Raw genomic sequence first — 72,089 nt, forward strand, 5'->3', positions numbered from 1 at the left:
TTTCGTTCATAGTCATGATCCTAAATGGCGCAGATACACACAACTTCTTTTGGAAGTATAAAAATACATTCAAAAGGGTTAGAGTCATGTACATAATGCCATACATAACAAAAATCGGGATGAGAAGAGTAAGTACAAATCAGGGTACCAAAAGATTGAATTACTACTAAAGACACATGATTTAAGTAAATAGTTTTTACCTTGTCAAAACCAAGAATGTGATGAATAGAAACATGATCATGAGGATGATGACTAAGAGTATCACCTACAACATTAGCATGTCCTAGTTGATATTGAATCATAGGGTGAAAATTCAGAATAAAGAAAGGCCCATTTAGTATGCTTACAAGAAATTAATGACTCGGGTAGAAGATGCTTTATTGATTGTTGATAAGTTTTTATCAAAACTTTTGAACCCATAAGATAATGTTTATATCTAAAACATGTACATTAGCTAAATGGTTTGTAACGTAGGTGCCATAATTTTTCTCGAATGGTTTCACTTTGTGGCTCTCATAGGCATTGGGATGGTGATTCTACATAGCACCTATATCTTGATCCATTGGTATTAGTAACAACCAAGAAGAAAGGTTGGGTGTGAATGCAATTAATGGGTTTTGTTTTAGTGCTACACTAAATAGATTCGACAGAGCACCTAGAGGGAGCCTCTTACTGCACATAAGCTTCTTGTGGCCAAGTCTAGGTGATATCTGTCCTTTACGAGTTTTTTCCCTTTATGTTGCATGTGTATATATATGGGTATTTTTATTTTGTTGGGGACCGGCATTCAAGCAATGAAATCCCAAGGTTAGGTTAGGTGTGTCTCGGGAGGTTTGAGAAATGATCTGCCTCCTATATAAACATTGTTGAGTACTCTAAGAGTTGTTTTAGGGAGTGGTTCTAGCGACCCTACCCTGCTAGCAACTGAATAGTACTCATAGAATTTGAATATAGTTTAGGGACCACATTAGTAATACCAAGATTTGCTCTACCAGATGGCATAACTGGAGAGCCTCCTTGCAAGCCTCAATGATTATAATATATTCACCTTGATAGTAGAGAGGGTCGTGCATTTCTGTACTAGGGACATCCAAGAAACATGACCTCTAGGAAAGTTGAAGACATAGCCAAAGGTGGACTTTCTACTACATGCATGTCTTGTATAATCAGAGTTAGTGTACCCCACAACTCCTATATTCTAGCCACCATAACATATGCACACAGTAGTTGTGCCTTCAAGTACCTCATGATACCCTTCAAGGCATTTCAATGTCATTTGCCAAGTGTAACCATATAGTGTGCCATGACTCCCATTGCAAATTATATGTTAGAACAACTACCCATTGCGGATGCATAAGGGATCTTGTCCATCTCTGCCTTTTGCTTATTAGACTATGGACAATCAACTTGACAAACCTTCACATGAGAAGTAGAGGACAATAGGCTTACCATCCTACATATAAAACTACTCAAGGACTTTCTGGATATACTCATGTGATAGATAAAGGAGCCCCTTAGAGGAGTGATCGCTTATGATGAGCAACCCAAGAATATGCAAGGCTTGTCCCATGTCCTTTATCTCAAAGCTCTTCTTGAGCTGAGTTTTCAAGGTATCTAGCTCATCATGAACTCTCCCAACAATAAGGATATCATCCACATAGAGTACCAAAGTCATAAGGCTATCACCACAAGCCTTCTTCGTGTATAAACACATATCCACAGCACTACAGCTATATCATTGTGAATTTGTAAATGTATCAAACTTGTGGTACCATTCCCTAGGTGCTTGCTTAAGGCCATAAAGGCTCTTTCTCAACTTGCACACTAGGTATACCCTATCTTTTTCCTTAATGCCCTTAGGTTGTTGCATATAAATCCCATTATGCAAGTCCCCATAGAGAAAATCCATCTTTATATCCATCTGATAAAGGTTCAACAACCAATACTAGTGTCAAGTGTAGGGCTGTCATTTTGACCATAGGAGAAAAGACTTCATTGAAGTCAACACCATGTTCCTGCTTGAAACCCTTAGCTACCAATCTGGCCTTATAAGCGGGCTTGAGACATCCATGGATACTTTTCAACTTGTATACCCACTTGCATGGCAATGCCCTTTTGTCACTAGGCAAAGAAACCAAATCCCGCGTATGGCTAGTTTGTAAGGAGTCAAACTCTGACTGCATAGCCTTATCCCATGAGTGACTATCCTCTCTATGCATAGCCTCATCATAAGAGAGAGGCTCACTTGCATTTGTCACTATAACATAATCCATGGAAGGCATAAAGCACTCAAGTTGACATTTAGCTTTAGTAGAGCATTTCAAAATATGCTAATCCTACACAATAGGCGAATCCTGGGCTATGGGAGCATCAACAATTGCAGGTTATCTAGCTGGCTACATGAGCATAAATTGTTGCAGGTTGCCTAGCTGGCTGTACAAGATCAGGAGGTTCCTCTTGAAAGATTATCCTGCATATCTAAACTACCTACTCATGCTGCTTATGCATGTTAATAGAAAACAACATTATGGCTATGGATAACCCGACGAGCGTGTAGATCTCATAGGCGATAGTCCATCTCATTTGCATCCCCATAGTCAAGAAAGATGCATTTTATGGACTTAGGATTTGTCTTATTACGCTTGTCCTTGATAACATGGCAAAATTCCTCACAATAAACGATATGCAAATGAGCATATGATGGAGGTTTCCCAATTCACACCTCCCTTGCAACTTGGCAATCAATAGCAATGCAAGGGAACCTATTAATGAAGTGCACATTAGTAGTAACTCCCTCAATTCAAAAATGTTGTGCTAAGGTTGCTTGGCTAAGCATACTATAGACTCACTCTTGAATTGTCATGTTCATGTATTTAGCAATATCACTTTGGGGAGGGGTGTAAGGGATGGTCAACTGATGCTTAATGCCTTGCTCATCTCAAAACTACTCAAAAGCTCTCAAGACATACTCACCCCCATTATTTGATCATATGCATTTTTAGCCTATACCTAGACTAGTTCTCAAAAAGAGCAAGCCAAAGTTGAAAGGTAGACAAGACATTTGATTTCTGCTTAATAGGGTAAGTCAAACTTATGTAAGCAATCGTCAATGAATGTGACAAAGTATTTTGCAACCTAGTAACTAACAGGGCATGGGACCATATACACTTGAATGAATAAGAGCCAAAGGCTCACCCATGCACTTCATGTTAGACTTCTTATGCATAGTACGTGTCTGCCAGCCATATAAACAATGATCACAAGACTCAAAACGCTTATAGTCAGTAAGCATTTTTATTCCTTTCAAAGATATGTACTCGAGGCGATGATGCCAAAGAGATATATGTGGAATTGCAGCCACAGCCAAAACATGGTCAACTGGCCTATATACAAGTAAGGAAAAGAGAATACTAGACTAAGCATCATGTGCAATAACAAAATGTCCATGGGTCTTTCATGAGGAATCACCAAAAGAGACAACATAGCATGCATCATCCAAGGTGCCAGAGCAGAGCTAAGACTCTTCATGAGAGCTAGTACATGATGTACAACATGAAGAGTAAACATGCTACCTGAACTAGACATCAACAATACTAACTATCTCTAATGCCAAGTCATTATCCAAATGGACAGATCCAGTCATACTGTGATAGGAGTAAAAACACTCTCTATGGGGGTCACATGAAAGGAAGAGGCTACCAGTATGAGATTTTCAGACACATCACGCTACACCACATTAATCTCCTCAATCTTATCACTAGACTTGCTAGGCACAATGCTGTGATCATCATTCTTTTCTTGCACTTTACCCTTGCACTTGTCTTCGTGCATTTTATGGAACAGTGGCCAAATGTGACATGGTTTCCCACAATAATGACAAGTAAGACCAAACTTACAACCAAGGGACTTAGTGTAAGACTATCCACGTGTCCTAGATTGAGACCTTTATGAGTCTCTACCACAACCATTTCTGTCGTGCCAACCTCTCATAGTCAATGATGTGATGCAGGGGAAGCATCTACATTCTTTCTATTCACCTCTTTCATCAAGAGGGCCATCTCAACATCTTGTAATTTCAGTCTATTCTTTGAGGTATTAGTATATAGAGCCGTGTGAAAAGTGTCCCACGAGACTGAGGAAGAGTATCAAGCAGAAATAAAGGATTCAAAGGATCCTTGAACTCAATCTTGCAAAGCTAGATGGTTGATGATGGAGTGAAAATTATTCAAATGTGCAAACATAGAAGTCCCTTCCTTCATGCGAAGGTTCATTAATTGTTTCAGCTAATACATTTGAGATGCAAGACTTTTCTTGTCATAAAGATTCTTAATTTGTTTCCAAAGCTCATATGCAATTTGATTTTCAGTTACAAAATGATTGTGGACTTTCATAGCTCATCTAGTTCAGCCCAATCCTCAGCCATAATGTTTGGGGTTTAGCACCCTCATTTTTTAGTAGTCTAACTTGCAATTTCTATACTAAAACTTTCCATATCTGTGTCTTTCAACTACTTAGGTTATCCCATCTAGTTTTTCAATATTGAAAATAACACTAACATGAGAACCACCAATAATGAGACCAAGCAAGTGCAGAGAAGGGCAAAACATACTGTTGTAATTTCCTACAAATCAGCCCCAAAATCATTGCCAAATCAAGATATAAACAAGAAAGATTGCCAAGGTAGTGAGCTATCCACAAATTGCAATCAATAAACTATTGAGTAGAAGTGACTGCCCTCATGAAGATGGATAGATAAAAAATCATAGGCTACTTTAATAAACTATAGCAATAGGTCAACAACCCACTATGAGGAATCAAGATGAAGAAGCTATGAATAACCAACATTGAAGATTGTCACAAACTGAAGTGTATCAGTAACCATATATGCAATAGGTATAGACATCATGCATAGGGTAGGTCTCAAGAATAAATGAAGAGAACTACTAAATGCATATTCCACCGAGCAAAGCTCAATAGATAATTGAGAATCGTATAAATACCATTGACAACACCTTGAGAGACATAAGTGCCAAATCCAAGCTAAGAGATCAAATCAACCCATGATAGGGTAACTATATCCAATACATATCAAGAGAGCATGTACATGTCACAATACACTCAAGCTCAACTACAAATATCAAGAGTCCTATGTAACATCCAAGTGTTAAGTAGTGGCTCCCATTGGAACACAAGTCGAATGCCAAATGAGCAATGCAAGCTCAACACACTAAGTACATGACATCCGAGCATCCAATGTACATGAAGCATAAGCTTGAAGCATAAAACCCAATATATTCTTCACAAAGCATCCAATATGGATCAAAATGGAGCCTCAAATGTCACCATAGACATGTCCAAGACCATACATAAGTGGCAAGTATGTACATGAGCATATGTTGTACTCAAGAAGCATGTAAGCCTTCAATGCATAAGGTTTTCAAGTCAAATACTTGCTGCCCATTGTATATGCAACAAAGAACCCTACTTCAAATTGAGCAAACAAAGCGCAAACCTATCTAAGAAGCATCTCAAGACGTGTAATTTAAGACGTGCTACCATGTTTAAAGAGTGAATAGTTGAAGCATTCAAGCTTAAAACCAATACTCCAAACTGAGTACCAATGCTAGGGCAGAAGGCAAACAATGCCTACTGAATGCCAAGTGCCACAGGAGCCAGAAGAGGGCTACCAATGTTTGTAGGTGAAGCAAGGAAGGCTAGGACCAAAATAGGTGCAATTCATTCTAATTTTATTGCTAGTCATGCTACTACTAATGATTGCTTTTGAGCACTTACTAGCTTAAGCAAACCTATCCAAGCTTTGGGCAAGCCTTAAGTGGAGGAAACAAGTCGCAATGTATACCTTGGGGTGAAGGATCCATGGTTGCCATTGTTGAAGAGCTTAAGCTTTTCAAATTAGGGCCAAAGTAAACTAAAGGGGAAGAGCTCCTCAATCTTAGTTCTGATACCAATTGAAGGGAGTGAGCCCATACTGGAAACCCGCGAGCAAAGGTAAAAACTATGGTGTAAGAAGCAAGAGAGCAAGAGCAAGAGACACAAGATGTGGGAACTCCGACAATCACAATGTGTAACTGGCCTTCCCTTATTCAAATGTCATTGAAAGAATAAAGAATGAAGTGATAGTAATGGGCGGCCACCACCTATAATGTACATGTATGCGGATACCATCAGTGTAACTAATACACAAGCAGCTAAACACAAGCACCTTTACGCCCAACTATGGTTGTTGTTGTTGGGTAGTTTAACTCCAGTAGTTTATGCAAAGATTGCCAAGATTATCACAATGGTAATAGGTCAATTTAAACTGATTACATTGTACATTGAGATTTGTATTTTGAAAATTGACCTTGGGTACTCTGGCTTGTTGGTGCGTAGCGTCTCTGAGTGTAGAATTGGGTGGACAAGGAGGTGAAGTAGCACTTGAATGAAAAGGAATGAAAGGATTTTGTGGATTGCAATTATGATATGAAAATGATTCTGAGTAGAGTGTTATGTGTAGACGATGTGTGCAATAGCTTGGAATTCCTTTTTAGCATTGCACATGTGGCGTATAATAGCTTGAAAAGAGGAAGGCTTAAGTGAATGAAGTTTACCTTGTATACTTGATAGAAGTTTGTCTTCGTATTTTTGTTAGAGTGCATCTTCTAAAAATTCTTAAAGCATTCGTAAGGACAGATGTACGAAACTACATTGTTACCTTCTTGCCATGAAATATTAGCCCAATTTCTTCAAGCATTGAGATGGAATTGAGGGGGTAGGAAAGGATCCTTGGAATGCATCCCATATAAAAGGATGCGCAACACTTTGGTGGAGTACATTCCACCATAAAGATGCTTTAACAGACAGATAATTAGTGGCACACTTGAGCTTATCCTTCTCGAAAAAGGATCCTTGATCAAAATAATCATTAGACTAGCTAAACCATGATAAAACAATCTAGTTGTCTTTCTTACCATCAAATTTTATAATTTAGAAGCGAACGTGTTTCGCCTTCTGATGTGTTGTGCATCAAAGACACCACAAAGAATGCGCCTAATGCAGTCATCTCCATCTTGAAAAAACTAGCTTTGTTGCCCTTCCTGTTCTATTTGTGAAGGACATGAGTAACTTTACCAAGTTGTGATTCAAGGTATCAATTTGTTCCTAAAGGATAATCTGCAAAAGAGGAGATTCATCATTCATTTCTTGAGGATGCAAAGGCTTTGCCATCTTCAAGGAATAATATGCTTGTTGCAAAAATATAAGCATGAATGAATTTGCAAATGAATGTGGCATATAAACAAGATTTGAGAGCAATAACAATATTTAAAATATCCTTCGAACAAGTCGTAGCAAAGGAACATGAGTTTTATGACAATTGGCTACTCAAGTTCTTAACAAATAACTCTTCATGTGTGGACCCAAAAAAAGAAAACTACATCTATGCAAAAACAACCATCAAGGTAGCCCACAACACAAGAGGCTCTATGTAGGAACAAAGCCGTGGTGATCTGTTATTTTCAACATTGGTTAAGCAGGAACAATCGGCTAAAGAAACCTTACTGCATATTAAAACAAGACTTCAGTGTACCCATACAAAAAGAATGCTTTAGGAGAGAAAGGTGTGTGAAGGCTTGATGTAATAAGAATCTTAATGGAGAGGGGTATTATGTAATGCCCCTCCCCCCTATCAAATAGAATTGATTAAATTTGGGCTTCTAGTCAAGTTGGGTGTTCGTCTCTTCTCTTTAGCTCTTGGCCAATCTTTCTTGGTTTATAAATATGTATTTAGGTTATATTGACTGATAGAAAGTGAATAAAAGCTAATGCCTACACCCTTGCTGAGTTGTGGGTCATTCTTCTTGGTAGAACATATTACAACTGGAACAACCACTGCACCCAACTTTCAAAATAATATTACAATTAATTGTATGACTATGGATATTGACAAAAATTTATTGTATGCTTGCACCTTTCACTTGATTTGCATGTCTCTTTGCTTTTTCTTTTGCCACCTTTATTCATCTTTGGCAAATTGCTTTCTTGTTTTACCACCTTTCCATTTTACAATTAACATTATTCCCTGCAGTAACGTACTTGTCACTTTATTATAGAAGGTGGGAGGTAACGCTTGGTAGTCCTCTAGGGTCTATCCTAGCTATTACCATCCACACTCCATAGGAATAATCACTTGACTAGGTGGCCCTAGATCTACCTCATAGTGAAGCACTTGGCCTTAACTCATGAGGGTCGACTTGAAGATTCCTTGAGACCTAATAGTGTTTAACAACATTATAGGGCTTAGTCAAGGTGATCACATTGTAATCCATTGAGGCTGAGAGTAGGTCAATCGCTGCACTTTTGATTCATACTGAGTAAGAGATGAGGGGAAGTTGAGCTTGACCCCTATTCCCATATGGCAAAATCTCATCTCTATTCCCCTAAAACAGCTATAAAGCATTTACTAATACAATATCTTATTTTTTATTGACATATAATAGTGGTATCTTTTATTCAAAAATTTCCTCTAATAATTTAGTATTAACTAGGTCATGCTAATGTAGTTGCTTATGTACTTAGTGTAGATATGTTAACAAAGTTGCATTTTTGGTTTTGATAAAATTAAGCAAGTATATTATGCAAGAATTTAGGGTCCAAAATGGAATTCACTTATGCTTTCCACAGAGAAAGCAATGGCTAGACCAAAACAACCAATAGGACCATTCTTGATCCTATGCCATATATTGACCAACTAATTGGGACAATCTTATAGTTTGCTCACTCTACATTTAGGTCTATTGACACGTCATGTTTTGAGATAGTTTGTGGTAAGTTATTGCATATCCCTATGACTATCATAGCTACTAATCTTCAAGTAAGCAAATGCTCTAGTAACATTTCGTATTAACATTTTAGAAGAGGTCACTGACAAAATCAAACAATCTCAACTTAGATATGTTGTTCAAGCCAATAGCAAGTGTAAGGCTCTTACATTCAAAGAATGTGATTTGGTATAGCTTTGTATTAAAAAGAGAATATTAAAGTCCATAAAAATGTATCCATAGATTAAATGTAGCTTCGAGATATTATAAACCTACAAGGCAATGCTTGGGCCCTTATTTTCATGGTGGATGTGAATATTTGCCACTTGAGACAACACATATTTATTGCCATTTTTTATATATATTGGGGTTTATGTTTTTAGTTTTTCCTCACTAATTTAGTGCATATTCCCATCATGAGGCAACATTACCATATGAATGATCACTCGTACTATTTTGTTTTGTTTTTAATCAGCCAATGACAATTGCTTTTTAATCCCTAGACAATATTATGATGTTTTAACTTGTTTACTTTTATAAAAATAATATGTTATTTGCTATATTTATTTTGTGATTATTATTATTATTTTATAACTTTTATATTATGGGCTTATGGCATGATAATTAATTTTGTAAGGTTAGAAGTATGGTTTAGGCCTTAGCAATTAGTAGAGAAAGCAAGGCTTTTAAGTTAAAAAAAGAAAAAGGCAAATTCTCTTCATTATTTTGCGTACAAAAAGCAATCTAATTCCCTAAATACATGAATTAGGGAGGTGCTCACTCATGCATGGGAAGATTCGGTACAATCTCGTGTCATGCACTCGTCTCTTGCTTTTTTGTGCGTTCTCTCAAATTTTAGTTGATTTGATGTATGGGGAAGGAGGATAACACATCTGAAGCTTTGAGGACTCTCGTCCCCTTTCTTTCAACCAAGTCTTTAGTGTAAAAGTGCTCATTTGAAATCACTATTTTGAAACACCACCCTTTTTTTGTTGTTTTTTGAGGGGGGGGGGGGGGGGGATCTTATGAGGGTAAATTTGAATTTTTGATGCATTGATTAAACTAGAATGTATCAATTCATTTTTCAATGCAACAAGAACATACTTGGGCCAAAATAGTGCATTGAAAGAGCGCTTTGTTAAAATCAATCATAGCTTGGCAAATTTTAAATTGTCACTAGCACATTTACTCATAAAAACCATGATGGTTCGTAAGTTCATGTATGATTATGAGTGCATCTATCCTAAGGATTGTCAGCTTTTTGACATAGTTGTCAACCCATGGCTCCATGTAGGCTCAAGAATCCTTTTGTCCTCTTGGGGTCTATTCCTTTTGTACTACCTTGATCAAGCTTGAGTAAACGTTCACTTTTTCACCTTAGGTGAAAACTATATTCAATTAGGGCAAATAACCAAAGTCTCATTTCTTGCCTAACCAAGCCTTGGTAAATCTCCACCTTTTCAACTCACATGTAAACAATACGATACTCAAATTTCTATCTTGGATTTTTACCTAATTGTTGCCGTAATGTTTGCACCCATTGAAACAATGCCAGTTTTCGGTTATTTGATTGATAAGAATATGAAAAATATACAAAATTACAAAAGGTCCTAGTGTCAGTCACATAAAATGGCCAGCAACAAGAGGTCAAGTGTGGGGTGGATGATGTAAACTTTATCCATTTCATACTATGGCTTTCTTTTGCTAGAAATATGGAAGATTGGTTTTTCTATTGTGTGCGAGTGGAAAAACTTTAGACAAACAAGGGTGCATGAGCATGCTCAAAAGCATTGCCCTTTTGCCATTAGCATTGTATTGTAAAAGTAGATCACGTAACACAAATTAATTAGGGGTAAGTTTTAAAAAGTCGTCGCTATATTATTTGGTTATACACATTCTCTCCTAAAAGTGTGCAAGTTAACTCAAAAGTTAAGTCGGGATGATTTTTCAAAGAAGAATAACCTTGTCAATGTACCATAGTAGTAACGGATGCTTGTTAGTAATAACTTACGCCCTAACAGGCAATGCTCACAAACTATGCGCCCTTAAGAGGTGAAGATATATATATATATATATATATATATATATATATATATATATATATATGTATGTATGTATGTATGTATGTATGTATGTATTCACAAAGGGAAAGGGACAAAGATGTGCTCCCTATGTAAAGCAAGAAGAGCTGGGTCAAAGCATGTGAGTGCCACAGTGGATCATACAGCCTACCTACCCCATCAGATTCAGATTCAAAAAAAGAGGGAATGAGACCTTTTCTTTACTGGAAATTTAAAAATAATAAATCAGGCACTTCAGGCTATTGGGCTGCTGTTGTTGGGTTGTTTGATGTACTGATGTACTGTGCATCCAGAATGTTTCCCCTTTCCCTGATGTAGAGAGAGAGAGAGAGAGAGGGAGGGAGGGAGCTGCCTTCTCTCACCCGGCTTTGTTTCTTTCTGAATTAAGCTCATCCTCCACCAATATTTGGCCATCGATGATGGTGGACGACGATAAGCCCCTGGCCCCTTCCTCCTCTCCTTTGGGATCCAGGCTCGCCTCTGCAGATCGACAGCTCTTGATGCCGGCTTCTGAAGATCCAGAAGACCCCCTCAAGCCCGGGCCTTCCTGTAACGGTGCAGGACACGAGGTAATGCGTCAAAGACTTCCCACGTGAAGAAGATTGCTTTGAGTGATTTTTAATGTTCAGAAGAGCATTCTGTCTCTTCCGTTAGAGCAAAAAATTACACAGAATAATAATCTGTCTGTTCTGTCTTTCACGCCCTTGAAAACCTTTATTTAAATTTTGCAGTGTGTTGACATCAGAATTCATAATAATAACAAATAAATTAAAAAACAAGAAACAAAGCGTCCTTTCAACTGGAAATTCTGCAATGTATTACAGTAGAGTTAATTGTAGTAGTCTTAATGAGGAGGAAAAGAAGAATAAGAAGCAGCAGCAGCAGAAGGTATCTCATGCCAGGAACTTTCAAGAGCTTTTCAGTTCTTATCATGTGTACTTCTAGGGGAGCTTTCTTTTGTAATATCTAGGGGAGTCTGTAGCGCTTTGCAGTCGATCAGTAGTCTACTGCTGCTTGGAATGAGTGCTAGTTCATTTACCAGGAGAATAATCGATTGTATTGAATGAAAAAGTCTAAACTTTGGCAGGTGCTAAGCTTTGGTACCTCAGAGGGGAAACCTACTCCACCTGAAGTTCTTCACCCATCCTCTACTTTCTTAGGGTGGTTGTCTTCAACTAGTCATCTCTTCTACTGATACCCACGATCTTCAGGTACCACCTAGATTGGGACCTCGAAGGTTCAGCCGTGACTTAGTGACAAGGCCTTCATATTTCTTCCAACATGGATGCATGGAGCTACAGGCTTCTCTCCCGAGGTTGAGTTTCGGGTTCTTGAGTTCACTCAGTCTGCTGTTATTTCTTGTAGGTTCCCTTTCCGGTGAAAATCTTGGATCTTAGGGATCATCTACATCTTCTTTCTCCTCTTCTCTTCTTGCCTTGGTCACTTGGTCAGTATGGAGCCACGTCCCGAGATCGAGTACATGCATATCCTTATGGTTCTCGGCACCACACAAAGTCTGACATTCCTCCTATGCCTTGCATGTTTTCATCATCTTTGTACTAGGGCGCTTGGGCAAGTGAACAATTTTCCCACAAGGGACACCGTCCAAGTGGCACCTGCTGCATAAGCATTGCATCTCCATCTCTCTTTTCTCTTGTTCCCCTTTTTGGGTGTGAGAGGGGGTGTTGAGAAACCCTTCATCCTTCACCCGCAATTTGCGTTTTGCATTTGGGGTTTGCGTTTAGGGTTTGCAATCCTAAAAAGGGGCGCCATTCTAGACCGACTGTACCTATTTATAAGCCACTCTCTCATTCATTCCTCAGGCTGATTCATTCAGTCCGTCACCCCTTCTCTCCAGCCTCTCCACTACCCTCACACCCCTTCAAGAGGACATTGCGGTTTGTGGTTCGTGGCTGTCTTCATCATCTTCCTTGTGCTATGGCACCCTTGGTCCCTTATATTACATTCACTCCATGATTCGGAACTTCATCATTCCATTCATCAGAGTTTCTTCTCTCTTCTCTTCCCTTCTCCATGTTTGCCGAGTTCACTCCGTGTTCCTCCCCGTAAACCCTACTCTCGCGCTGGTGTGTCATCTTTTGACACTGCCAAGTCCTTTTCTCAATCTGAAGAAGCGGATCCCTTCATCCCTTGGACTTCTCCTTCATCGGAGGATCAAAGTTGGAGTTTGAGAAAGAGGATGACTTGGTGGAGGAGTTTGTATACAATTGCTACTTTTTTTTCTTCTCTTCTTCCATGAGACTGCTAACTCCTTGTAGTCCTTGTGCAAGTGGCACTTTGTACCACAATGATAACATTGGGCCTTCGACTTCTTCTTCTTCTTCTTGTCACCCCTCTCTAAAGCTGTAAAGGCCTCATTGGAACCTCCATAATGAGATGGAAGCCTCCCTTGTAAACCCAAAGATGCCTCATTCTCAAGGGAGCTTGTAGAGTACTGTCCCTATAAGATGCGCCTTTGGAAGGGTAGACTGCATGTGTCGAAGCTGGTCCTGTATCTATGTAACACAGAGCAAAAATGAGTGTATGGTGTCCTTAGACTCAAACTTCATCTGTTGAAGCTGCCCATAAAGGGTCACTGCATGCATGGTGGAAGGTGCCTCGTACATTTGAAGCTTCGACCATACTTCCGGATGTCTTGCAGGGGGTAACTACCAATGAAACTTTTTTAGAAATACATTGAAGAAGAGCAGAATAGGCACACACATCATCCATATCCCATGTAAGCTCAGCTTCCTCATGGTTGTCCTCATCAAAATCTTTAGGAAGTGGAAAAGAACGGAGAATAGCTCTACAAACAATATACCATAGCCGCTTTTGCACAAACCATGCTTTTATGACAGCACAACACTCCATGTTAGATAGTCAGGTCCATGTAAACTTATCATCTTTAGAAGTGCGTGGAGGAGCCATATGGAGAGGATGAGAAGAGAAGATAGAAGGGAGACAGAGAAAGAAGACAACCAATCAAACAACAAAGACTCTGCACAAAAATAGAGTTCACAGGCAGTATTCATAGGCTGATCACAAAAACACAATGTTGCAAGTACCAAAATCTACAAGAAAACAGTTAGAAGATGCCGCCTAGTAGTGAAGAAGTGTCAAATGTTGAAAATGCAGGAAATTTGAGTAAAAACAGCAGGTGATAGGAGTATAGGGGTGTTAGAGGCAGTCAGGTGGGCGCAGCCTGAAATGCAAATCCGGGGAGGGCTGATGTCAGCTGACTCTGCAGTAAATGCAGCAAATAGAGAAAAAGTAGAGGAAAATTTGCACAATGGACAGTAGCAAACAGTCGTGTGATTAGGAAAGGAAGGGGAAGACTTGAAATCAGGAGAGAAATCGTAGGAGGAACCTAGATCTTGCAATTTGATACCATGTTAGAAGTGGTGCAGCAATGGAAGCATAGACAAGTGCTGGAATAAACAGCTGAATGCAAAACAGAAGAACATTGCAAAAGAAGATAACTCAAAGATGTGCTTAGAAATGGAATCCATATACCTAACATGAGACAATTGCATACAACAGCGAGTCACTGACTGCATGGGCATCGGCATCGACTTCTCTGTCCAATAGAAAGTCCACCTGATGAACGATGATGATGATGACTGAAAAGGAGGAGGAGGAGCATCAGAATAAATAGACACAAAATAGGCCATAAACAATAGCTAGTTGGCTAGCATTAAATGTTGTGCGATTGGGATATAAATTCCACAAATAAATCACTACAATTATGCCTAAAATAACGATAATGTGCCTAGGTCTAACATGCATGCACAGACTCATGCATGAGCTGAGAGTTGACAATCCTGCTAATAGCAAGACACTTGGAAGGTTGTGTGGCAAGTGTTTTGAGACTTGTCTCTTCCCTATGGCCCTCCTTTTTGGACTAAGTACTATTAAGAATAAAGATAACAAATTTAGTAAGCACTATCAAAACATAAAGCTTACTATTTTTAGAATGTCATCACTATTTTTTAGAGCTTGTATTTTTTGGCCAATCCGAGCCTCCCTAAATTTGGGAACATCCTCTTCCCGTAGGTATTTTCTCCCTATATGGATGTCATGTCAAAGCTCTTTACAAGTATATTATAAAAAAAATACTTAAATCTTTATACAAGTTTCCTATGTAAAGATACGTGTATTTTAAGCTTTCAGCCTATATATATACACATTGTATAAATATTTCATGATCATGTGATCTTGTTGATTGTAATCATTTATTTTGGCGGATCTAGCCCACAATTCAAGGCATTAATTTTGTAATGTGCCTGCCTATCTGTTGTCCAAGCACGTTTTAGCGGTCCATCGAGAAACGAATTTAAGCGTCGCTGCTCAGCACTCCCATGGAATGTTCCGGGGTTTGTCGCCTAGGGTTTTCCGGGTCTATCTCGCAACGGAACGTTCGTGGCCAAACCCACTAGGATCGACTTGAAATCTGGGTTCCTAGTGGTCAAGGTCTCTTGACAGCATTCTAGCGTCGGGTCCTGGACATTCTACTTTACGCAGAGATACCCAAGCCAAAGCAGACCCATACCATACTTAGTTCAAAGAGAATGGGAAACGAGAGGGATGCACTGCTCAATCTCTCTGCCCGTAGAGCATAGTCCCATTCCGGTTCCCTAAAACGGCATGAATCGGGTTCTATCCTAACAATACCTAAAGGTCGAACGATGGTAAGACCTTGTGAGAAGCCTTCTAGTTCTCTGGGACCACCTTGCTGTAGGATGGACTCGTTGGGAGTTCTGCCTATCCGCTTCCCTTGATAGCTTTAGTTTTCTAATTACGTCTTACCACATTTACGTGCGACACTTAAAATCAGCTTCCTTAACTAAGCCTTTTAGGGAACATTGTTCGTTTGCATAATTTATAGCACAAATACGAATACAGAGCAACAATCCTTTTGACAACAAGTTCCTTAACTTATTTTCCAGTTAATCTTTGTCTCTTGCCTATACAGGAGAATTATGTATTCTATATATCCCTTCTGTCCAACAGAAGTACCCGGTCCAAATCACATGGTACCATAATTTCCATCTAGTATCTAGAATAGGATCTTCCAACGCCCCAAACGTTGGGCTCATGGCAATCTACAACTCTATTCTAGACTAGACAAGGGGTGTCCAAAGCTCCATTGGCCCCAAGCGGCTTAGAAGTGAGACATAACTTCCGTGGTTGGCCTTTTCACCAGTCAACCTTCGGCCCGTGAATCGAGTAGTGCTCTCTCGGGTTGAGCGCGGTGTGACCTTGTATATGATCCACCCGCGCAAAATATCCTTCCTTAATTAATCCATTAAAGAATCAAGCACAATCCAAGCAATCAGCCTAATATCATCTTCCAAGAAAACATTCCCAGGGCAACTTGTCATCACAAATCTCTGCCATGCATTTACCATCAAACACAAGCACTTGGAATAATCATCTAATCATATCCCAACAATCATTTTAATATAAGAGCATTTAGGGCGTTATTTGATCAATCAACAAAAAACAATGGTATCCTTTTCCAACATTGCAAGAATAGTCGCGATAACCTTTTCATCGCGTATTTGCTCTCCCCCTTGGGATCAGGAGCGGTTCTATGTAAAATTTACTTAACACACCCTTCTTTCGGTTGAGGCATATGTTACGGTTTCAAAATACTGTACAAGACATAAGTCCTATTAATCACTTACATTGATTGATAACCTAGCCTTCTTCCCAACAAGTAAAAGCATCGGACTTTCCTTCGACTTGGGTTTCTTAATCCTTGAGCTCTTCGCTTGCCCTAGAGTTATTCTTGCATCTAGCCCAACCCCGAATAGGATTGATAAACATAGTCACTATCGGCAGATCTCAATGTATCGTAGTTTTAATCCCAATGATTTTTGTTTGTACTAGCTATGCACAACTTCGTAATCCCAATAAACTAATAGTTCGTGATATTAGCAAGACTTTAATGGAAGATTAATTTGTGTACCATCAATGTATGTTTCATATAATCTTTCCCATGTATGCACCATGCATGTAGTCTTGGTAGTTTTAAGAATATCTTAGCCATGTGCAGGCATGAAAAGAAATACGTAGGATGGGCTATTAAAGAGTTGAAGACATATGGTTTGATGGCTGCAAATAAAGGTATTTGAGGGCTGGTTAATATTGATACAGTGGCTGAAATTTCAGTAGCAATTGATGCTGAAAACAGGACAGAAAAAGAGGTATGATTTTTGTTGCGTAGCACTGGGATGCAATGATTGTATTCGGATACAAGGGTTTGTGCGAACCTCAATGCATCATATGAATAAATCTATGCATGGTCATCTATGGTTACGGAAAGAATTTCCTAAAATCCCTTGCCAGTTCATTAACTATTGAAAAATAATATCGGTTTCTTATTTAAAATGAACTCATGCACATGGCAAGGTGATATAACCTATGTCCTAATGAATAGCGGGGATGGCAATTAATACCTGGATATTCGGATATGAATTATCCATACCCGATGTATTCGTATTCGCAAAAATGCCTTGGCCAGTGGCTTCGTTGTTGGATGCGGGATTACGATTGGTGTGTGTCTCCCTTCGTTTGGGGGCCATACTTTCGGCTTATAAATCTCTCTCTCTCTCTCTCTCTCTCTCTCGTGTTGGCGAGGTAGCGTGCTGGCGTGATTATTCTCTATTGCAAAGGGGGTTTAACTCGTGGAAAAAGGGAATAAGTTGCGGGGAAGGGACGGAGCGTGTGGTCATCCTCTAAGGAGGGGAAGGGAGGAATCTCCCAAAACCTTCCCTCTCTCTCTCCCCCTCTTCTTCTTCTTTTCTCTCTCCCTTCTCTTCTTCTTCTTCTCTCGCTCTCTCTTTACGCCCTCTCTCTCTCTCTCTCTCCCCCTCTTCTTCTCTTCTATTCTCTTCTCTCTTCCTCTTCTTCTTCTTCTTCTTCTTCTTCTCTCTCTACTCACCTCTCTTCTTTCTCTCCCTCTTTCTCTCTCTCTCTCACGGCCAGCAGCAGATTGAGGCCCCTCCCCTTTTCTCTTATGATGGGGGGATTTATATAGGTGTTTGGGTGGGGGAGAAAGTAACACGCGTGTGCTCCTCCCCATTGTGGTTATCGTCCACGTCGTCATCGCCTTCATCGTCGTCTCCATCTTCCACCGCCACGTCGTCAACTTCCTGTCAACCTCATCGGCATCGCCTAGTTTACGTCGTTATCCTCTATTGTCAGCGGCTTCTTTTTCCTTTATTTCCCCTCTCGCCACCTGTTGGCGACGATAAGGGGGGAAAGAGTAGTTAAAATAAAATTCAAAAACTTAATTTGTTTTGGGAGGGGTGGGGTGGGTTCTCTTACGGGCTATGCGGAGGTTTTACAAATTCTTTCTATGTGCAAGCTTGACCCTAATATGCTTGAGTTCTAGTTTCATAGGGGCCCAATTGGATCATATAAGTGGAAGTATTCACTATCTTTCCTTAACCATTCATCATTGACAAGCTCAAAATATGTTTTTTAATATTTAGTAAGTACAAAGAAAATAAGTTTAATAAATTATTATTGGCTCATTCATTAGGTGGACGTTAAGTTGGCCTTCTTGAATGACATTTTACTATCAGAGTGCAACGAATACGGAAGAATATGGGCAAGACTAAAAGACAATGAACACGAGAAAAGAGGGAGAGAGAAAATAGATAGAAAAACACAAAAAACTATAGTCAATGAATGTTGAAATGAAAAAGGCAAATATACAAGCAGGTTGTTGAAGTATCTTCTCGAGCCGGTCTCACTCTTCACCTAAAATCAAGTGAGATGGGTAGATAGGTAGCCAACTATAAATAGTTGAGAATATGTCGATGAAATAAGTAGAGTGGCTATCAAATTGGCCGATCAGCTGAAAAAGCTATCAATCAGCTATAAATGCAATTGATTTACATAAAATAATACCTAATAATGAGGATCAACTGCGGTTTGCCACATGGCACTATCCTTGCTTGATAAAAGGTGCTTGTACATGGTGACTGTTGAAAATGCCCAAAACGTGACAAGAAAATGCGTAGCTATGTGTCACAGAGACGTAAAATTTTGAGATTTTGTAATCTTGTTGATAACATTTGATTAAGTTATTAATCAAATGTATAAGGTTGTTTGAGCACATGCGATGCACCTAGCATATATTCTATAGTAACAGGTTGAAGGACCCTGAGGATGCAGTGCGTGTCAAAGGTATCAAATTTGACCCTAGGACAGTTGTTTGACCAATAAGTGTCAATGGCGACACTAGAAACTAGCATTAATTAAATTATTAATGTCAGTCTAAGGGAAATGGGCTAGTCAATTTAATTATGGATAGTCAAAATTAGTTTTGGGTAGGGTTAGAATGATTGAATTTAATTTTCAGAAATATTGAATTTTGAAAATCAATTAAATGATTGGATAATGGTGGAAAATTAGTTTAGAAAGTTGCCACATGGTAAAAATGCCATGTAAAAATGAAAAATGCCATTCAAAATTGCCTCTATCTTTTTAGGATCAATGCGAATAAGTATTCAATCTGGGTTTGGAAAAATTCACTCTTGTCAGGGTTAGCATATAATTAATTCTCTTTCAACAATTTGAAAACTAAAGATAGATGTTTACAATGTTTATTCTCATTCTTACTGAAAACCAATATATCATCAAAGAAATAAATCACACAATTCTGATACTTCAAAAATATACAATTTATCATACGACTGAATGTAGCTAGTGTATTGGTCAATCCGAAAGGTATAACACAAAATTCATAATGACTAAATTGAGTTCTAAATGCAGCTTTAAAAATATTAAGTGTATCCAAGCGTACTTGATGATATTGAGATTTGAGATCTATCTTGCTAAAAACAGTGGCCCCTTGTAGTTTATCCATGAGGTCGTCTATCCTAGGGATCAGATATCTATTTTTAACAGTGATTTTGTTTAGGGCATGATAGTCAATGCACATCTTATATGTATTATTTTTTTTCTTAACTAATTGGACAAGTGCACCAAAAAGAGAACTACTGGGTCTAATGAGTCCTCGATTTAACAGTTCCTCAACTTGTATTTGGATTTCTTTTTGTTTAATTTGATTGTGTCTATAAGCTGTTTTACGTGGTGGTTAAAAACTTGGAATTAAATCTATTTTATGGTCTTTACGACGTGTAGGTGGTAAACTAGGTGGTAAATCAACAGCAAAACGATTATTAATTTTTAAAAAAATTGTGCATGCCTAAGATATATATGATTTTTCTTAGCTTCAATTTTATTCACCCATACTAAATATGATTTACTACATTTTCTCAATGCACATTTAGCTTGTGTGTGATTAAGCAGTGAAAAATTATCAAAGGTGTGCAATCTATGTAATATGATTTGGCTTTCGTTAAAATGAATTTTCATGGAATGTGTGGAATAATCTATGTCAGGGTTATATTTGTGATGCTAAGGTACTCCTAAAATAATATTACTAGCTTGCAAAGACACAATTAAGAAATTTCTACATTCAACATAATTACTGATTTTAATCTCTAAATTATGCACTTCTTGTGTATCATTGTATCTAGTACCTAAGAATGCAGCCTTTATGTGATAATGAGTTGGAATAGTAGATAAATTTAATTTTTTCACCAACTTTGCGGAAATAAAATCATGCGTGCTTTCATGATCATGTAAAATAATTTTTTCTTGACCATGCACAGAATATTTCATTGTTAATAACGAATGAGGATTTGACATACTTGGTAAAGTATCTGAAGCATCACCGATATCATTATTATCTTCAGTGAAGTTTGACATATCTTCATGGTCCTTGTCATCAGTTGCTCCCAAGTGATTGATTTGAACAGCTTACTTCTTGAACTGACTGTTCGTTGTTAAGTGTCCAAACCGATGATACTTGTAGTAAACCATAAGCTTTGCTTTGGAGACATTATTAGTAAGGGTTGGAAGATTAGGTATATTGGGATTTGGTTGGAGTGAAGGCTTAGGATTTGAATTACTTGTAGTAAACCATAAGCTTTGCTTTGGAGACATTGTTAGTAAGGGCTGGAAGATTGGGTATATTGGGATTTTGTTGGAATGAAGACTTAGGGTTTGAATTTGTATTTGATGATAAAGCAAGAGGTCGAGTTTAGAGTTTACGGAAAGAAGAAGGAGCGAAGCGATTTTGATTGAATCTTCGAAAGTTAGAATTCAATTGCTTTATTTCAAAGTTACCATTAACAAAAAATTGTTGTGGTTGCTTTTCTCGTTCACGAATTTTTTTCTTTGCTTCATGCGTTAAAGAAATCACATGCTCCAAAGTCTTTGGCTTGAACATATTCACTTCTGTATAGAAGTGACCAAGCAAACCGGACATATACTTGCGCTTGTGGGTCGCCTCAAGAATATCTTCAAGCATTCAAAGTTGAAGTAAGGCACTTCAGAAACGCTTAGTGTATTGCAGGATGGATTCACAATCTCTTTGTTGCAGGAGATTTCACTGTTTGATGGCTTTCTCATGGAATTGAGATGGAAGAAAATAATGCAAAAAATTCTTTCGAAAGGCTTCCCAAGTAGAGGAATAATTAACACTCTTGTGGATAACAGTCTACCATAATAATGCTTTGTCTGCTAGATGGTTAGTGACGCATTTAAGTTTATCTTTTTTAGTATATTACTGTTCATGAAAATAGTTGCCAAACTGACTAATGAAAGCAAGAACAAATTTGCCATTACGTTGCCCATTAAAAGTGTGGAATTTAAAATTTCTTTTACTTATCTTGGCCTCTTTTCTAAAAGCCTGTGCATCGAGTGTCGCATCAATAGTACGTCGAATGATATCTTCAGGTTGCGCTCTGGCTTAATTGACAGTGGATTGTTGAAGTATAGCCAGTTGTACTTGCAAGTTTTAACGTTTCCTTCGCTCTTCTTGAAGCTGCATCATGATTAAATCCAATTTCTGTTCCATAGTCGGCTTTGACAAATCACCTTCGCCCATAAAATCGTCTATATTATGATCCGACATCTTGGATTTGATTGAAGATCCGTCGCTTATCCTCTAGTCACGTGTGAATAAGATTACCACGAACTTGCTTTGTTTATTAGTATGCCTTTGCTTTTTCGATTTTTGCTTTTCTCGAGTACGACAATTAAAAACGGTCTTTTTCTAAGCAAAATAGTCTTGCGCATAGATTGTGTGTGACAGCCTACTTGCTGTAAATCCGTTCAGCTAGGTTACAGGTGGAAACAGGAGCTTACTGAAGCTTCAAAACCGGTTCGGGAGTACCGTGGTATGAACACTTGCTATGGAAGAGATTGATAGCTAAGCTTTAAGCTTATATTAAGCTTAATAACTTAAAGCTTTGTAAAAAAAAAAACTTTAGTAAATCGTTGAATTAGTGTAAGACAACGGCATGTTCTTTACGGAATCGTCATCAGCGAGTTCATGCCGAATTACTAATTTGAAAAGTTTAGAGCTTAAGCTCTCTAAGCTTAAGCATTAAGCTTTACAATTTCCATAACATCAATTGCTTTTTCTCTGAGAAAAACAGATTTGACAAAGGGGCTTCCAGAGTGGTTCTCCGCCTGTTGTGAGAGGTCCTTTACGATCAAAGGGTACAATAGGGGGTTGTTCACCGCCAGGAACACGCTTGTGTTGTCAGTTCGTCGTGAGACAGCCTGTAGAGCTTGTTCATTTCAGGAACTTCGTCTTCGCATGAGATAGCGAGCGATTGGAAGCTCTTAATCTCAGCTTCGCTCTAATATCCTTGATGCACAGATTGGATGCTGTTTGCGTGCGTAGTCAATGTCGGAAGGTCCCCAAGAACAAAGAACTCTACAAACCTTCATAATTTTAAGTAAAAAGCAAAAAAAAATTTGCACATGAGACAAAAAGACAAATTGGGTGCAATCTCGCCCTATGCCTTGTGTGAGCTCTTCACAAGACATGTATTTATAGATTTATTTATCTTTAAGCTAAAAAATAGTCCACTTTATAAATAGCATGTTTTTGCTTTTGCGTTTGCCCAAATATAGAGTAAGGCGTTTGGGCGTCCAAAAGTCAGGCTGTGCTCAAATATAAACATCAAATAATAAAATATTTAACTGAGCGTTTTTGCGCATACAAGATAATAAATATTTTGTTAAAAGCTTTAATAAATAAGCGCGCTTAAATAAATATTGGCGCCATGCCTTTAGTGATAAGACGAGCCCCATAAAAAATAGTAATTTTTCTAGACATTTGGATTCATGCCATTGCTCGGTGCTATCCAACGCCATTGCCGCTTGCTCTACACATCAACTGAAGCATTCACAATTGTTAGAAAATAATTAAATAAAACCCAACAAAAGTGAATACCTGGCAGTCTTTAGCTACAAAATAATTAAATAGGTTGGAACTCTGTCCTAACCTTAATTTAATTCGAGTGCGCACTCTAAACTCGTAAACGTCCATTAATTTAATATGTATTTTACAAAATCACCTGCTATGGAATCACCACGTGCACATTAAATTAATCTGATGCTCGAAAAGGATAGGCGTCCCCGTTAACTTCTCGCACGAAGAATCCTCCTTGTGTATGAGCCTCGGAAAATAAATAGTTCCTCACAGAATCCACCATGGAATATGCCTCCTAGCATCAAAGCTTGGAGGCATTATGGGTTGTAGGATGATCTATAGACTCGGTCACAAGCTCTCCTAAATCATAGGACTTTAGGATGGCAAGTATTATTACCCGCCAGATGCGATAATTCTTCCCATCAAGCTTATGATTTGAAGGAAGAGTCGGTAACACAGGGACCTTACGGTCTAAAATAGCTTGAAACTTTGTGTTAAGTTTGTTAGACATTGTAAATAGAACGGCTTGCACAAAAACAAGGGTAGTCCCCCTCTAACGCCACTCATGGTGTCAGTGCCTAGTAGGGCTTTCTCCCCTCATCCTCAACGAGTTTCAACTATCGAAGGCAATGAGAACTGAAAATTTGCTCCAAAAGGCTGAAAACCTAGCCTTTTCTCCTTCACTAACAAAAAAATCCTGCAAAAAACAGCAACTTCGCTCCTCCCCGTGCTTCATTTTGCTTGGACCTAGACTTCCTTCTTGGAGAGGGTGATAATTCCCCGATTAAGCACTTAATTACAATAGTCAACAAATAAACCTAAATTGAAATGCACAATTTGCCTTAATAATTTTGGACATTAGACACCTTGTTGGCCCCAAAATTGGCACTCCTTTCTGTATTTATTTAACTTTGGTTGCTAATGGAATGAGTACAAGCTCCACAATCTCCTTTGCTGCTCCAAAAGCCTCTTGCTGTAATAACGATCAACAAGCGATTCGAGCCATTTCTCCTTGACTTTTCACCCAAGACTTGCACAATTGGAACCACAACTTGGCTAAATGCTGTCCCAATTTACAATGAATGGGTTGGCATCTAGATTCCTTGACAATTATACAAGTTTTAGGTATTGAATTCATTGTACGATGCCTTCTCCTATTGGCACATGTCCCAAGGTGGTTGTGAAACCCTAATTTCTACAGAAATTCAAGGTTTACAACAAAAATCCTATTGTTGTCTACCAAATGGCTAAGAAATGCCGAGATCTTTTGAGAAATTACTGGAGAAGGTGAAAAAAAGCCAAGATGAGAGAGAAATCTGATTTTCTTCGCGAGAAAACGCTAAAATCTACATGCTACCTACTCCAGCTTGCATTTAATGCAGTCACCTATTACCAGACCCCTCCGAAATGCTGTCACCTAATCAATAATGTTGTTGTTAGCCCTTGAAAGGTGTCTCCTTGTTGTCCATTGCTTGTTGAGGCCCCCAGATAGCTATCTTTTGCAACAAATTGTTGTTCTTTGATTAGAAAATGGACAAGCAGCACCACGCTCCCTTGCTTTCTCCCCCCTCCCCCCCCCCCCTCCCCTTCTCTCTCTCTCTCCCCCCCCCAAGCTATAAACTAAGTGAATGGTTGAGACCTAGCCCCAAAAACGTTTTTTAGTCTTGCATGGGCATTTTTGCCAAGTGGCAACCTTCTAAATCCATTTTTCAGCATTTTCTAGTTATTAAATTAATTTTCATAATGAAATATAATTTCAGCTCTTCTGATCTTGCCCAAAAATAAATGTACCCATTCATAATTGATTTGGCTAGGCTATTTGCAACCTGGAGTGGTTCCCAACCTGTGTTAACCCTTAGACTAGCATTAATTAGCTAATTAATGCTAGTCCCTAGTGTCACGACTGACACTTATTGACCAAATAGTTGTCCTAGGGTCAAAACTGACACCAATTGATCCCCAAAGCCTAGTTGGCGTAACTTATCATAACTTTTGCCTTTGACACCCATTGCATCCTCGGTGTCCTTGGCCATTTACCATAAAATAATTGCCATATGCATCACATGTGCTAAATAACCTTGCACATTTGATTAATAACTTAATTAAATGTTATCGGCAAGATTAAAGCATCTCAAAATTTCATGTCCCCGTGACAATGCCTCAGGCTCCAAATGCTGAAAACACAAACTTTTGTTGTGAAGAATCCTCTTGATCAGGTTTGCCCATAATCAATCAATCCTTCTACACTGCTTTGATACCATATCAGAGTGCAGCAAATGCAGAAGCATATGGATAAGATTGAAAGACAATGAGTATGAGAGAAGAGGGAGAGAGAAAAGAGAAAAAAATGTAGAAATTTACAATCAATGAATGCTGGAATGAAGAAGGTAGATATACAAATGGGTTTTCGAAGTATCATCTTGAGCCAATATTACTCTCCACCACCTAAAATCAAGTGAGATGGGCAAGCATGCAGCCGACTATCTACCGTCAATGTTCGAGAAGGTGACACTGTCATCGTCAATGTCATCAACCTCTTTCCTTACAACATGACCATTCATTGGTAAACTCACTGAAGAAAGTTTGGGTCTGCATGTAATCGACGTGCAACGGTATATTCACTCATAGTACTGGTCAGCTAAGTCGCAGCCTATATGCCTATGATACATTACTTGGAAGGCATAATATCCTATCACAAACACATTGTAGGAACAATACTTGTTTGCTGTCATATCCTTCATTTAACGCGAGCTCCTTTCATAGTTACCGATCTTAAGTATGAGAATGTAGACACTAGATAGTGTGCGGTGTGAGGAATGTCCATGTATAAGTTAATATTCCGCCGAAAAATTATGCGCACATCTTGTCATACCACAATCAATGTTTCCAAACCAAATTGCACGTGCTTCCGTTAGGCACAAAAAGTATGTGCTTTTGCACAACATTGGCATGTCATGCAAATGATGCATCGAACCTTTCTAAATTACTTGAGCAATCAATATCATGATACAAACATGTCTTGTGTGATTGATACAACATAAGGGAGGTGCATTGGGGACATGACGATAGGAGCTCCAAACTAAGACCATGAGGATATGAGAACTTCAGAGAATTGTGAAGTATTGAGTTTGTTGTGGAATATGAGGAAAATGTACTTAGAGAAGTTCACTCTAAGCACTCCAATAAGTAATGTTTTTAATGACCATGTTGTGGCTTAAAGTGACAATGTTTTGCACAAGCATGGTGTATGCCAGTTTCTCTCAGCATGGTCAGATGGATGTGCATACATAACACAATGCCCATGCCCCATTCAAACCAACCATTCTTTTAAATACAAGTTTCAAGTCATAGGACAACGTGGCACTTTGTTTTGACATGGCCACATTAGTTGACTTAGAGGACAGTGCATGGAGCCTTTATAATTGGTCGGAATTGAGGTTCGGTGTACCTATTCAAGAAACCGGCAAGTGAATTTCCATTGATAAATGGTAAGTTGTATACTTGTAAGACATATGATTCACATTAATGTTTCAAGAAATTTATTGTCAATCATGTGCAAAAAGAATACAAATGGAGACAACCTTTAAAATCACCCATTTCAAACAACAATATTTAATGCATCTAAAATGCCATGACAAAGAAACTTATTGTTTATTAATATTAGATGTCATGATGTTGACAACTTAGTGGATCCTAATTTGTTTTCATGTATGGGGCCAGTTTTTGAAATGGACTATTCCATGAATATACATTAAGAATGTTGTATGTTGGTTCAAGGTTTACCAAAATGTTGTAAGTGGCACTTTTTGAAATCGACTATCCATGAAATCTTTTCTCATGAAGACTTCTTTGCAAGCTCACTGGAAAGCTGCATTGCACATTCTGTGCTATCTATAGGGAACTTGATCCTATGGGATCGTGTACGGAGAGGGAGCCACGCTTGCAGGATGGAGTGACTCTAAATGGGTTGGAGATGTTGATACTTCATGCTCCAATACAGGTTTTCTCCCTCGGATTGGGAGCCGTCTTTTGGGGCTGCAAGAAGTAGCCTACCATGGCTTTATCTTCGATGGAATTTGAGTGCCATGTAGAAATCTGCCTTAGCATGGTTGCCTTTAATTGCTCCCACACAATAGGAACTGCTGCATTTGGCTGTCCTTGCCATCATAACTCCCTGGACTGCCCTCATTGATTACTGTTGAGATATCGAGCTCCACTCGTGATATACCAGGGTGACCGTTGTGTATTTATGTCACTGACTTGTTAGCTACAGATGCGGTTGGTACACCGCCCATGAATAATAGCTAGATGACAGCTATCCTTATGTACTCTAGTTCGTGGCTCAGTTAGTATGCCACCTTAGTTAGTTGAGTTTGGTTTGAGACCCATATATAGGGTTTTTCTATTTCTCTGTACTAGAGTTCTTTTTGGCTTACCCAACTAAGAAGAGAAAAACTGTTTTCAGTCTCCACCTGTGTGTGTATTCCCCCATTGTGTAAGTGAGAAAGCTACAAGTGAGACTCCTTCCTTCTCTTCCACAATCTTGACAAGGTATCAGAGCCTGGTTCGTGGTAAGGAGCTCAAGAAAGCAAACCAAGTTCGCGGTGTTCTGGTAAGAGAACTAGTGTTGCTTTCATTTTTCGAGTTTGGGAGCAAGTCTCTGCAGGTAGCACAGCTGAAAAGTGCAAGAGTGCATTGTCTCAGATTGAGACGCCCTTCGCGGTGTAGCAAGAGGGCAGTATATGCTGCAAGTGAGGGCTTTAGCCCTCAGTTGTCGTGTTTTTTTTATTCGAGGTCATTTTGGGGCTTGTTTTGGAGGCGGAAGTTTTCCGCACGCACTCAGGAAAAGGCCCTATTTTTTGTTGTGCGACCACTGTTTTACAGGTCGGTGAAAAGTTATCGTAGAAATTGCATCGTATGTCTGTGCACAGAGACATTGGGAGTTACAGAATCATCCTTGTTGCCCGTTGATGCAAAATCGTCACTAGGAAGTGACTGTGTAGTCAAATACCACTTTCGTCAGTTTTGCAGATTTGCCCTTGTGAGGCTGAAGTTGTGTTTTTTGCAGTGATAGAATTTTTTGCAGTGTTCTGTAATGGCGTCTGATTCTCTTTCATAGATTGTCACTGAAAAGCTTGACAAGAACAACTTCCAAGCATGGAAGTTTAGAATGACGAATTTCCTTATGGGAAGAGGATATTGGGAATTTGTTGCAGGAAATGAAGAAGAACCAGTTCTTCCTGATGTTCCTAATCAACAGCAAATGCAAGCATTTAAAGGATGGCATGAGAGAGCCAGAAAAGTTATGTACTGGTTGTCTATCAGTATTTCAGACTCTATGATTGTGCATATTTAGGATGCAAGTACGCCAAAGGAGGCATGGGATACTTTGTCAAAAATGTATAGTACAAATACACAAGCCAGGAAAATGCAGCTCAAGCAAGAGTTGCACAATGTGCAAAGAGAAAGTATGAGCATCAATGACTATCACATGAAGGTGACGAAAATTGCAGATGCACTTGCTTCCATTGGGTCGCCAGTGGAAGATGATGATTTAGTTTCCGTGACCTTGAATGGTCTAGGAAAGGATTATGCACAGTTCCGAACATCCATTTCCGTCCGTGAAAGATTTCCTGATTTTGAGGAGTTGATTGCTCTTCTAATTTCTGAGGAGCAGAGAAATGGTGGTGCATCTTCTTCAGGAGGAACTTCAAAAGAAACTGTCTTCTACTCAAATGCTGGAAGAGGTAGAGGCAGAGGTAGAGGAGGCCGATCTGGAGGCCGTGGTAGAAATCAGAATATGCAGCAAACTTAAGAAAACCAGTCCTATGGAGGAGGACGTGGTAACTCTAGAGGCAGGGGGAGCCAAAGAGGTCGTAGTGGATGGCAAAGAGGCCAAAATGCAAACAGCAATGTTGAATGCTACTATTGTGGTAAAATGGGTCATATGGCTAAAGACTGCTATAAAAAGCAGAATGACATCATGAATGGAAAATTGCAACAAGGAAATCATGCATCTTCTAGTAAACAGGGTGATGACAGAAATGAGCATTTGTTTATGGTGCAGCACATGACCAATTCTGTGACAAGTGCAGAAGAAAGCAACGATGTGTGGTATGTTGACTCAGGTGCATCAAACCACATGACAGGTCATGCAGAATGGATGCAGGATGCAAGGAAAATGGAAAAACCAGGATTTGTGGAGACTGGTGATGATACTGCACATCCTATTGTGCAGATTGGAAAAATTCCGTTGTCTATGCAGGATGGGAAAAAGAAATACCTGTCGGATGTATTTTATGTCCCGAATATCACCAAGAATCTAGTTTCTGTTGGTCAAATGGTTGAGCAGGGCTTGCAGGTCAAATTTAATCCTCATGGATTCTTTGTTGAGGATATGAAAAATAAAGGTCGCTTGATAGCAAAAGGAAAGAAGAAGGGCATAATGTTTATGTTGGATGCAGACATGCCTGAATTGAGTGCAGCAATGTTTGCACATGGGACCGGTGTAGTTGCAGATACTGATATCTGGCATAAACGCATTGGTCATGTTAATGTACAACGACTTAAATCAATGGAGACCCAAAATATTGCTGCAGGATTGCCTAAATTCAAGGTTGCAGAAATGCATAAGGTATGTGAAGCCTGTCAATTTGGAAAACAGGCAAGGAAACCATTTCCTAGACATATTCAAGAGAGTAAGAAGCCATTGGAATTAATCCACTCTGATGTGTGGATTACTAAAGTTGCATCTATTGGAGGCTGTCATTATTTTGTCACTTTTATTGATGACTATAGCAGAAAAGTTTAGGTGTATTTTATGAAAAAGAAAAGTGAAGTGTTTGGGGATTTCAAAACTCTTAAAGCTATGGTTGAAAAAGAAACAGGTCTGCAAATAAAATGCCTAAGGTCAGATGGAGGGGGAGAGTACATCTCAAATGAGTTTGCAAGATTCTTGCAGGAGCATGGCATAAAGCAAGAATATTCATGCAGTCATACTCCACAACAAAATGAAATTGCAGAAAGGAAAAACAGGCATATTGGAGAGGTATCTCATGCCATGCTCAATGCAAAAGACTTGCCAGATTTTTACTGGGCTGAAGCAGTTGCTACAGCAGTCTACATAATGAACAGGACTCCCACTGCAGCAATACATGGGATGACTCTAGAGGAGAGGTATACTGGTAGGAAACCAGATATTTCTCATTTGAAAATTTTTTGTTGCATTGCCTATGTTTATGTGCCAGATGAGTTGAGATCCAAGTTGGATCCAAAAGCTGAGAAGTGCATCTTTATTGGTTACTCTCTGTAGCAGAAAGGGTTTAGATGCTATAATCCTTCTACTCGTAAGTTTACAGTGAGTAGAGATGTTTTTTATGAGATAAGTAGCTGGTATCAACCAGTAAATGTGATTGATGATGTGGATGCACAAAATGGTAATGCTGCACAGAATTCACAGCAGCAGTCACAAAATATTAGTGGACCTGGAGTGTCCTCTAGCAGTGGTTCACATTCTTCGCCAATGGACAGGCAGATTGAGATCAAGAGAATCTCCTCAAAGCAATGCAGATAGTGGTATGCAGGTTTCACGAAAAGGAAAAGAGAAGGTAGATCAGTCCATGTTTGATGTGAATGTAGATCACTCTTATGTGGGTGGTGAATCCAGTGAATCAGAACAGAGCATTGATGATGAGTTGGGTATTCCTTCTATTGTTACACCTGGAGTAAGGAAGACCAGGGATGTTTTGAGAGCACGTGGGAGTGAACCTACTTTGCGCAGGTCTACCAGAGCTAGGTATCCTGTGGATAGGCTGAAATACGATGGATTTATAGCTATTCACTATGCCTATATGGTCAAAGTGATACAGGAACCAGAACCCACTTCTTTTGAGCAAGCCATGGGAAAAGAAAAATGGGAGAAAGCCATGGATGAAGAAATGGATGCCTTGGAAGCAAATGCTACATGGAAATTGGTACCTTTGCCTAAAGATAAGAATGCAATTGGTTGTAAGTGGGTTTATAAGGTGAAGCACAATGCAGATGGTTCTGTGAACAGATACAAGGCAAGATTAGTAGTCAAGGGGTATGCACAAACATATGGCATTGATTATGAAGAAACATTCAGTCCGGTTGCAAGGATGGCAACCGTAAGAGCAGTCATTGCTATGGCTACATCAAAGGGATGGTCTTTACATCAGATGGATGTAAAGAATGCCTTCTTGCATGGTGATTTGCAAGAAGAGGTCTATATGGAGCAGCCACCAGGTTATGTGCATGCTATTCATTCTGAGTTTGTTTGCAGGTTGAAGAAAGCCTTGTATGGCTTGAAGCAAGCACCTAGAGCATGGTTTGACAAGATAGGACAGTATCTTGTCACTATTGGCTTTCAGATTTTCAAGGCAGATTTCTCACTTTATGTGAGAAAAACAGAGAAAGGTATTATGCTACTTGTCATTTATGTTGATGATTTGATTATGATAGGTGATAGTGATGAAGATATCCTTCATGTGAAAATGCTATTGAAGCAGAAGTTTGAGATGAAGGATTTGGGAGAGTTGCGTTGTTTCTTGGGCATTGAGATGATTAGATCACCAAGTGGGATACGGCTCTTGTAGAGGCAGTATGGATTGGACATGCTGTCCAAATATGGGATGACAGGCTGTAAGCCTATTTCAGTTCCTTTGGAGCAGAATGTGAAGCTGAGCGCAGATGTAGGTGAGCTTCTGGAAGACCCTACTATGTACAGACGCATAGTAGGAAGTTTGATTTATATGATTATTACCAGGCCAGATTTGAGTTATGCTGTTGGATTGGTAAGTCAGTTTATGCAGGCTCTAAGGAAACCGCATTTGGATGCAGCTAGACGCATACTCAGGTATGTGAAGTCCACATTGCAGTATGGACTATTTTATGAGACTGGGGTTCAGATACAGGTGCATAGATACACTGATGCTGATTGGGCTGGTAGTATTTCTAATAGACGATCTACCAGTGGATATGTGTTCTCTTTTGGCAGTGCTGCAGTCACTTGGAGCAGCAAGAAACAGCCTACAGTTGCCTTGTCGAGCACAGAGGCTGAGTACAGGGGTACAGCAATGGCTGCATGTGAGGTAGCTTGGTTGCATAAGCTACTTTATGATATGCATCAACCTACAGATGGGCCAGTTGTCATTTATTGTGACAACATGAATAGTATTCACTTGGCAAATAACCCAGTCTATCATGCTAGAACAAAGCACATTGAGGTGCATTATCACTATGTGCGGGAGAGGGTTTTACTAGGTCTTATTGATCTAGTTTATGTCAGCACAGAGGATCAGGTAGCTGACATATTTACGAAGGCATTGGGCGCAGAGAAGCTGCGCAAGTTCAGAGACCTGCTTGGTGTGCAGGAATTGGGATTGAGCTCGAGGGGGAGTGTTGAGATATTGAGCTCCACTCGTGATATGCCAGGGTGACCGTTGTGCATTTATGTCACCGACTTGTTAGGTGCAGATGCGGTTGGTACACCGCCCATGAATAATAGCTAGATGACAGCTATCCTTATCTACTCTAGTTCGTGGCTCAGTTAGTATGTCACCTTAGTTAGTTGAGTTTGGTTTGAGACCCATATATAGGGTTCTTCTATTTCTCTGTACTAGAGTTCTTTTTGGCTTACACAACTAAGAAGAGGAAAACTGTTTTCAGCCTCCACCTGTGTGTGTATTCCCCCATTGTGTAAGTGAGAAAGCTACAAGTGAGACTCCTTCCTTCTCTCCCACAATCTTGACAATTACAACATTGAGATTTGATGGTTTATTGCATTCATCACTACTCTAGCTTCCCTCAGTCTGCTTTTGCCAGAGACAGTGGTTGTTGGACAGCTCTCTGCTCCATCCATTGTATGATTACACCTAATGTACTTGGTTTGTTCATTGAGTTCATTTTCAGCATTCGTTATTTCATTTCTTTGAGGTCATTATGTAGTCCTATTTTTCTTTGCAAACCCGAGTGCATCCTCACATCTTAGTCTTGGCGCCTTGGATAGGAAGCAATTCCTAGGAACCAGGTAAGCTAAAAATTAGTTTTGACATGAAGAGAGCTCTCCATAGAGTTGAAGTAAGTGGCATATAGGGACTTTGGAACGGGCATAGATTGCTCTATCATCTCTTGAGTCTCTTGCCGAAGTGATGGACCAATGGCAATCCAACTGAATGTTGGACTCCAAGGAAACTCGTATAGAAAGTGAGTCATCATGCGGTGTGGGTAATGATACAAAAGTTGATTAAGGAGGAGATGCCCGTTGTGTCACTGGAGAGTCAAGACCCATTGGTGTGCACATGGCAAACATGCCCGTGATCTAAGGGTTTTTGTTGTGATGTTCAGGAAGAAATTGGTGGATTACTATGTGAGAGCAAAATGGCTAGTGGTGAAGATGTGATTCGAGGATGTTTGGGATTAAAGAGAATATAGAGATTAAAAACCTTCCTTTACTGAAATTTGGTCCATTTGTGTAAATATAAGAAAAGTTCGGTATTGAATTTGAGATTGGGAACTAGGAAAAGAGCAGCAATATTATGTGGTAGTTGGCTGAGTGGTCCTAATCTTGACCATTAAATGTTGTCATTGGTTAATCATAAATGTCTTTCGACTGATCTAATATAACTCTAAAAAGTATAGATAAGATTTGGAAAACAAAAAAATGGTATTGTATCATCCAATGCACTATATAGAGTAAGACTGTTGTATGGAGCTACTAAGGAAATCCTAATGCCAAAGGGTCATTGTATGAGAACCCATTACATACATGACTTCTAGACCTATGAGATGTCTCTTGCTTGACAAGTTATTGGTTTTACAGTTCTTGGTACCTTGACTAAAGAAGAGTTTAGTATGGCCTGGCCACCTCCTCCCCTCTGGCCACTGAGAGGGAACAACAGTTAAAGGAAAATTGCATCTGCTGATAAATACACATGGATGACTAACTGTTTTGAGAAGCAGCAAGTGTTTATCCCAAATAATTTTTACCAGTCTGTTTGAATGTTAGTAGGGACTGTGTAATTTAGAGTGGACTTATTTTTTGGGAAACTTTCTTAAGGCAAGTTGACTAGGTTCTCAAGATGAAGTGAAGTCATAACATGAGGATTCATTGCATATATTACGTGCATGTACATGTATTTGGTGGTATGTGCAGATAGCTTTGAATTTTTTTGCTTAAGTGAACATGGTAGGTGCATGTGCATGTGCATGCTTGTGTCATGTGCACATGGGCTAGCAAATTCCTCAAATATGTTTGAAATCTACTTTGTTCGAAGAATTTGAATGTATTAGACCTCAGTCTTTCCAACTTTGTGCAGGCTTTCCATTCAATGCTACGAAGCTGGGTCTCCAAGAAATTCATGAGTGGATGGTGCGTTTTGTGTCTTGTTTGAAGGAGATCAGTAGCTTTAGTGATGTTTGAAAGATGGTTCAATGTATGTTTGCCATGTTTTGAAGATGGTTCGATGCATGCTTGCCATGTTTTGAAGTTAATTGTGAGCTTGAGTGATGCTTATTTGACTTGCAGTGTAATATTACTCCCCATTGCAATCACTTTCTATGTCACATGGTGGTTCATCCAATTTGTTGATGGCTTCTTTTCACCGATTTATGCGCAATTGGGTGTGAACATTTTTGGTAAGAATTGTATTGTGAGCTCTGCTTTCTCAAAGAAATGACCCATCTTTGACAGTATCCCTGTGGGTTGTGCAGGATTAGGCTTTATTACATCAATCATCTTCATTTTCTCAGTTGGTGTATTTGTCTCCTCTTGGGTGGGAGCTTCTATCCTACTAGTTGGGGAGTGGGTCATAAAAAGGATGCCATTAGTGAGGCACATATACTCTGCATCAAAACAGATTAGTGCTGCAATATCACCAGGTAAATTTTAGGAATGTTTTCTGAGCTTTTTAGGACTGCTCACTGCGAAGCATTAGTAGGCAGATATTAGCCAAGTATATGGTGTGACTTATCATTGATCTTCTTAAATATGTTTAACAAATATTATTTAATAGCTTTAGAAGACAGGTCTCTGAAATGTTAGAAGTTGGGATCATGAGGCTTTAGAAGAGGAGGTTTCAGTCTTAGTAGTACTGGAGTTCAAACTGCGATTCAGCAGGATGTGTAAGCTCACAGCCTTCACAAACAGTGGTTGAGTGTCGCTGATACTTTGTGCTTCCCCAGGGGTGGGGGACCTGGGGGGAGCCGTGTGGTATGGTGGGGGCCACAGCGCGTGTCACAAGACCAATGTGCTCATGTTTGATTGGAGGGCTCATTCAGAGCACCATGCCTCGTTCTCAACAATTTCACAGGATGTATGTATAGGCACACACACTTAGGATTTAAATGCACTATTTAACAGATTACACATACTCTACCACCACTACCCCACACACACCCCCCCACCCAACACCAAAATACACACCCAACCAATCAACCAGCCACCCACACACCACTCCCCTCCCATCCCAAAACCAAGAAAAAAAAAAAGCCCATACTTATACATACATACATACATACATATTCATATACACGTGTGTGTGTGTGTGTATCTACACACACATGTACGTATATATGCACTTATGCATACATGTGTAGTATGAATGTCTCTATAGATGCACAAAGAGTTTTAAATGTACTATTTAATAGCCCACATCTGTACATGCACCACATGCATGCGCCGTGCATCCAATTGTTTGCACTCACATGCACGTGTGCATATACTCCCACGCCCATCTACCATATTACGGGGATCAAGTTGCTAGGTATAGAGGAGAGAGAAACAAGAGAGTAGACAATGACAATGTGTGAGTTGAATGAGAGAGTGTACTTTCTTGTTATTGAATTGAAAAGATAGATGAAAGTACAACTAAGGTTTGGGTCTCAAGCTGAGCTAGCCACACTTCCATCAACTAACTAGAGTTAGGTTTATTTACTTTAGAGCCTACTGTCAGTACTTTGCCCTATATTGACACTTTAATAAGTGTCCAAACCACACAAATTTGCATTGGGCATTGCCCAAAATTGGCAAATTATAAAAAACCCCCCTGCAATGCCAATGTGATGAAATACAATGAAGATCAATTACTAAAGGGTAGTAAGTTCAAGGACTTTCAAAAAGCCTCAAACTTCTCACTTGGTAATGCTTTAGTGACCTCGATGTGCTTCATGCGAGCATGAAACACATGATTTTGTGCTATTGCAGTAGCCTCTGATTGTTTGAAAAAATGGATGCAGGACCCTCTAGTGAAATCTATAGATCAGCCAATAATTTGCATAGCCATATACATTCAACTGCTGCTTGAAAGTTGCCTTGTTCTTGGCCTCACAAGATGAGGTAGCCATTGTAGGTTGTTTCTTGCTAAGCCATGAAATTCATGAACCCAGAAAGAAACAATGTCCACTAGTAGATTGTCGAGTGTCTGAGTCACTAGCCCAATATAAATAACTTTAAGCTTGTAGTTGCAAATACATCTGAGTACCTTGCAAATAGCGAAAGATCCGCTTAACAACTTGCTAATGTGTTGTCTGTGGACTGCGTATAAACCTACTCACATGAGATACTACAAACTATATGTGAGGGCGTGTGTTGCAAAGATAAATAAGATAGCCAACAACCTGGCTGTACATTGCAACATCAAACATCTCACTACCATTATGCATGGACAGCTTCAGCCTGGGCTTCATCGGAGTGTGCATAGGTTTATAGTCTTGCATGTTGAACCTATGCAAAAGATGCACCACATGTTGTGACTATGACATGATAACATGCTGATTTTGGGTGAATTGAATCCCCATATAATAGCATAAGCAGCCCATATTTGACATAGCAAAACCATTTTTCAAATCAGCCTTTAAATTTGCAATTTTATCCTCTCTAGGTTCCGTGAACAACATATCAACCATATAAAGAATGATAACTAGCGAGTCCCCCCTTCATTCTTAATGTAGAGAGTGGGAGTAGTTGGACTATTTTTAAACCCAATGCCGGCCAAATAAGCATCAGTTTTTGAATACCATGCACAAGGAGCTTGTTTCAATCCTTAATGTAGAGAGTGGGAGTAGTTGGACTATTTTTAAACCCAATGCCGGCCAAATAAGCATCAGTTTTTGAATACCATGCACAAGGAGCTTGTTTCAATCCATAAAGAGCCTCATGCAACTTGCAAAACAAGTACTTTTTTCCTTTAATCACAAACCTTAGAGGTTGTGAGACATCAATAATGGATTGCTCTACGAATCTTGACTTTTATATTATCTAACTTGAAATAGAAGTTGTAGAGGGGCTCATTGGACATCAATTGGATTTCTTGTCTCAGAAAAGAAATGGGCCAATGCCTCTCTGTGCTGACCATAAAAGGATTATGACCATTCCACAAGATAACCACATCTATGTGCACTTTCCAATGATAATTCACAGCCATAGCAGTAATACACCTCATTGTACTCATGCGGGATGTAGGAGAAAATGTCTCCTCATAATTGTCAAGAAATGACTAAGCAACTAGAGACAGTAGAGTTTGCAAGGAGAAACACAAATTGTGTACGGAAAACACTGAGAAAAGAAGAGAAACTCAGATGATGAATGAAATAATGAAGTGAATCTGATATAAAGTGTCGTAGCACAGAGGATGCCTTGGAGCAAAGAGACTGCCGAAGAATAGTAGGGGGCTCTCAAGGGAGTGGACTGAGAAGGAGATATGGGCCATGGTAGCCACTGGACCTAAAAATGGGTGGGGGAAACCTCTACACAATGTCCAAGAGGACTTATCGCCTCATGAGGTCTTAAAGCCTTTATCTGCTTGTAAGGACTCAGTGTACGTTAGATTCGGCTTATTGCGTTGAGCATAGTAAGCTAAGAGCCAATGCAGAACAATCTCTTTGGCCCAGAAAGAAGAGGTAGCACAAGGAGTGCCTGGTGGAAGACGTATATACTCGGTGGGGTAGGAGGCAAACGTTGATGTTGACAATCTTTGGGGATGTGACCATTCTTGCCGCAGTAGGAGCACTTAGGAGACATGCAATCTGTTAGTGGAGACACCAAGGTAGAAGGATATCTCCCAGTGACGTAGCGGAAGTCAAGTGATAATTAAATGTTGATGCTGAAATTGCAACCTGTCTTTGCCTTCTCCAATGTAGAGGATCTTTGTGGCTCATTGAGCACCTCTGGCTCTAATACCATGTCAAGGAATGACTGAGTAACGAGAGAGTAGAGTTTGCAAGGATGATCAAAGAGTGTGTACGGCAAACATTGAGAAAAGAAGAGAAACTCAAATGATGAATGAAATATTGAAGTGAATCTAATACAAGAGTGTTGTAGCACGGAGGATGACCTGGAGCAAGGAGATTGTTGAAGAATCCTCTAAGTTTGCAAATGCAAGGATGATGAGGTGTTGCATGGAGCGGGGAGAGTGCCGTTGAAGAGGAGCCTTTGAATTTGCAACGCAAGGATGATCACTGGTGATACTTGGAGTAGGAAGATTGCCGTCGAAGGATGAGTAGTTTGTGAGTCTATAAACGTAGGCCCGATGGTGGAAGGAGACTGGGGCTTGGCAAAAGAAGTGAGGGAGAGTGTGGTGTAAAGTGGTGAAGAATGAATGGGAGGTGCTGAATATATAGGCACAAACTGTCTCGTGTCTCATTCTCTAAAGTCTCTCGAATGGTGCTCCGACACTCTTGAAAGGTCCTAGAAATCCTTTTTGGGGCTGGAAATTGAAATAAAAAATGGGAATGAAGAAGGAAAACCCTATGGAATGATATGGTTTTACAACAATAATCAATGCCTTTTTTTGTTTTGGGCATAGCCTTTTGCTACCAAATGTGCCTTATACTTGTCAATGGTGTCATCAGCCTCGTGCTTGAGTTTTAAAACCCGTTTGGTGCCAATAGCTTTCTTGCCAAGGGACAACTCAACAAGATCCCAATTACTGTTAGTGGCAATAGAGTCCAACTCTTCTTGCATGGAATGCAACCAATATGCATCTTGTTGGGCTTGATCAAAGCAAGTAGGCTCATCATCATCCTACAGTGAGCTCATTAACACATGCTCATCAAAAGGAGCCTCTATTTCCGTAGTGTCAACCAAATGATCCCCCTCTGCATCATGTGCTACCTGTCTAGTTCCCTTCTAGTGCGCTAAGGTAAGGGAGCATCAATTTTACTCTTCTAGAGAGTTTGCAACAGCCATCTAGGGCATGTTTTGGCTGCATTTACTGTGAGACTATGCAACAAAAGAAGGAACTCGAACATAGAGGAAGAGAGAGAGACAATTTGCAATAAAAGAAGAAGGGAAACTTGCACTAAACAAGGAACAAATTTTGAATACGGGAGGACTAATCTATCCCTGCATAGACCCCACAGCATCAACAAGGGCATGAGATGAGGTTGATGATGACGGAAGCACTAAAGACGGAGGAAGATGATGGGGTCGCGGACAGTGCACCTACCAAGGGAGGGAAGATGATAATATATATAACCGCCAAGTGGGAAATGGCTATAAATAGGCAAATATCCCAAGAATTGGCCGACCTGAAATTTGGGGCCAAAAATATGGCCGACCAAGATTTAATGTTGGTAAAAATGCCGGAAACGCTCAAAAGAATCCTAGAAAGGGTGGACAATGTTTGGCAGGTGAGGCAAGCTAAAGAATGCAGAAATTGCTTAGGAAATGCACATAAAATCTTGATTGGGTGAGAAAATGCATTGAAATGCAATAAATTGAGTGCTCTAGAATGAGCTACCTCCTCTATCAAAACAAGTGATAGACAGGTCAGAGCTCCTAAAGTTCTTGTCTAACTCAAACTGAGGCTCACAAGCAGGAGATTACAAGGCATGACAAACATGACTGCTAACACCTTTTCTCATATCCTGGATGTGGCAGAAGGCCAAGAAAGAATTGGATCTTGGGGTGCAAGAGGAATACCAATGTCGATGAAGACTGCCAATGAAGAAGCTCCTCATGATCCTAGGAAACCCCCGCTAAAACACTAGGGGCCAAGAAATCCACAGCCACATCATCGAGATTATCCCCCTCTGAAAGAGATGGGGGGTACAAGGAATTGTCATCCCTTGGACAAGCATTCATTAGATAGGCTGTGTACATATGCATTTCCTATTAGGCTGCCATTTTGAGCACAGTTTTGTGTGGTGGAGCAGGCAGGATATCCACGTGGCAGATTTCCTTGTAGTCGCAATAGGCAAGACACGTGGCAGTTTGGTTGTACAACAGGTGACCTTAGTAGGCGCAGCAGGTTGCAGTCATTGTAGGTGCCACGTGGCACAATAGGAGCAGTTGGCCAGTTTCTTTGCAGTTGGCTGCAGCCGACCTGCATTATTTTCAGCATTTCTTTTTGGGCTATTTATTTTGCCCAGCCTCCACACACTTTCACATATTTTGATCACAAGTTTCCAGATTGCTGATCATGGAGACTGCTATACATATTTCAAGGTGGAGACATACGCAAACATACACTCTGTGCCCGTGTACATATCTGCTTCCTTATATGGCATTCTTCATTGCAGATTTTTTGTGTTCCATTGTCCCTTTCTCTCTCTCTCTTCTCTCTCTGTTCACTCTTAGTCTTGGTCATACGCTTTTGCACCGCTTCACTTTGACATGGTATAAGAGCATTTAAGGATGACCTACTTGAAGAGGAGATTTCAGCGCAACACAAGGCTGCATTTTCAACATTCAAGGGCAAGCAGGAGGGCTATGCATCAGAGCAAGGCTAAGCCTAGCATGGGTGTGGACGTGGGAGAAAGAAGTAGAGTTGCAAAAGTTGGTGCTGATTTTTGCTGTTTGAGAAGGAAGAAGGCTGCGATTTGGGCCTTCAAGTGCAGATTTTACCTTTTTACGCCTCTGGCAAGTGGAGGAGGAGCGGGACGAGCAGAGGAGAGCCCTAGCAAGCTGCTTTTTCATAGTCAAAGGGGATTACTTTTTGTGTAGGCATTTTAGGTAAAGATATCTTCTAAGGCAGAGACAAAGTTTCAAGTGATCATGGATTGGAAGGTGCCCATGTTACTGGCTCTTCCGTCAGATCAAAAGCTTGATGGTGAGAACTACCACATTTAGCGTGTTATGATGCTTGTCATTTTGGAGTTCTATGTTTTGGCGGAGCTTGTTATCAAGTGATAAGTTGGAGTTGGCAAAGGCTCAGGCGTATTGGGATAAACTAAATACTTACATTCGCTCATTTTTATCTCTCATGCTCTAGAGCTATGATCTCCCATATAGAGCATTTGAGGGTAGCTTGAGAGATATGGTTAGAGCTTGATCAAATGTATAATCGAATGATCATCGTGAAATGAGTTTCTTTGGAAGTGCAGATGAGGACTATGAGTATCAAGAAGTCATCTTCTATGCAAGAGCATATCAACCCACCGAGGCAACTTCAGATGCAAGTGTAGAATGCAGGGAAGGTGACCACTTTTGAAGACATGGCAATAACTCTTCTTTCACAGTTACTGCGTCATTTCAATGGTTTTTATTCTGCCTTGATTGCCTCAGGGCAATTAGAGGCTCTTTATTGGGAGGAGTTGGTTCCTATGGTCTTGGACCAAGAGGAGTAGTTGAAAGGAACCAATGCTACTAAATCAGAGGCATTGATAGGTTAGTCCTCTCAGAAGAAGGGGAAGAACCAAAAGAAGAAGAATGATAAATCAAAGAAGGACAAGGAAAACGAGTCCACTTGTCACATTTGTGTTAAGATAGGTCACTAGAAGAAGGACTATCCTGACAAGAAGAAAAAGAAAAATAAGAGGAAGGATAAATCTTCAAACGATTCCGGAGTGGTTGCTTCTCCCTCTTCAGCTGCTTTCCTCCACTTGAAGGTGGTTGAGGCATCGATCCTGAAGGCCTCTGATGTTGTGTTGATGGCCCCACATACTTGGGAGTGGATTGTTGAGAGTGGTGTGTCTCCCGGTTTTTATTCTTCTCATTGAATTTCATGCATATGGAAGAAATAACTCCTTCTACAATAGGTGTTACTCATTTGCGGCCTTTGCATGGGTAGATTCTCATTGGTGATAGTTCTTCTATTCCTATTCAAGGATGAGGTAACATGTAGCTTATTCAAGATAGGCGGGGTGGGTGGTGCCCATACTTCTGAGGTGCTTTATGTGTCGGCCTTGAGTTACCATTTGCTTTTGGTGCAGATTTGTGCCCTCGGCCTCTTGGTCAAGTTTGATGTGGATTCCTTTCGGATTCTTGATCGTGGATTGAGACAAGTCCTTGCTTCAGGTTATGAGGAGAATGGAGTCTACAAGTTGAGGTCTTCTTCTGCCTTGACTTTTGTTTTTCTTCTCTCTCAAACATAGTCCTCAGCTATGGCATGCTTGATTTGGCCACCTCAACTATGATTGCCTTTGGAAGGCGTCTAGGGGACAGCTTGTTCGAGGTTTGCCGGATATGGTGGTGAGCCAAAAGCCATGTGTATCTTGTATCCATGGGAAGCAAACTTGTGATGCTATTCCTAGCAAGGCTTCGAGGCGGTTTTCAACACCCTTGGAGCTTGTTTCTATCGATGGACCGATGCGGACAGAGTCCCTTAAAGTGAGCATGTATTTCATGCTGATTGTGGATGATTAGAGTAGGATGATATGGGCTTATTTTTTGAAGATGAAGTTAGAGGCTTTCTCCAACTTCACAGAATGGTTACTCTTTGAGGAGAACGGATCAGGGCGGAAACTGAAGACCTTACGATCGGATAAGGGTGGAGAATTAGTTTCTAATGAGCTTGCTTGTTTTTGTGTAGATCGTGGTATCCACCAGGGGTTTGCCAACACAAACACCCCTCAGGAGGATGGCATCTTGGAGTGGAAGAATCGCAATGTGATCGAGATGGCGCATACCATGATGGAGCATAGACTAACACCTCAGTGTCTATGGATTGAGGTTGTGGCTATTGCAGTCCACATTCTTAATCAATCCCCTACTGCCATTGTTGTTGTTGGTGTGACACCTTATGAGGCATATTTTGGATCTAAGCTAGATGTTTCTTATTTCAAGGTTTTTGGGTATGACGCCTTTGTTCACATCCCAAAAACACAGCGTGACAAATTTGAAGCGGCTTCCAAAAAACAAGTGTTTGTGGGCTATAGCTCGTAGTCTCAAGGTTACTGATTGAAGGGGAGAATGCGCAATGAAAGTGCAAGATAGAAGCAAGAGTAGCAGTGTTTAGAGTGAGACAGTGAACACAGAGAGATAGGTATACTAGAGTTTGTAGTGACCGGGAGGCACGAAGATAGAGGCAGTCAATGTTCGTTACATGCAGCAAGACAAAGAGTGAGAGAGAGCAAAGTAGAGAGTGTGCATGATTAGTGGGTACAATGACGAGTGTACCTCTTTAGGTTTTTAAGATAGATATATATGTATAAGTACAAGTGCTAAGGGTGTGTTCACATCCAAGCACATTAAAAGGCACCATAGTTACACAAAACACTGTTTCTGGCGTTTTAGAAACGCTACAGTGTTTCTAGAAATGGAAACGCCTAAGAAACGGCGTTTCTGCAGACTGCAATTTGGGGCAAAACTTTGGCCCGAACGTGAGGGCCCCCAAACTCCCACATTCCAATCGACTTTTCACTTGCCTATGTTTCTTCTCTCCACTCTGTCGGGCCTGCTCCTTTGTCGATTGAGGACTCCAGAGCCACGCACGCACACACACACACACACTCTCTCTCTCTCTCATCTCGAATCTTCTATCTCAAATTTCTGTGTGGTTGTAGGTTGTCGCCTGTGAATCACGATTCTGATTCGTGAAGTTGTGACCATCTCACCCTACAGCATGGGCCCTGCACTCATCATGGTGAAGGATGCTGCATGGGATCATGTGACTCTCACCGAGTATAGAGGTGGTGGTGGCTCCAAGCGATGGAGATGTAATTATTGTGGCATTGAAAGAGGAGGGGCAGCCACAAAGATCAAAGATCATCTTGCATATGTGGCAAATAAAGACATAGGCCTGTGCCCAAATGTACCCGTAGACGTGAAGGCTTCTCTTCAAGCGTGGAAGCTCAGTCAGTTAGGCAATCAAAGTGCATCAGTTATAGGGGAGAGGGGAGTAGATGATGTAGCTTCTGCATCAACAGGGCCATCAAAGAGGAGTAGAGCTACATTGGAGTTAGATGTAGCTTCAGTGGGAGGGGCTGGGGCGCACAGGACTCCATTGGCAGGGTTCACTAGTAGTGGAAGTGGAGTTGGTGCAGGTACAGTGGCAGGGCCGGCAAAAGGGTCACTTCAGAAGGCAATCATTCAGGCAAGCTTGCAAAAGCAAGCTATTCAAGAGGCCACTAGGGAGCTCACTCGCTGCTTTATACAGTGTGCTATACCTTTTTATGTATTGCGAACGCCACAATGGAGACTAGCCATGAGGGCCGTTAGCCGTATTGGATGCGAGTGGGAAGGTCCATCCTATGATGGTATGCGCACACGAGAACTGAAAAATGAGAAGATGTGTATACAGGCTCAGTTAGAACCATTGAAGGCCACTTGGGTAAAGTATGGACGTACTGTGTTATGTGATGGGTGGATAGATGTACGTAAACGCAATGTCTATAACATTCTAGTGTTCTCATGCAAGGGGACAATGTTCTTGAGAGCCATTGATGCTTCAGCTCCTGGTATTGTGATCACAAGCTCGTACATCTATGGGCATATACGCATAGGCATTGAGGAGATAGGGCCAAAAAATGTGGTGCAGGTGATTACGGATAATGGTTCCAATTGTGTTTCCATGGGGCAAATGCTTGAGGCTGCCTATCCCAAGATTAGATGGACTCCGTGTGCATCACACTCTCTTGATTTATTGATGGAGGACTTGCAAAAATTGAATTGGGTAGACACTATTCTTACTACTGCAAAGTCCATGGTGAACTTTGTCACCAAGAGGCCTAAAGTGTTGAGCATCTATCGTGTACACAGTGAACTTGAGTTGCTGAAGCCATCTAGCACACGCTTTGCGTATATGTTTATAGTTGTTAAGTGGATTGTGCGAGTGCGCCAGGGCTTGATGCACACAGTTGTGTCCAGAGAGTGGTCAGCCATGCCTGAGCATCAAGATACACACTATAGGGCTTTTGCACGACAGGCTATGGATGAGACACGGTTCTTGGAGGCTGAAGCTTTTGTGAAGTCCATCAAGCCTATCTACTCCGTTTTACGCATCACTGACATGGAGGGGAGTACCATGGGATTGTTTTATGAGTACATGGATAAGATCGAAGAGGCTTTTGAGAGCAATGCCTATCTTTCTTGCTCAAAGTAAGTTCCTTTTAAAGTTTTAACTTTTTCCATTGTGGTATGAACTTATTTTTAGAGTCTAGAAGACACTAATTGTGTGCGTATTTATGATTGTAATTTGTTATAAACTTATACATGTGTCAATGTAGGATTATTTGTGTTAATAGCTTTTAACTTAAGCCCTTTCTGTGTGGTAACAAAAGCATGAAACCTTTTAAAAGTATGCAAAACTTTCTTTTTGCTCTTTAACATATACATCCATGACTTTCTGCTAAAATCATTAATAAAAGCGACAAATTACCATGTGCCCCCATATGAATTAACATGCATAGTGCACCCATCTGAGTGTACTAAATCAAGAGCATTGGACTTCTTAACGAGACCAGAGTAATAAGGAGACTTCGCATGTTTTCCATATATGCAATCATTACAAAATTTGAGACCAGAGCCTTTTACATTAAATCTCCCTAAAGTGGAGAGAACTTGAAGGCCTTTCTAGCTCATATGGCAAAGTCTTTTTGCCAAAGTTCCATCTGTGAATGAACTTTAGCCATAGCCAAGAACTTACCAGGTAATGCTTTATAATGCAAATAATACAAAGTCCCTCTTTTGTGGCCTTTAACAATCAGTGTAGAGCCATTGTAGACCTTCCAAGTTCCACCATGAAAGGTTGTAAAATATCCTCTTGGATCAAGTTGCCCAATTGATAGTAGACTTTTCTTTATGCCAGATATGTATTTGGCATCCTGTAAAATCAACAGTTAGCCGTTTTCGAGGACCAAGTGAATGGTATCTACACTCTCTATCTCACATGCATAGTTGTTGCCCAGGTAAACCTTGCCTAGGCAACCTGCAATGTCTGTAGAAAATGACTCCAAAGAGAGAGTAACATGAAAAGAAGCATTGCTGTCCACTATCCATGATTGGGACAGCTCATCATGGGCTGAAAGTAAGGCATCAATCACTTCGTTTTTTGTGATATGCATATCACTTGCTGCTGCTATAACATCTACATCATTGCATGAGGCTGCAACAAGTACCCCTTCAATGTCAAGAAGTTCTTCAATGACCACACTAGATGCAACATTTGCCTTTGCAACTTCTTTTGAGGAAGAGCTGTCATGATCTTTCTTTCCTTGCTGTTTCCTTCTTTCTTGCTCTTTGTTATAGTATCAGCAATCAAGCTTTTTATGCCCTTTATACCCATACTAATAGCAAGTAATATCATGTTGTTTGCCCTTGTTTTTACTCTTTACTTTTGCCTTTATTTGCTTCATTACCCCTCTTCTCTGACCTGCCTCTAAGATGATAGGCTGAACCATTGCTTTCTCTAATAGGCTTTCTTCTGATCTCCTCACCATCAAAGGTTAAGGCAGTGTTGTTGCTAAGTGAAACAACCAAAGCCTCCCAGCTATCAAGCAAAGTCATCAATAAGAAAATAGCCTTCAATTTATCACTGAAGGGCTGTAAACTAGAGTCCTGCAACTAACTCAAAATCCTTATGAAAGTACTCAAATGCTCAGATGTTGGCTTAGATTGATCCAACTCTATGTTCACAAGCTTGCCCATGTACTTGATTCACCGGAGTTGTATTTTCATAAGTATGCGTCAACTTTTTCCATATAGCATAAGCCATATGAAGACACTTATTGTTTGTAACTACATCATCAAATACAACCATTTTAATGTATGCAATGGTGCAGCCTATCAGCAAACCCCCCCCCCGCCCCCCCCCCCCCCCCCCTCTTTCCCTTTTCTTCTTATTTCCTTTATTTCTTTCTTATAAGTTTTTTAAACCTTATAATCTTCTTTCCCATTTACCTAGTTCACACGTGGGCAGAAAAATAATTGCGCGAAGCTAAAAGAAAGTAAAAATGTTTTACATCCTATCCTCCCACAAATCAAAGCTAGTGCCATCAATCCTCTTTATTTCAAGGAGGGATTTAGTGTCACTGCTGCTAGAATCATTAGTTGCCATTTTTCAGCAATGCACCAAAAAAACAATGCTGTAATTTATGACAGCAAACAACAAGCTGAATATTCAGCTAATTTCAGCCCAAATTTTCAAGAAACAAAAGCAAGATTTAGTGTCATTGTATTATTGAGAGTGCTCAAATACATGTACAGCAGTAGGAAGGAGGACTTTTAGTAATATATCTGAAATTTCAGCATACATTCCATGCGTACATCATTGTAAGGTGACTCCAACTTCAGTAATATCACCAAAAATACATTTGCAACAATCCTTGATTTACAAATGATCTCTAAGACTTTTGCACCATGAATATTCAGCAATACATCAACACAATAGGAGTTGCCTAACATGTATATTGCATACATATGTGCCCAAATCAACTTCTGATACACAAATAAACAAGAAATTCTATGCATTTTCTCCGAAACCTCACAAGTGGGAGATAAATAACTCAAATTACACTGCTTTCAGCACCAAGATTGCTTCAGCAATGTCCCCAAAGTACATTTCACACATCAATTTTGCCAAAATCCACAAATTTCAGCTAAAGGCCCAAAATTTCACTAACCAATCTGCCCCGATTGCATTAATACATGTTCTTAAGAGCATAAAACAAGTAAATTTGGCAAAATTCCACAAAATCTTGTAAAAATCCCAAATTTTTGGAGTCCAAATGTATACCAATGTCAGTAAATTCGGCTCAGCTAAGCAAAATTTAACTGATACATAAAAAACCTCAAATTTTTCCAAAGCCAATGTACTCAATGCTTGCAATTTATGTGTCAAATGTCACTATTGTATAGGAATAGCATCAAATCTGGGAAAAGCCTGAAATTTGTGCCATGATATTGCTAAAAAAGCTTAATTGTGCTTCCATGCATGAAGCAAGGCTCATTTTAGTGTGCCAAGTCACAAAAATTTGGGAAACAAACTGCCGTGACCTGTCGCAACTTGTAGGAGCTGTTGTGAGCTGTTCGGGCTGGTCATAATGGGCTACCGCTTGGTTATGTCACCTGTCGCCTATTTGTTGTCTGGTCAGGGAGCTATTGTTGAGCTGTCACCTATTGAAAACACTGTCGCTTGTACACGTGACTTGTCGCCTACTAGAAAGACTATTGCCTGCACAAATTTAGGGTTTCGGATTTGTCGCTTGTCTATCAAGTACATACATGTGCCTAAATAAAGTGACAACCTGATGTTTCTTTGCACATGCAAGCTGAAACTAATCCGCATGGACTTCGGGAAGCGCATACAGTTTGAAGGGGAGAATGCGCAATGGAAGTGCGAGATAGAAGCAAGAGTAGTAGCGTATAGAGTGAGAGAGAGTGAATGCAAAGAGGTAGGTGCACGAGATTGTGATGGCACACAAAATAAAGAATGTATTTATATGCTAGGATACAATAAGGGTGTATTCACACCCGTGTAACTTTATATACAAAGACAAAGGAACTTTACACCCAACAACGATTGTATGATCTTGTTCAGCAAGATGTTTGCACGAGCCTTGATGTTCGGTTCATGGAAGTTTCAACCTCAAAGGGGGGTGAGGAACACCCCATTCTTGGTGATCTAGGAGATAGTTGGGTGTCAGTGATTGTACCTTTGGAACCCATGCCTCTTGAGGATTCTTCCTTGGATAAGGAGCTTATTTCTTTACCACCGAACTCTCCGATTGAGCCCCAGCAATCGGTGGACATTCCAGAGACTTCAACGGATGGAGAGCTTATTTCTCTGCCACAGAACTCTCCGATTGAGCCTCTCAGTGGACATTCCAAAGACTTCAGCAGATGGAGAGCAACAAGGAGAGATCCAGCCTCCTCCTCGTTTGGCCCGTAACACTCTTCGTGATGCAGGGATTGAGGGGGTCCTTGAGGAGTGGCAATCGTAGGATGGCCCGCGGCGTTCTCAGAAGAACTAGGTACATTTCGTTGAGCTTGTGTATACTAATTACTAATTGATGACTCGTGCCATGTAGGATCAGGAGCCCACCTTCGTGAAGGAGGCTTCGGTGGATTCGAGAGCTTCGGTGGTGGCGGCAGAGTTGGTGGAATTGGCAACGGCTTGAGCAGCAGCACGTAGGCAGCAATGTGACACTGCAGTGGTGGCAGCTGCTGAAAGAAGGCGGATTGGGGTGGTGCTATAAGGCGGAGAGATGGAGAGCAGCATTGGAGCCAGGCATGGCTAGCATAGGTAGGCAGATAGGCGGCATGGTGTTGTAGAAGGGCAGATGGTGTCTTGAGCAGCACCGTTGGGACTAGCAATGCAACAAGGCTGTAAATAGATGAAAGTACAACTAAGGTTTAGGTCTAAGGTAAATCTAACCAAACTTCCACCAACTAACTAGAGTTAGGTTTATTTACAGCCTAGTGTCTTTCATCAATGTCCTAAGACACTTAAGTGTACACACCCTACATTGACACTTAAATAAGTGTCCACACCACACAAATTGCATTGGGGGCTGCCTAGAATTGGCAAATTCTAACACGTATGGCATGCGCACATTTGGATATTATATGTATGTTATCCCACTCCTTGCCCCTATCTTGTGCCTTTGGTTGTTGGTGATCCTTGTTCTCATCCCTAGCCCCATGCATCTTGATATTTGGCTCACCGGTGAGATTACAATGCCAAATTGGTTCAGTAGATAATTTTTGCACATAAAAGGGGCTTTTAAGGAACCTGGGGAAAACCAAAGTTGTGGTCTTTTCCATGCAGTTGGTTTATGAGAGACAACTAGTTGGAGGTGACAGACCTGTGTATGTACTTGGGCATCACTTTCACTGGCAGATGGAGCTGTTTTTCCATGAGGCAGGCATCTCAAAAGAGGCTAACATGACCTGCACAGATGGAGTGGCATGCTATCAAACCCATTTCAAGAACGTTGCTAAACAATATGGCTCATAGAGACAATATTCACTCTTGCTATGATGTACATAATGCCTGTATGGGCTTCTAGCCTCTCCACTTAATGACTAGCAGAGAATGGAGAGACTTTAGATCCTTATGATCTCCGAGATGATTTGTAGTAAACCCTTAGTACTGCATGAGATCAATCAAGTACAGCTTACAACACCTCCCATGCCAATGGAGACCCTATTCCAAACCATCACCTACTTGAAAGGCATAAGATCCATGATCCCAGGCATGCTATCAAGCCTAGCCCTAAATGCAATGTAGAGTATTGTTACACACGGCAGCCACCTGTCATGGTATGCTGGAATACTTCATTGGTTCCTGGAGCATGGGCTGGACGTAGATGGATTAGTACATTTCTAGTATGATGAGGACTTACCATTGTCTAAATTCTGTAGAGAGGAGAGGAATGGAGACTTGAGACAGGTTGTGATGTTGATGCATACTCAATAGACTTGGTTGGGTCCTCCTACCCACCAACATGCAGCATTACAGAAGCTCTGTTCCTTGACTATACATATAAGATGTCTCAAGCTGTTTCAGACTGGCATAAAATTGTTTTTCAATTTATTTTTGGATGTACCATGCTTGCACTGATTGTATGTTTTCTTCCTTTTTTTTTCTCACAGTGATTGAGACAAATTTTTGTTGTTAGAGCTAGAATTTAATGCCTTCCATGTACCTGTATATTCTTTTGGCAGACCAGAATTCTCAAGCCTTCAAAGAAGTTGCAATCATTAGACATCCTCGTGTAGGCGAATATGCATTTGGGTTTATTACATCCTCCCTGGTTCTCCAGGTAAATAATGAAGCAGAAGTTTACCTGTTCATTTTATGCTGCGCTTGGGTGAATGTCTCTTTCGTGTGCAAAATTTGGGTAGCACAGGGATTGACATGTTCTTGTCATATCTTAAATTTTTGTATCACTGGGATTGACATGTTCTTTTCTGGATGTAGACTGATGCAGGAGAAGAGGAGCTCTGCACTGTTTACATACCAACCAATCATTTATACATTGGGGACATCATTATGGTGAATTCAAAAGACATAATTAGGCCAAATCTTTCTGTTCGTGAAGGAATCGGTAATCTCTCTCCTTTCTTTATGCACTAAAAATTGCAGCAGTATGTTTCACATGTATAGATATGGTTCATGTTTAGAGGCTACCCCCGCTCCTGCATGAGATGCAGGTGTGCACAGGTCATTGTTCATGTTTTAAGGGCTCTCCACACCTGCACATTACCGTGCATGGGTGCACTTGTTTGTACACTTAAGCATGTATACCATTCAAATGTGCACCAAGATGCATAGCGCACACATTTCCACACTAATAGTATGCACACTAAGACGCATGCGCACAAACTTCCATACTTAAACCAATACCACGCAATGCTCCATTTCCAATTGTCTATGTGTTTGCAGCTATGAACTTACTCTGTATCCTTGCTTGTGCAGAGATAGTCGTGTCAGGGGGAATGACGATGCCTCAGCATATCTATCCTATGGAGTCCCGGGTTTTATCATGAGGTGCAGGGAAGGACTGATTGTATTCGATCGGATTGAGTGGACTTAAGACTCTAGGAAGAAAAGAATCTTTTTGTAGAGGCCTTGTGCATTTGTTGTATCATGAGCTGTTTCTTTTGATAGCTACCACAATCTTAGGTTCCATGCTATTCATGGCATAACACATCAATTTATTAGTCAATATTATAGTGAATTTTTTTTCGAGGCAATCTGTGAGCAGGGATATTAAACGTCTACAGAAGAGGTCTCTAAGGTGAAACACTCAGTAAATGAAAATAAACTGTGATCTGAAAATTAAAGCTGAAGTTGCAAAAATAGTTAGGCCTTTGAGGTGCTATGAAAGGAAGGAAAGATCTTCATGGTTACAGTGGGAATTCCACTTCCCTTCTCTTGAAGACAAACTAAAAACCAAAGCCAAAGTGTGAACTGTCAGGATTGGGTTATACAAAAAAGAAGTGTGGATCTTTCTATACAATGTGGGAATCCCAGTTGCCCCTTCTTTAAGAGTCTTTACAAATGTGTTAAGGAGCTGAAGGTTCGGTGAATGTCTACATTCCATCTGATGTCTGGACATCAAGTCACTAGTATTGAATGACCTAGTTCCTGCCTTACGTGCCAGTGTCTCTGACTCTCTGGACGTTGTCACTTTTTAGGAGGTGATCTTGTCCTGTGCTCTCTTTTTAGGACGTCTTGGTATGTGTGTCCCATGATCCTCTGTCTCGTCTTTGGTGTTATTTCTGTTTCACTATACATCAGTTGAGCATTGATGGGACTGTATGGGGAGAACCCACTTAAGAGTAATGCCTCTTAAGTAGTTGCATCTGTCTCTAGAAAGACAATGGAGCTGCTGCTTGTTCAAATCTCATAGAAGGGTAAGCAGGACAAAAATATGGAGCCCTATCTTTTTTATGTATGGACCCTTTGGAAACTACACTTGTGGAATCTTTTTTTTTCGTTTTTCTCTCACAGCTGTATTTGGATTTTGGAAACTCAGAAAGGCCAACATTTTATTGGCTTTTGACGGTTCTACTTGTCTTCCTTTTTGCATCCTTTTGACATGCCAATTTGCAGACATGTGAAGCTATAGTGGCTCTTGATCACAGCATTGGGGGGAGACACACATCCATATTGGAGTATGCCTCTTTGTTGGCCCTAAAGTCAGGAGTTTAAAAATCAATTACTTTTTTCATGTCCAGCTACCCTAAATTTTAGTGAGAACATAGTCATCCCTGACTCCTTATAGGACCGATTCAGGTAAATAGTAAAAACTTGGTGACATTGGTAAGTGGTTAGTATATGATATGATGTGCTAAGAAGGGTTTCTTGGGAATGAATTTAGAAATATTAGAACTTGCGAACATAAGACAATCTTGAAATCTGGAGAGCTGATGTTTGCAAAAGGAAAAATAATGTGATATTGAGGTCCATTTAGGAGCTTGAAAGATGCCTTAGTAGAATGAGATTTTCATTACAATTCGCTTTGCGGTTGTCCATTGGCACAAAATTGGATAACAAAGATGAAAACTACCTAGTCCTGGAGTAGCTTACTAATCAGCTACTGAAATTTGCTTCATTGGTTGTCACCTTGATAATGTGCATATTTCCCTTTCTTGGTTGTGGCATCATTCCTTTATAGTTACAAAAGCAGCTATCCTTTGTTGTGATTTTGCAAACATGGGCATAACTCTATATTTTGATAGCATATATAGCTTTGTCTTAAAAAAGTCAAAAGGCTTAATGGAACACTCCTAACTTTGCAAAAGTGTTTGTCCATGCATATTTGGAGTATTAAAGAAATTTCAAGCTTCATAGGAATTTGATACACATAAGCTAATCCAATTTCCATTTTAACCCAATACACACTCTTAGCCTATTATTATTGATAAATTGTTATGATATAGATGATGCACACACTAAAGCCTAGGATACATTGGTCACATCCAATCTAAATCATAATAAGGCAATCAAGCATAAGATTTTAATTAGAAAGGTGGCTATCCTTAATTATGATTCTACAAAAAAAGACACTTTTTATATTTAGGTAGCATTTGTAGAAATAGCGTGTATTCCCTAGCAACAAAAGGCTTTATAGGAAGCTTTTAACATTCCAAAGTGTTTGTCTTCATCATATCCCAAGTTTGTATTACACAAACTAGAAATCATATGCTTCATGAGAATTTGATATGTATATGCCAAATCTATGTGCATGTTAATCCTATACATAACTTTGGCCTTCTATCCTTATCAAATTTTTGACATTCATGATTCACACATCAAACCCTAGGATGTATCCATCACATGTAATCCAAATCATAGTAGTAAGGTCATCATTGAGTAAGGTGTGGACAGTCACATATATCTTATGTAGCCAATCATTTGAGTAACTAATGCTAATGATGTATCTTAGGTATTGATAATCTGTGATATCATATTTTTTATAGAGAATCAAACTTTGGTTTGAGTACTTAACATAGTGTTAACCCTCAGACGAACAAGGTGGAAAATTCAGAAAATCTAAAGTAGAAGACAAGGCCAAGGCAAAAGTAAAACGGAAAACGAAGGCATGTCAAGAAAAACATGGAAACACAAAAAGCGCAAAAAATTCCTAAATGAAGGAGAAAGTCGCATAAAAGAAAGTATAATTCAGTACTTTTGTAAAAGAGCACAAGGCACATCATATTTATTTTAAGAGTATTGGGCTCTTACTTGTGCAAATTGTAAAGGTAGAATGGGCGATAGGAAGAAAGCTAGAAAGATAGGACAATGGAAAAAAGAGCTTAGGTTACGATCGCCCATGTAAAAAAGGAGATAAGGGGATGACTGTCCAAAAGGGATTTAGGGTTTTGTATATAAAGTTTAAAAAGTGAATGAAAGTTCATTCTTTGGTGTGTGGCAAAGTGGACTCTTTTTTTTTTCTTCTCTTCTCTTGCTTACTTGCTTGTGGGTACTTGAGGGAGAGAGTGTGAGTAAGTGAGGAAGTGAGTATGTGAGGGTAAGGGATCTTGGAGGTGAAGCCCTCTACCATCTCCTCTCTTCTTCTTTTCTTCTTTTCTCTCGTCTAGCGTATGGCTATGGAGAATGGAGCTTAGAGGAAGAGGCTTGAGGATGCTTAAGCTTGCATCACGAATCGTGGAGCTATCGGAGTGCTTGAAAGAGAAAGCCACTCAATCGAGCATCAAGGTAAGCTCACTACACTCGTGGAGAGAGATAGTACGTTGGCTATGTGAGAGGTAGCCATTAGTGCTCGCTTGAAATGCTTGGACAATAAGCGGTCCATGGGTCTTGGCAGTTGAGCTCAAGCTCGCCTTTACATTTTGGTTCCATTGCCGAGACCAACAAATTTAAGCTTGAGCACTTGCGCACTTCAAATTGAGCATCAAAGTAAGGGTTTCATTCTCGAATTGAAGCTTTTGATAGGAGATTTTGGGTTTTTAATCCATGCTACAAGTAAGCATTTTTTGTTTTTGATGATTAGTTTTGTGAGAGAGAGAGAGAGAGAGAGAGAGAGAGAAAGAGAGAGAGAGAGAGAGAGAGAGCTTGCAGGTCATGAGTCCACATCAAATCGATCGAAGCGTGTTGGAACTTTCTGTGAGATTCAGATATAGAATGCCCTTGGCCTACACCTTGCTTGATTTCTGGAAGTTCTTGTAGGTGGTGGCGACATTAGAGTGGACATTTTTAGCAAATCATAATCGACGCACGTTTTCGACCAGCCAAATTAGACACTCGTTCCAGTGTCTGATTCCAAGAATCAGACGTTTGATTACATGGAATCGAACACTTGAACCAAAGACCTTGTCGGATTTCGAGAATCGGATATGTAGAATCGGACACACTACTTCTGTTCGATTCTGAGAATCGAACGAGAAGAAATCGGACACACCACTTTATCTGACCTGTTTGATCGAACATACATTCGAATCGGACCAAGTATCCCTATCCGATTTCGAGAATCGGACGTATCCCAATTGAACCAACCCATGCCATTTGATTGGACACATCTTATCCGATTGTGACATCGAACTTAATCCTATCCGATTTCTAGAATTGGACAGTGGTAAATCGGACACAACGTGAAAAAAAAAATCTAGAAATTTGACAAACCCCGGCCAATGAGGAGCGTGACCCACGTCAGAAGAACCCACCGAATGCCTCACATGTAGTTAAAACCTAGAAATCGTGGCCGAACAGTCTAAAATCGTACAATAGTGTATTTCCACAAGCTTGACGTGTCTGGTGTTGTAGGTTGGTTGTAATACCTCAACTTGACCCTGAACGCGAGCTGAACAGAATAGCACGACGAAAAACCCTATAAGCCAGCGAGGACAGCTAGAAACCGAACATACAACCCTATCAAGCAAACCCATAAACAAGAATGCTAGAGTTGCGCAGATACTTTGTTTTCTCACTCACTCTGATTTCTAGCACCTGAAACACACCTAAAGAGAGTGAAGAGCTTGGTTGGGCACATTGCACTAAAAAGAATACACCCGCACATACACGCACAGAGTGAGGGTAAGTTGAGGACTAGTTGTAATTAACAAGGAACTCACTCAAACATAAAACCTTGAAGGAACCCACCAGTAAGAGAAGATCCCAAGATATAGAAGGGTGATCAAATCCCCAAAAGTAGGACCAAGCGAAGAACACGGCGAAAAAACTAGACACAACAAGGAGAGACACTATCGTGAAAGTGGATCTACCTGGCCTCATCAACCTGATCGACAACTTGGTAGAACATGAAGTCTTGGACATGGAAGAGGGCAGCTCAGGCCGTAAAAGCAATAAAGAACTTGACCTAGGAGATTTTCTTGAGTCTATCTAGCAGTTAGTGAACAAATACAATACTCAAACTCAACTAGAACACCGCGGTAGACCTGTAGAGAACATCATAGCATATCTCAAGGAGGAGAGGAAGCTAGCACATGTAGGGCTCTGCAAGGCCTAGCCACGTACAACTAGGATAAGTGAACTAGGAGCTTACACTAGAGCATGGAAATGCGAGAGATCCAGAGAGTGCTAGCCCTAGCAAGCAGAAATCGATCGGAGAGTGAGAAAGCGCTAGAAGGAGACCTCACACTGAGCGAGATAACACGGCAAGAAAGCAAAGTGTTGTAGCATTAGCAACATCGCTACTAGCAAGGTTAGGAGTCAGCCAAGGCTCTAAGAGCCAATTAAGCATTCCTGTGGTAGCAAAGCAGTTGGACAAATACCAAGCAAATGACAACCCGTACAGCTTTGTGAAGCAGTTCGAGCATATCTGCGAGGCCAATGGCCTCACTAATCCCACTCAATGCTCACAAGCTTTTGGGCTCTGCTTGGGTGATAAGGGTCAAACCTGGTATACGAGTCTGGATGTTGTGGAGCGCGCAAATTTCAATGGCTTGAAAAAACTCTTCATTAAGAGATTTTTCAAACTTGGGTACTCCAATAACCTGCTAGTGCAACTCACGAATCTTAAGCTGAGAGAAAGAGGATATTCGAGATTATGTGACCCATGTGAGGAGCATCTTCAAAAGAATCCCTATGGGCGAGAGACCAACCGAAAGAGCAGTATCCATGGTATTCATCGACGGAATACGAAGTGAAGAGCTCTACAAAGCCTTGGCTGGCAACTCGAGCTTGCAACGAGACGCATTGGCAAGGGTCTTTGAAGAAGCTATTAGAGTGGATGACCACCTCAAGGAAAGAAGCTCTAGAGGCTCGAATCGAGAAGAGTCTAGTGCCAAAAGTTTCGAGAGGGTCTCAATGTCAAGTGAGAGAGCACGCCCAAGCGCGTAGAACAAAGGGAAGGGCACTGATTCAGGACAGAGCTAGCAGAGATTAGGATGGACATAGCCAAACTGTAGGAGATGATGAGACAGCCAACGTGCCCACACATCCAATGCATGCATTGTGGCGGAAACCACTTGCCAGCTGAGTGTCAGGACCCTAGGTCACGACCTTGCACTAATTGTGGTAGATTCGGCCATGACACCATGCATTGTCGACTACCTCAGAGACTCCCATACCCGCAGCCTTAGGGTCAACCCTACCTTGCGAATAGGCTACCGAACTTCTTTGGAAGGGAAGCCCCATTGGCTCTCCCGGCACCTAATGATGCTAAGTCATCCATCCCTAGAATGGAGATAAATCCTACAGGTATCCCTAGACCACCTGGACCCTACATGACCCATCCACCGAGTGATACTCTAGTCCACTATGTGGACAAGCCTAGCGATGATGAGCCTTATGTAAACCCATATATATCATACGATGAAGAAGGCAATGCAATCCTTATGGACTACCGACCAGTGCTGATGATGGTGTTAGGTTGAGGGAGAGATAGAGGCTTAGGAGGGAAGACCCAAGAGCCAATCGGACTTGCGATCACCTAGGATACGTTTCTTCCTGTTGCCCCAAGAGGAAGGAAGCTAATAGAGACAAGGTTGACCTAAGATGCGTTGAGTGTGGAATCACTCACCTCTTTGTCGATGGCCCTAGACAAAAACCATCCTCTAGTTTGCAAACGAGCCATCAGTTCCATTGGGGTTGTTTGGTGTCGAGACACTTGATGGGGAGGCCACGCCTATCCCATTACATGTCATGACCCACATGCAGTCAAAGCTGAACATATCATTGTTAGGGCCTAGCAACCTTGACGCAACCTCAATTAGAAAGAAGAGTCGGAGACGAAGGAAGAAAAGGCCAAACGCTAAGGTCACTCTCAAAAGTAAAAGTGCCACAACGCAGCCTGTTGGAACGAAAGTCATTGACGCAAAGGAAGAAGTGTCAGCTCCACAAATGGCTAAAAAGGGAAGTACTAAGGTCGGGGAATACCCCAACCTGAAGCACCAACTTGAAGCCATCAAGAAGGTGAAAGAATAGGTGAAGGAGGCCTAAGATCACCTAAAAGACGTTGAGCCCATACTAAAAGATAAGATCGATGATCTCTCATGCATAACCAAAATCAAGGAAGGTGATGGCACCACAAGCAGGGCCACCTAAACAAAGTCTAAATTCTCCAGGCCAGCAAACTAGTCATGGACATTGGCCAAGAACTACAGAGTTAGGAGATAGGCAAGCGGCTAGCAACCTCTTGAATACACTAGTGACCACCCCTGTGACTCTAAGCTTAGGCAACTTGCTTAGGCAGCATCCAACGCTATGGAAAGAGCTAAAGCAATGGGCCTTCCTTTATTCAAACTGTCACTAAAAGAATAAAGAATAAGTGACTGTGACAGGCATCCGCCACCTGCAGTGTGCAGTGGCGGATATTGTCAGTGTAGTAATACACGGGCGGCTAGGCGGAGGCACCTTTACCCCCAACAACCTCCCACTTAAAGACGAATTTGCCCCAATGAGAGAGAAAAAAGAAAAGACTGTACAACATGTACGCATGTATAACAGGATGAGGAAAAAGACGTCATCTCATCCAATGCCCATCAATCTCCTGAGGAAGGCAAAGCGCTCGGTAGTGAGGCTCTTCCGAGCATGTCTGCAAGATTCTGCTCAATCGGAATCTTGACAAGGTCAACAGACCTGTGTTGAGTGTTGAAATGACTTGTTTTTTGGCTGATTTTTGTTGTTTTTGAGAGCTGAATGGTTGATTTTATGGGATGATTGATTGGTTTGGAAGTGGATTGAGAGTGTTTTGGATGATATTGATTGTGTTTTGGAAGTTCATGATGTTTGTTGATGGTTCTGTGATGTTCTGATAGGTTCTGATAGGTTCTGTATACCTTCTGTTTTGTTCTGTTTTGGTCTGTTGTGAAAGCTTATTGAATGTTTTGTGAGAGTTTGAAATGGGTTGAGAGTGAGTTATGAGGTTTTGATAACCTTCTGTAACCTTCTGTAGGTCTTCTGTAGAGCTTCTGCTTCTGTTCTGTTTCTGTTCTGTTCTGTACTGTCTCTGTTCTGGTACTGTTCTGTAGACTGTTCTGTAAGTGTTCTGTGGAATGTATGTGTGACTTTGAGGAAAGTTTTCTAACCTTGGAAAGAGGTGAATACAAGTGCAAAAGAGCTGAAAGAAGTGGAAGAAGTAGCTGTTGAAGACTCAAGAGAAGACTAGAGTGAAGTGACAGTAGTGAGCCGTGAAGAGACACTGTAGTGGCTCTGGTGACCCTTCATATCAGACATACCTCTTGGGAGGGGTATCCACGACCTAAGAGTGATTATTGAGAGTAATTTTTGAGAGATTGTAGTGAGGAGATGATGTATTATTGATGGTGAGTGAGAGAGAGTCAGAGATAGCCAATTCTACTAAAACAGAGTGATTGTATATGAGAGATTGAGAGAGAAGACTATGAAGATATTGAAGATGAATACTTTTTCCATTCAAAGATGGTGTATTTCTTTGCTTTCTTTGTTCGATTGATGGATTTTGTGAAGATGTTGAAGAATATGGTTGATTCTATTAAAAACCGTGGGAGATTTACATGATGCTGCATGAATATTTGTTGTGCCTGGTGTTCTTTTCTTCATTGTGATCATATGAAATATGAAAAACAAGCTTGTTGATGTTACAAGATAGATTTTCTTGCAAGAGAATTCCCTTTTCCTTGGTGTTCCTCTCGGGGCTCCAACCTGTCCTCCAACGACCTCGCGAATGAAGTGATACCTTACCTCAATATGTTTCGTCTTCACATGGAAGACCAGATTCTTGGCCAACTAAATGGCACTCATGGAATCCGAATGCAGTGTAGGCATAGCATCTATCATACCAAGGTTAGCAATCAAACGGCCTAACCAAATAGCCTCCTTGCAAGCCTCTGTGGCTGCAATATACTCAACCTCTGTAGTAGAAAGGACCGTACACTTCTGCGCCATGGACATCCAAGAGATAGCCCCTCTAGCATAAGTGAACACATAGCCAGAAGTGAACTTCCTACTATCTGCATGTCCTGCATAATTAGAGTCAATGTACCCCATGACTCCTATATCCTGGCTACCATAACAAAGACACATATCTGGTATGCCCTTCAGGTATCTCATGATACCCTTTATGGCATCCCAATGTTTCTTGCCAGCTGTAGCCATATAACGTGCCACAACCCCAACTGCAAAAGCAATATCTGGACGGGTGGCTATCATGGCATACATAAGACTGCCCACGGCTGATGCATAGGGAATCCTGACCATCTTGACCCTCTGCTCATTTGTATGTGGACAATCAATTTGTGAAACCTTCACAAGAGAAGATAATGGACAGCCAATAGGCTTAACATCCTGCATGTGGAAGCGCTCAAGGACTTTATGAATGTACTCCATCTATGACAGATAGGGTAGTCCCTGAGATATATCACGCTTAATGCGCATACCAAGTATATGAGAGGCCTATCCCAGATCTTTCATCTCAAGGCTCTTCTTGAGCTGAGCCTTAAGAGCATCTAGCTCCTCATGAGCCGTCCCTACTAAAAGCATATCATCCACATAGAGTACCAAAATCAGTAAAGAATCATCACGGGCTTTCTTCTTGTACAAGCACAGATCCATAGCACTGCGACTGTAGCCCTGTGACTGCATGAATGCATCAAACTTATGATACCATTCCCTAGGTGCCTGCTTCAAGCCATATAAACTTTCAGCTACCTCATACAAAGAAACAAGACCTTTGCCAATGCAATCTCACAGGGTCCCTACAGCTACTCGTTAAGTGTAGGAAGGTCATCTTGATCACAAGAGAAAAGACTTCATCAAAGTCAACCCCATGCTCCTACTTAATACCCTAAGCAACCAATCGAGCCTTGTATGTCAACTTAGGGTGTCCACGGATACTTTTCAGCTTGTACACCTACTTGCATGGCAAAGCCTTCTTACCCTGAGGCAAGGAAACCAAATCCCAAGTTTGATTCTTATGCAATGAGTCAAGCTCAGACTGCATAGCCCTCTCCCAAAAGTGACAATCACCCGTGTGCATAGCCTCATCATAAGTGAGAGGCGCAAAATGGTCAGGAGGTCGTCTATCTCTAGTAGAACGCCTCAACCCAGGCTCTACTGCCTGACCGACATCCTGTCTAATATCAGCATATCTAGCATCTGGGCCATGAGCATCAGGTGATGCTGCACAATGACTAGTTGGCCGTGGAGCGGGCTGAACGAGAGTAGGTGGCTCCTCTTGAAATATAACTCTGCGTATCTCAACCACTTTCTCAGGTTGCATTTGCATTTTGTCCTCATGAAAGATGACATCATGGCTGTGGATCACTTTCTGCGCTTGCGGATCCCATAGATGGTAGCCCATCTCTCCTGCATCTTCATAGCCAATGAAAATGCATTTGACACTTTTAGGATTCAGCTTTTTGCGTTTTTCCTTGGGCACATGGCAGAATGCCTCACATCCAAAGACACGCAAACGATCATAAGAGGGGGGCTTTCCTGGCCATACCTCCTCTGCAACCTGAAAGTCAATGCCACTGCTAAGCGACCTGTTAATGAGATGCACTACAGTAGTAACTACCTCAGCCCAAAAGTACTGCGGTAAGCCAGCCTTGCTAAGCATGCTACAGACCCTTTCCTGAATGGTCCTATTCATACACTCAGCCATACCATTCTGGGGTGGGGTGTAAGGGGCAGTCAACTGATGCTTAATACCCCGCTCATCACAAAACTACTCAAAAGCACGTGATATCTGACCTTAGGCATTTGAGCCTTTTCCCAGACTGGTTCTCTGCCAATGCAAGCCAATGCTAAAATGTGTCTAAGACATCGGATTTTCTCTTTATGGGATAAGTCCAAACCTTACATGAGTAATCATCTACATACATCTGAATGCACAAGAGCCAAGGGCTCACCCATGCATTTCTTACCAGACTTTTTATGCGTATTTCTAGTCTGCCTACCATATAAACAATGATCACAATAATCAAAATGCAAAGAGTCAAAAGGCGGAAGATACTGCAAAGCATGGAGCATTTCCATTCCTTTAAGAGACATATGCCCCAAACGAGCATGCCAAAGGGATACATGGGGAATAGAACCCACAGACAAAACATGATCCAATGTAGCTCCAGATACAAGTAAGGGATAGAGGCTGCTAGACTTGGCACCTCTTGCAAGTACAAGCCTGCCATGAGTTATCTTCCATGTAGAGTCTCCAAAAGACACAAAATACCCTGCATCATCAAGCTATCCAACTGACATAAGGCTACGAGTCAACGCAAGTACATGGCAGACATCATGCAAAACAAAAGAGCTGCCAGAAGGAAACTGCAGCCTAACATCTCCAATGCTAATGTCAAGAGACCTGAATCCAAGAGCCAGCACTACGCATACATAGAATGTATCTTAGAAGTCTGTAAGGCATCACATGAAGAAGCCGCAAGTATGTAATCATCATCTAAATCAGTGGCGTGCATGACATTAACCTCTTTTATCATCACACTGGACTTTGCAAGTACAATACTGCACTCAAAAGATTTTTCCTACACTTTTTCTTTTTCCTTTTCTTTGTGTTTATCATCGCGCATTTTATGGCACTACAGCCTAATATGTTCTGCTTTCCCACAATAATGACAGGTAAGATCAGACTTCCGTCCTCCATGGGAATTACTGCGACCACGTGACTTGGACCTGGACTTCTGAGAGTCCCTGCCCTTATGATCATTATCATGCCTGCCATGTCTGCCACCTCTAACGGTCAATGCATGTGAAGAGCGGAAAGCATCATTGTTTCTCCTATTTATTTCCTCAGTCAATAAAGCACTCTCAACATCTTTGATTTTCAGCCCATCAAGCTTCGTGCATATGGCAGTACAGAAGACATCCCATGATTCAGGCAAGGTGCCAAGCAGAAACAACGGGTGCAAGTTGTCTTTGAACTCAATACCCTATGCCAACAGACTCTTCATGATAGCATGAAACTGACTAAAATGAGATGAAAGGGAGGTCCCCTCTTTCATGCGAAGGTCCATTAACTACTTTAGCCAATACATCTGTGATGCAGGACTCTGCTGCATATAGAGCTTCGAATCTTCTCCCATAAATCCCATGCACTCTAATTCTCATCTTCAACAACATTATAATGGACCTCTTTTGAGAGTGATAAAATAATGGTAGACTTGCATAGCTCATCAACTTCCATCCAAACATCATCATCCATATCCTCAAGTTTAACACCCTTGAAACGCAAGGGCTTAATCTGCAATTTGTACACCAAAACCTGCCATATTTGAGACTTCCAATACCCATAGTTGGTACCATCCAACTTGGCAATGTTAAAGAGAGCTGCATCTTTCAGATGACCAACCATATTGTCCCAAATCAAAGCAAAAAAGCAAAAATTATAGGTTGCTGTAATTAGCAGAAAATGCACTAAAACCACTGCTAAAATTGGCTGAAAGAGTGGATTTTACCGAGAGAAGCACCTGTCCACCAAGTATGACCAAGATAACATCAAATAGTAAGCATTACTCTCATAGAAGTGCTCAAAATTTGCAGATTTCAGCTTGCTGTAATAAATGACAGCAGTATGTAAAACTGTCCAAAAATGAAGCAATCACTAATACATATATCACTGCAACTGTTAGGTAGCAAGATACATCCAATAGTGAGTTTCCAGGGGCAAGAAGGTAAAAAGAACTGTCAAACCAATAACATGTTAGGCAAGAGACATCTCATAGGTCTAGAAGTCATGCATGTAATGGGTTTCGAGGTAAGAGAAGAGACCAAGCACAAGCATAACTGATAGAGCCAGAAGCTCAACACATAACCATCCAAGATGCATACAAAACTGACAAACCTGTGAGACAGAGATAGGTGCTTGCCCCAATAGGCGTATCAAATCAGCCCACTACAGAAAAACTGCAGACATAAAGCTCTCAAGAGAGCAAATGCATATAACTGTCCCACAAGCTCAAGCTCATCTGTAAATAAGACTCTGTGTACATCCAAATATACCAAGAGGCTCCCACTAGAAGTGAAGTCAGATGCAAAGAGAGCAAGCAACGCTCTAATACATCAAATACATAGCATCAGACCTGCCAAATCCCAGTAGGGTACATCCGGAGCATAAATCCCAAGCTATCTTAGACCCGTAAAGCATAAGCCTGAAAGCGTTCAAAGAGTATGTAGCTGACAAACAAATGTAATGCCCAGTAGATCCAAAATGCTCAAATATATTTGAACATGAATATCCAAGTAACTGTCAAGCATGGGCAAACTAAATGGCATCCATATCTGACCAAAGCATAAATACAAGAGGCCTAAATGTCAAGCAGTGACAATAGGCATAGACCGGTCCAAAGCGTGCTAACTGAAGCCAAATGCTAGGAAAGAATAACCAAGTGGGAGCTTAATACAAGCTCAAAAGCATTCTGGAACAAAGAAGAAGCATTTAACAACCTCCAAATACATTGGTATGATCATTCAAACCTTCAGTAAACACCCCGTATCCATCAACCAATGCATACACCAAGTAAATGAGCTTCAGCCCAATGTATTACAACAAGCAATTTACTGTTAAATGAAGCTCAAAATGTGCTCAAATTTGCTCCAAATCAGTCCCAAAGCATAGACATAGCATCCCATAACATTCGGGCATCACCGGGCATCAATAAGCATCAAACGGGCAATGCCAAGAAGCATCAAACAGTAAATGTTAAGTGCTGCCATGTTTTGACAGTCCTCGGACTGTGTATACAACAAATGGTTGAAGGGGGAAGCACTCAAATCGATCACCAGGAGTCAAGCACTAATGCCGGGGAGTCAAGCAATGCTCAGGAGGGTTGCTAAGAGTGCCGAAAAGCCAAGGAGGAGCAGGGAAATGTCGGGGAGCAGATCAGCCCAGCCCCCTAAAAATACATCAAAAATTGCAATGGTTGTTTCTAGGGGCTGGGGATCTTCAACAGCCCTCGGGGGCACTTGGCAATGTCAAGGGGGCTCCAATGCAGCGCATTGGAGACAAATGGTAGCTCGACTGAAGAAAGAAGATAAGAAAAGGCTAAAAGCGCAGGGGCAACCTTAAAAAGACCAAGGAAAATGCAAAAGGGGAAAGATGCATTTTAAAATACAAAGGTGCACCCTAAAATCTTGTAAATGAGTGCCAAGCGGTAGAAAATCCGGAAAGCTAAAACAGAAGACAAGGACAAAGGCCAAGACAAAGAGAAACGGAAGACAAAGGCGCACAAGGAAAAGCGCAAGTCAAAACTTTTGTAAAGAGCATAAGCGCATCATGGTTTAATTCAAGGAGCACCGGGCTCTCACCCGTGCAATTTGTAAATGTAGACGGGCGGTGGAAAGGAAGCTAGGAAGATAGAAGGACAATGGGAAAAAGGGCCTACGGCCGGCCATGTAAAAAAAGGGGAAAAGGGGATGACCGCCCAAAGGGGATTTTGGGTTTTGTATATAAAGTTGAAAAGTGAATGAGAAGCTCATTCTCGTGTGTGGCAAAAAGTGGCACTCCTCTTCTTCTTCTTCTTCTTCTTCTTGCTTGCCTGAGCTTGTGCTTGAGAGAGGGAGTGTGAGAGTGTGAGGGAGTGAGTGTGTGAGGGTGAGGGACCATGGGGTGGAGAAGCTCTCCATCTTCTCCTCTCTTCTTCTCTTCACTTCTCTTCTCTTCTCTTGCTCGCGGTGATGAAGCTTGGAGCATGGAGCTTGAGGATGGAGCTTGCTTGAAGCTTGCACTTGGATCGTGGAGCTACCGGAGTGTGCGGGAGAGGAGGTAACTCGAACGGCATGGAGGTAAGCTCACTACACCCGTAGATATGGATGGCGCGTCAACTATGTGAGAGGTAGCCATTAGTGCTCGGCTTGGAATGCTTGAAACAATAAGTGGTCTGTGGGTCTTGGCGGTTGAGCGAAGGCTCCCACATTTTGGTTCCATTGTCGGGACCTATGGATTCAATCCTTGAGCGCTTGTGCGCTTCGAATCGAGTATCGAAGTAAGGGCTTTCCCCGAACGGGTGCTTGAGATAGGTAGGAACTGAGGGGGTTGAAGATGGTATTCAATGTCCTTGGCAAGTAGGTTTTTTGCTTTTTTGAGATTTATGTTGTGAGATGGAGTAGTGTAGGTATTTACTTTGTGAATTGGATGCATTAGAGTAGGAGAAAACAAAGAAAAACAAAGAAAATAAGCATTAGGGTTTACTGTTGCAAAATAGGGTAAAACAGGGCAAAAATTGTGCAAAAAATGGTAAAAAGCTCGCTTGTGATGCCTAAGGTCGGCAAGTGAGTGATTGGGGGCATCAACACCATACCCAGGAAGGCGCATAAGAGCCAAGAGACCAAGGGAGAGCTCATTTGTGACCAATTCAGTGAGAGAGAGAGAGAGAGAGAGCCATCGCACGATTCGCTCCGATCTCGCCATCGGCAAACCTACTGCTCTATTCAGGTATATGAATCCCTTCCCCTATCCCCCTAGATAGGATCTAGAGGTTTATGCTTGCTAGGATTGGGTAAATCTCACAAATCGAGCAAGATCGACATCTCGCTGTCGTTGTCGCGCCGCGTTCGGCCTGTCTGAGCGGCCGCTTCTGGGCCGAGTCCCAGAATCGGCCCTCGGCCCACTCGGCCCAAGACCCTAATTGGCCCTCGGCTCAGACCTACTCAACCCGTCCGAGTCGACCATTCGGACCATCGACCAATTCAGCCCTTGGCCCAAGTGCCTCAGCCCATCCGAGTGACCTCATCCAAATCGACCACTCGGCCCGTCCGAGTCTACCCTATCCCAGTTACGAATTTGGCCCTCAGCCCGTGTGCCTCGGTCCATCCGAGTGACCCACTCGAACCCTGCAATTCAGACCAGCTGGGCCGAGTGTAAATTGCTATCAACTTCTCATAAATTTGACCTGACCCGGCTGGAGCTCAGCAGCGCAAACTGTCGAAAGTCCTTCTGACGCTCAGAACTTGATTCTGGCACATGGAATAGACGAAATTGTAGGGAGTAGCAGCTTAGCAGCTTGAAGTAGGTAGCAGCGAGACCCAGAGACCTAGACACAAAATGCTGAGCAGCTAAAATCTGATTGGTCAAAAACAAACGAGGCAACATATTAGAAAAACCCTGAACCTCGAAATTGACCCCAAAGGCTACATAGAGCTAAAGGCACATCACAGACCCATCACCAGGCTGAAACTTAGAACATTAGTTCAAAATTTGGCTAAACGGTCCTCCAAATTGTGCATGGTGTTTACCGTAACGACTCCCCCAAATTAGACCTTAGTGTAGTAATGGCTCTACACGAACATGGATCCTCACTGACAAAAGAGCAACCAAAAGCCCATACCCGAACTGAGAGAAACAGAGACCCTAGAACCTCAATGGGCCAATCTAGCCAATAAGGGCAAGAAGGCCACACTGCAAAAACACATACGTGTTGCATTCGGACTACATCTAGTCAAAGCGGAAGGCAACAACCTCAGGCTACAATAGTGAGAATGACTAGATATGACAGTCCTGACAATAGATGCTCCTTGAATAGCCCTGCACTGACGAGCCAAGACATCAATGGAGAATCCACATCTGGTCGTGCAGTTGGGGACTCAAGGACATTTGTCAGAAGGCTTAAATTTACAAGCCAAGACCCAGAAGATGAAGACATAGTACCACCTGCTTATCTTAGGGTCAAACTCACTGCGAAAAGAGAGCATACGATCGATGCTTTGATTAATGAAGGAGCAGATTTTAATGTCTTGACCTATGAAGCATGGACCCTACTAGGCCAACCAAAGCTCACACCGACTAATGCAACTCTTAGCCCTTATGGGGGACCCTCACAAGCACTCATAGGGAAGTGCAATATCCTTGCAACAATTGAAACTGAAATCTTGCCTATCCTATTTCATGTTCCTCCAAATAGTGCTAAATATGGTAAGGAAACCCTCCTGGGAAGACCCTTCAAAAGGGCGATCAAATGTGAGGCTGACTATGTAGCACAGAGGATACACCTGACACTACCGGGTGTGAGGATAGTCACAACCTTTAGCAAGGGTGACCTCATCGAACCTCGAGGGAAAGGCAAGGAAAGTGCTGATATAATAGTCAAGCCTATTATCGAGAGCAAGGACTTGTTGGAAGAACTGATACAAGCACAGTCCGAACAACGAGAACCAGGGAGTGAGGCCATGCTTGAAACAAGAAGGTCAAGAGACAATGCCAAGGACGGGCTTTGGTCTTACAAACATCGTAGAAGACCCCATAAGAAGCCCAAGCCTTATAGACAAAGGCATCGAGGGAGGGTCAGCACAACGCCGCGATGGATATCCAAAGCGTTGCTACATGCTCAAGGGTATTACACAGGTAACCGATGGATATGGATACCAAAATCCCCTGTTAAACTATCTCTATCAACTGAAGGCAAGATTGCATCAAAAGCAACGAAGCACAAGAGGAAATCTAAGAGAAACTATAGGTCTCGAGGCAAGAGACTGGACATGAGTGTTCGAAAGAAAGAGCCTCAGCCTAGCATGCTTACTAAGCAGATGTCATATGTAGCCATTGAGCGTGCACAAAAGCCATTAGTGCCCAAAGAGCCTTTGATTTCCAAGAGGATAACAGGCATCATAGGCACAACATTGCTCATGGAAAGGTTGATCGCTCGACAAAGCAAATGGCACAATCATCTAATAGCCTCGAGCAAATCATTCAGCCAGTGCCAAGTCCACCTAAGAGTCCTAGATCTCCTACATCCTCTTTTTCCAAACGGACACAGGAAGCGCAATAGCGGTCGTCAATGGTGGCTCTTCACTCCCAATCTCTACCTCCATCAAAGCTTCCAGATGTTCAAGAGGCAGGACATAACACCACCCTTAGCTCTCAACCTAAGGATATGCCCGTGCAATCCACCGTGGCTAGCTCTCAACTGATACTCGACCTACGCAAGTGAATGCTCTAAGGGCAACAAAAGACACGACCTCTTCCAATTGCCCTAAGAACTTGACACCGCAATCCACCAATAGTAGCAAGTCCACTGAACTAGCTGCTAGTACTTCAAATCAGGGATCACATCAGTCACAGCCCTTGGCCGTGACAATGCCCCTTGCGGAACGTATCCTTAGTAGTTTACCTGTGGAGGAGGTATCACAACCAACTTCATTAACAACTCCAGCACTTCCAAGGCGCCTAAAGCCTAGGCTGGAGGAGTTAACCACATGGGAATTGGCTGAAGAGCTAGACTCTCCCACAAGGGAGACAGTTGTACCCTCACAACCTGGCGAGGCTAATCAGTAGGCCACGGCTATGTCCCATGAGGACATACTAGAGAGAGGAAATGTTGAGGCCCAACCAAGCACATCAATGGTTGACCTAGTCCAAGGCCCTGATCATTGAGAGATGCACCTTCACTGACCAAGAAAAAGAGAAGAAAACAATGAAAACAGCAACAGTTGCAGGTGGTTGTGGACCCCAAGAAGATTGAGATGAAGAGCGCTGGAGAGCTGATGAATAAAACATCAAGTCCATCCACCAATGAACCCATTGATGTCTCTCCTAATAGCGGTGAAACCTCAGACACATCCATGTGCTCTGAAAAATCAAAGCAGTCGTTACCATCAATGGTTGCTTGCAATGCTCAATCCGCCGACAATAGAACTTGCATTGACCAATCAAGAGTGGATATAACGCTATCACAACAGGGTAACAAGCCTATATCAGTCACATCCAAGGAGGACCATGACGCAATAATGAAGCCTCAAGAGAAACATGGAAACCCCAATAGCATGAGAAATCCTAGCATTGGCCAAACTTGTGCGTCTAGGCAAACTCCTAGAACCTTGCATGAGATAGCAACTGAGCAAGCCCTCGTTGAACATAGAAGTGTCACAGAGTGCTTAACTGAGTTGGATGCTAAGCTCAAAGTGTTCGCACGTGTCTATGTCCTGGCAGACATGCGCGCATTTCCTAAAGAGCAGCTCGAAGAATACTTGCCATTTCCCTTATCTTGGGAAGAGCAAGAACATCTTGACGAGCACTATAACAGGCTCCTATATGAATGCATGTGACTCATCTCTGGCGAGGAAGCTGACAAACTACGCTTAACTGTCACATTCAATGATGCGCTCGGCCAATCAAATCTCTTAGAGATAGAGCAATTAAAGTGACTATCAGAGGGCCGAAGTCAATTTGAACAGCGTTGGTGTGAGAACCGTGTTGCGCCGAACTAGGAGCCTAGATCATGACAGTCTCAGAGGAGCGATTGGCCAAATGGTAGTCTCAAAGAGACCCAACCTATGTGGCACCAACTTCCCTTCGAGTCTGACTGCCATTCGGGGTACGGACTTAGTTGAACCTAGCCAAGAGAACCCTCTATGTGATAAGGTTCTCACTGAAGAGGAGTTACATGTTGCCAGTACACTCGGAAAAGGTTCCATGCTACTCGATGTTGCAAAATATCTATCGGTATTGAGTAAGTTGCCACAAATACTGGATGCGTGTGCCACGCTCCAGTACAATCCGGAGTTCTATAATTGGTTTTTATCCTCGTGAAGCGACATGGATTCATGGATATGTATATAAATAAACAATGACTTTTGTGACCCCGTATAGACACTATCAACATACACAAGCAATAATAGTCAAGCGTAGGTAGAAGAGTTGGGATCAATAGGCTAAGCTCTCAGGTCCTCCTCTCACCACACATTTACAAGTCGTGTGACCATTTCTGCCTCCAGGTGGACGGCATGCAACCCTCATCACCACCATAGGAAGCTCTGGCCAATATCTCTGAAGGTGGGGACAGGGTATCATCCCTTCCTATACACCTTTCCCCTTTATGGTTTATCCCTCCGGGGATGAGCGCTGGCCTGCTCCCTAACAACCAGTCTAGCAACTTAGCATAAGCCAGGATCTGCTAATGGCTGGAGGCCAAATGAACATCATCATGGGGGCCTTCCTTCTACAACGAACACTGCATGCCCCCCCTTCCTTATCATATGCGCTTGATAACCCACACTATAATCCTTTCCATGCGAATGGTTTTATCACGTATCAAGGCCTAACCCTTGGTTCGCATCTTGCATGTCCCCCTACGAGGAAAACATGGAGAACCTAGGGCAGCTGGCTTGCAAAGACACTCTCCGCTACTGACGGGAACATGCAGCACACGCCCCTCCGTCGGTGCGCTACGTGCCCACCCTCAAAAGGTATGCAAAGAAACGAGGTCCCAAGCGACACCGCCCTGGACGTAGGCTGAAGAATCCTCGAGCCAGGGAAGTAGAAGCTCAAAGAAGCACACAAGATGTGGCAACACCAATCGCGTAAACCCCCAACAACGAACGCTCGGGCACCAGGTGCTCAAAG

The 72,089-nt window shown here is 41.3% G+C and overlaps 2 protein-coding genes across 2 annotated transcripts; both read left to right on the forward strand.

Moving 5' to 3' along the window:
• Positions 1-11,073: 11,073 nt before the first annotated feature.
• LOC148018046 (protein LIKE COV 1-like) lies at positions 11,074-52,089 on the forward strand. Its single transcript, XM_087661363.1, has 7 exons — positions 11,074-11,469; positions 34,550-34,602; positions 34,759-34,868; positions 34,944-35,111; positions 51,058-51,155; positions 51,314-51,440; positions 51,812-52,089. The coding sequence occupies exons 1-7, from the start codon at positions 11,317-11,319 to the stop codon at positions 51,880-51,882; spliced, it is 780 nt and encodes a 259-aa protein (XP_087517489.1). The 5' UTR covers positions 11,074-11,316; the 3' UTR covers positions 51,883-52,089.
• On the forward strand, positions 44,045-45,499 carry LOC148018047 (uncharacterized). Its single transcript, XM_087661362.1, has one exon. The coding sequence runs from the start codon at positions 44,597-44,599 to the stop codon at positions 45,491-45,493; it is 897 nt and encodes a 298-aa protein (XP_087517488.1). The 5' UTR covers positions 44,045-44,596; the 3' UTR covers positions 45,494-45,499.
• Positions 52,090-72,089: the final 20,000 nt, after the last annotated feature.

This window comes from Lygodium microphyllum, chromosome 21 (assembly GCF_053477565.2).
Source record: "Lygodium microphyllum isolate KBCC chromosome 21, Lygodium_microphyllum_v1.1.10, whole genome shotgun sequence".
Classification (NCBI taxonomy): Eukaryota; Viridiplantae; Streptophyta; class Polypodiopsida; order Schizaeales; family Lygodiaceae; genus Lygodium; species Lygodium microphyllum.

Excerpts from the sequence above, each read along its gene's own strand:
- LOC148018046 (XM_087661363.1), top strand. The coding sequence starts at position 11,317 with ATGATGGTGGACGACGATAAGCCCCTGGCCCCTTCCTCCTCTCCTTTG. Across the intron at positions 11,470-34,549 it reads GTAACGGTGCAGGACACGAG|GCTTTCCATTCAATGCTACG; the intron begins GTAATGCGTCAA and ends AACTTTGTGCAG. Across the intron at positions 34,603-34,758 it reads AAGAAATTCATGAGTGGATG|TGTAATATTACTCCCCATTG; the intron begins GTGCGTTTTGTG and ends TTTGACTTGCAG.
- LOC148018047 (XM_087661362.1), top strand. The coding sequence starts at position 44,597 with ATGAGGGCCGTTAGCCGTATTGGATGCGAGTGGGAAGGTCCATCCTAT.